Genomic DNA, 72,089 nt, shown 5'->3' with positions numbered 1-72,089 from the left:
TCCCATTGACTCACCTAATAATAATGAAGAGTCAAATGTAAATTGGAATGATTCGTGGACTGATTCACAAGTTCCCGAAGAGGAACCGGAAGAAGAGTCGGAACCGGAAGAAGAATCAGAACCGGAAGAAGAATCAGAACCGGAAGAGGAGGAACCGGATGAAGAAATAGAACCGGTGGGAGAAATAATAAAACGGTTAAGTAAAAGAAAATCCTCAACCAACCGACCAAGGTTAATTATGGTCAATGGTGTTTCCGCCAAGGAAGCAAAATATTTGGAGGATTACCAATTCTCCGATGAATCGGATTCCGACGAGAATTCCGATGATGTTATAGAAATTACCCCAACTGAATTTAAAAAGGTAAAAGAAAATAATAAGGGAAAGGGAATAAAAATAGAGAAATCTAATTCCAACCCCGATGAACTTTATATGTATCGTCAACCCCCGAAGTCCTTAAGTTGTAACAATGACCCGGGAACCTCTAAACCACCAGGTTTTTCTAAACCAATGTGGAAAATTACGGCTCGTATTAGGGGAACATCATATATCCCTAGAAACCTGGCAAAACGAACCAAAACCGAAGAAGAAGAAACGAGCGAGTCGGAATAAGATAGTTGTATTCGTGTGGTGTAATATGTGTAATATATGTAATATAGTGTGCTTATGCTTTATGATATATGTAAAAATTGCTTGTATTAATAAGTATTTTTTTATGAATCTAACTCTTGTCTATTTTACAGTTTAAAAAACACAAAACGGATAGACAACCCAATATTTTAAGAGACCTACCCGGAGACATGATTGATGAAATCTTGTCTAGAGTCGGCCAGAATTCCTCGGCACAACTATTTAAGGCGAGATCAGTTTGTAAGACATTCGAAGAACGTTCCAAGAATGTCTTGGTTTATAAGAGACTTTCGTTTGAAAGATGGGGGATATCACATTGGGAAACCCATAAGTTACGATGTGTTTACTTTGACGCATATATTGCGGGGAACCCAAATGCTATTTTACGCAACGGGTTAAGAAATTATTTTGACTCAATATATCCGAATATTGGACTTCGTGAGTTAGAAAAAGCGGCTAACATGCAACATAAAGAAGCATGTTATGCTTACGGATTAGTAATGTTCGCTTCTCACCAAAGTGAGAACAAGAACATCGGGCTACAACTATTAAACAAAACGTTTCCACAAGTGACGGAGTCGGTAATTGGGGTAAGAAATGAGGTTTTTAGATTATTACGGGACTGTTGGACATTACGTAACCCTCGTCCCTTTGATGACGTTACAACACGCTGTCTTATCAACGGCCATAACGGTTATGTTCCACAAGACCAAGGATGGGAAGTAATCCTAGTAAAACCAGAATGCATGACTTGTTTCTGGACGTATGAATTACGTGTCTTTATTGCCTTTGCTGAACGACTTGTGTACTAGCTAGAATTATCTTCACAACTATCTTGTATCAAAGTTATTGTGTGCTATATTTCATGCTTTATGTAAAATAAGCGGTATTGTAAGTTTGTAAAATATTGTATAAAAGTTTGAACGCGAAATATTATTATAATCAGTTTTTCATATAGAATTGTAGTAGTAGAATTGTATATTAGCTACTAAGTATGAACTTAACGGGTAGGTACTACCCGAATTTAAACTTATAAAACGCTAATATGAAGAAAAAGCTTTTATAAATGAGTTCATATTATGCTACGAAATACTATTAACTACTTTTAATATTCTGTATGATTAACTTGTTCCATTTGACTATTTTGAAGGAAATGGCACCGACTACTCGACACACCGTGAATATGAATGAAGAGGAATTCCGTACTTTTCTAGCTTCAAACATAGCCGCAGTACAGGCTGCGCTACATACCAACAATAACCTTGGATCTAGCAGTACAAGAAATAGTGTAGGATGCACCTACAAAGAATTCACTGCCTGCAAACCTTTGGAATTTGATGGAACCGAAGGACCGATCGGATTGAAACGGTGGACCGAGAAGGTCGAATCGGTGTTTGCCATAAGTAAGTGTACTGAAGAGGACAAAGTGAAGTACGCTACGCATACCTTCACAGGTTCTGCGTTAACATGGTGGAATACCTATCTAGAGCAAGTGGGACAAGATGATGCTTACGCACTACCGTGGTCAGCATTCAAGCACTTAATGAACGAGAAGTACCGTCCCAGAACTGAGGTCAATAAGCTCAAGACAGAACTTAGAGGGTTACGAACCCAAGGATTTGATATTACCACGTACGAAAGACGATTCACAGAATTATGCCTATTGTGTCCGGGAGCGTTCGAAGATGAGGAAGAGAAGATCGACGCGTTTGTGAAAGGATTACCGGAAAGAATCCAAGAAGATATAAGTTCACACGAGCCCGCCTCCATACAACAGGCATGTAGAATGGCTCACAAACTAGTGAACCAGATTGAAGAAAGAATTAAAGAACAGACTGCTGAAGAGGCCAATGTGAAGCAAGTCAAAAGAAAGTGGGAGGAAAACGGTGATAAGAATCACCAATACAACAACAACAACAACAACAACAACAACATCAACTACAACAATCATCCCAACAATAATAATAACCGCAACAACAACAACAATCAGAAGCAGCTATGCCAAAGGTGTGAAAAGTATCACTCGGGGTTCTGCACCAAATTTTGCAACAAGTGTAAAAGAAATGGTCATAGCGCGGCGAAGTGTGAGGTCTACGGACCAGGGGTTAATAGAACGAAAGGAACAAATGGTGTCGGAACGAGTAATGGCGGAGCAAGTAGTGTCGGAGCAAGTTATGCCAATGTAGTTTGTTATAAATGTGGAAAATCGGGCCACATTATTAGAAATTGCCCGAACCAGGAGAACACGAATGGACAAGGCCGCGGAAGAGTTTTCAATATTAATGCGGTAGAGGCACAGGAAGACCCGGAGCTTGTTACGGGTACGTTTCTTATTGAAAATAAATCTGCTTACGTTTTATTTGATTCGGGTGCGGATAGAAGCTATATGAGTAGAGATTTTTGTGCTAAATTAAGTTGTCCATTGACGCCTTTGGATAGTAAATTTTTACTCGAATTAGCAAATGGTAAATTAATTTCAGCAGATAATATATGTCGGAATCGAGAAATTAAACTGGTTAGCGAAACATTTAAGATTGATTTGATACCAGTAGAGTTAGGGAGTTTTGATGTGATAATCGGTATGGACTGGTTGAAAGAAGTGAAAGCAGAGATCGTTTGTTACAAAAATGCAATTCGCATTATACGAGAAAAAGGAAAACCCTTAATGGTGTACGGAGAAAAGGGCAACACGAAGCTACATCTTATTAGTAATTTGAAGGCACAAAAACTAATAAGAAAAGGTTGCTATGCTATTCTAGCACACGTCGAGAAAGTACAAACTGGAGAAAAGAGCATCAATGATGTTCCCGTCGCAAAAGAATTTCCCGATGTATTTCCGAAAGAATTACCGGGATTACCCCCACATCGATCAGTTGAATTTCAAATAGATCTTGTACCAGGAGCTGCACCAATAGCTCGTGCTCCTTACAGACTCGCACCCAGCGAGATGAAAGAACTACAAAGCCAATTACAAGAACTTTTAGAGCGTGGTTTCATTCGACCAAGCACATCACCGTGGGGAGCTCCTGTTTTGTTTGTCAAGAAGAAAGATGGTACATTCAGGTTGTGTATCGACTACCGAGAGTTGAACAAACTTACCATCAAGAACCGCTACCCACTACCGAGAATCGACAACTTATTTGATCAACTACAAGGCTCGTCTGTTTATTCAAAGATTGACTTACGTTCCGGGTATCATCAAATGCGGGTGAAAGAAGATGATATTCCAAAGACTGCTTTCAGAACACGTTACGGTCATTACGAGTTTATGGTCATGCCGTTTGGTTTAACTAATGCACCAGCTGTGTTCATGGACCTTATGAACCGAGTGTGTGGACCATACCTTGACAAGTTTGTCATTGTTTTCATTGATGACATACTTATTTACTCAAAGAATGACCAAGAACACGGTGAATATTTGAGAAAGGTGTTAGAAGTATTGAGGAAGGAAGAATTGTACGCTAAGTTTTCAAAGTGTGCATTTTGGTTGGAAGAAGTTCAATTCCTCGGTCACATAGTGAACAAAGAAGGTATTAAGGTGGATCCGGCAAAGATAGAAACTGTTGAAAAGTGGGAAACCCCGAAAACTCCGAAACACATACGCCAGTTTTTAGGACTAGCTGGTTACTACAGAAGGTTCATCCAAGATTTTTCCAGAATAGCAAAACCCTTGACTGCATTAACGCATAAAGGGAAGAAATTTGAATGGAATGATGAACAAGAGAAAGCGTTTCAGTTATTGAAGAAAAAGCTAACTACGGCACCTATATTGTCATTGCCTGAAGGGAATGATGATTTTGTGATTTATTGTGACGCATCAAAGCAAGGTCTCGGTTGTGTATTAATGCAACGAACGAAGGTGATTGCTTATGCGTCTAGACATTTGAAGATTCACGAACAAAATTATATGACGCATGATTTGGAATTAGGAGCGGTTGTTTTTGCATTAAAGACTTGGAGGCACTACTTATATGGGGTCAAAAGTATTATATATACCGACCACAAAAGTCTTCAACACATATTTAATCAGAAAAAACTGAATATGAGGCAGCGTAGGTGGATTGAATTGTTGAATGATTACGACTTTGAGATTCGTTACCACCCGGGGAAGGCAAATGTGGTAGCCGATGCCTTGAGCAGGAAGGACAGAGAACCCATTCGAGTAAAATCTATGAATATAATGATTCATAATAACCTTACTACTCAAATAAAGGAGGTGCAACAAGAAGTTTTAAAAGAGGGAAATTTAAAGGATGAAATACCCAAAGGATCGGAGAAGCATCTTAATATTCAGGAAGACGGAATTCGGTATAGGGCTGAAAGGATTTGGGTACCAAAATTTGGAGATATGAGAGAAATGGTACTTAGAGAAGCTCATAAAACCAGATACTCAATACATCCTGGAACGGGGAAGATGTACAAGGATCTCAAGAAACATTTTTGGTGGCCGGGCATGAAAGCCGATGTTGCTAAATACGTAGGAGAATGTTTGACGTGTTCTAAGGTCAAAGCTGAGCATCAGAAATCATCAGGTCTACTTCAACAACCCGAAATCCCGGAATGGAAATGGGAAAACATTACCATGGATTTCATCACTAAATTGCCAAGGACTGCAAGTGGTTTTGATACTATTTGGGTAATAGTTGATCGTCTCACCAAATCAGCACACTTCCTGCCAATAAGAGAAGATGACAAGATGGAGAAGTTAGCACGACTGTATTTGAAGGAAGTCGTCTCCAGACATGGAATACCAATCTCTATTATCTCTGATAGGGATGGCAGATTTATTTCAAGATTCTGGCAGACATTACAGCAAGCATTAGGAACTCGTCTAGACATGAGTACTGCCTATCATCCACAAACTGATGGGCAGAGCGAAAGGACGATACAAATGCTTGAAGACATGCTACGAGCATGTGTTATTGATTTCGGAAACAGTTGGGATCGACATCTACCGTTAGCAGAATTTTCCTACAACAACAGCTACCATTCAAGCATTGAGATGGCGTCGTTTGAAGCACTTTATGGTAGAAAGTGCAGGTCTCCGATTTGTTGGAGTGAAGTGGGGGATAGACAGATTACGGGTCCGGAGATTATACAAGAAACTACCGAGAAGATCATCCAAATTCAACAACGGTTGAAAACCGCCCAAAGTCAACAAAAGAGCTACGCTGACATTAAAAGAAAAGATATAGAATTTGAAATTGGAGAGATGGTCATGCTTAAAGTTGCACCTTGGAAAGGCGTTGTTCGATTTGGTAAACGAGGGAAATTAAATCCAAGGTATATTGGACCATTCAAGATTATTGATCGTGTCGGACCAGTAGCTTACCGACTTGAGTTACCTCAACAACTCGCGGCTGTATATAACACTTTCCACGTCTCGAATTTGAAGAAATGTTTTGCTAAAGAAGATCTCACTATTCCGTTAGATGAAATCCAAATCAACGAAAAACTTCAATTCATCGAAGAACCCGTCGAAATAATGGATCGTGAGGTTAAAAGACTTAAGCAAAACAAGATACGAATTGTTAAGGTTCGATGGAATGCTCGTAGAGGACCCGAGTTCAACTGGGAGCGTGAAGATCAGATGAAGAAGAAATACCCGCATCTATTTCCAGAAGATTCGTCAACACCTTCAACAGCTTAAAATTTCGGGACGAAATTTATTTAACGGGTAGGTACTGTAGTGACCCGAACTTTTCCATGTTTATATATATTAATTGAGATTGATATTTACATGATTAAATGTTTCCAACATATTAAGCAATCAAACTTGTTAAGACTTGATTAATTGAAATATGTTTCATATAGACAATTGACCACCCAAATTGACCGGTGATTCACGAACGTTAAAACTTGTAAAAACTATATGATGACATATATATGGATATATATATAGTTAACATGATACTATGATAAGTAAACATATCATTAAGTATATTAACAATGAACTACATATGTAAAAACAAGACTACTAACTTAATGATTTTTAAACGAGACATATATGTAACGAATATCGTTGTAAAGACATTTAATGTATATATAACATATTAAGAGATATTCATACATGATAATATCATGATAATATAATAATTTAAAATCTCATTTGATATTATAAACATTGGTTTAATAACATTTAACAAGATCGTTAACCTAAAGGTTTCAAAACAACACTTACATGTAACGACTAACGATGACTTAACGACTCAGTTAAAATGTATATACATGTAGTGTTTTAATATGTATTTATACACTTTTGAAAGACTTCAATACACTTATTAAAATACTTCTACTTAACAAAAATGCTTACAATTACATCCTCGTTCAGTTTCATCAACAATTCTACTCGTATGCACCCGTATTCATACTCGTACAATACACAGCTTTTAGATGTATGTACTATTGGTATATACACTCCAATGATCAGCTCTTAGCAGCCCATGTGAGTCACCTAACACATGTGGGAACCATCATTTGGCAACTAGCATGAAATATCTCATAAAATTACAAAAATATGAGTAATCATTCATGACTTATTTACATGAAAACAAAATTACATATCCTTTATATCTAATCCATACACCAACGACCAAAAACACCTACAAACACTTTCATTCTTCAATTTTATTCATCTAATTGATCTCTCTCAAGTTCTATCTTCAAGTTCTAAGTGTTCTTCATAAATTCCAAAAGTTCTAGTTTCATAAAATCAATAATACTTTCAAGTTTGCTAGCTCACTTCCAATCTTGTAAGGTGATCATCCAACCTCAAGAAATTTTTGTTTCTTACAGTAGGTTATCATTCTAATACAAGGTAATAATCATATTCAAACTTTGTTTCAATTTCTATAACTATAACAATCTTATTTCAAGTGATGATCTTACTTGAACTTGTTTTCGTGTCATGATTTTGCTTCAAGAACTTCGAGCCATCCAAGGATCCATTGAAGCTAGATCCATTTTTCTATTTTCCAGTAGGTTTATCCAAGGAACTTAAGGTAGTAATGATGTTCATAACATCATTCGATTCATACATATAAAGCTATCTTATTCGAAGGTTTAAACTTGTAATCACTAGAACATAGTTTAGTTAATTCTAAACTTGTTCGCAAACAAAAGTTAATCCTTCTAACTTGACTTTTAAAATCAACTAAACACATGTTCTATATCTATATGATATGCTAACTTAATGATTTAAAACCTGAAAACATGAAAAATACCGTAAAACCGGATTTACGCCGTCGTAGTAACACCGCGGGCTGTTTTGGGTTAGTTAATTAAAAACTATGATAAACTTTGATTTAAAAGTTGTTATTCTGAGAAAATGATTTTTATTATGAACATGAAACTATATCCAAAAATTATGGTTAAACTCAAAGTGGAAGTATATTTTCTAAAATGGTCATCTAGACGTCGTTCTTTCGACTGAAATGACTACCTTTACAAAAACGACTTGTATCTTATTTTTCCGACTATAAACATATACTTTTCTGTTTAGATTCATAAAATAGAGTTCAATATGAAACCATAGCAATTTGATTCACTCAAAACGGATTTAAAATGAAGAAGTTATGGGTAAAACAAGATTGGATAATTTTTCTCATTTTAGCTACGTGAAAATTGGTAACAAATCTATTCCAACCATAACTTAATCAACTTGTATTATATATTATGTAATCTTGAGATACCATAGACACGTATACAATGTTTCGACCTATCATGTCGACACATCTATATATATTTCGGAACAACCATAGACACTCTATATGTGAATGTTGGAGTTAGCTATACAGGGTTGAGGTTGATTCCAAAATATATATAGTTTGAGTTGTGATCAATACTGAGATACGTATACACTGGGTCGTGGATTGATTCAAGATAATATTTATCGATTTATTTCTGTACATCTAACTGTGGACAACTAGTTGTAGGTTACTAACGAGGACAGCTGACTTAATAAACTTAAAACATCAAAATATATTAAAAGTGTTGTAAATATATTTTAAACATACTTTGATATATATGTATATATTGTTATAGGTTCGTGAATCAACCAGTGGCCAAGTCTTACTTCCCGACGAAGTAAAAATCTGTGAAAGTGAGTTATAGTCCCACTTTTAAAATCTAATATTTTTGGGATAAGAATACATGCAGGTTTTATAAATGATTTACAAAATAGACACAAGTACGTGAAACTACATTCTATGGTTGAATTATTGAAATCGAATATGCCCCTTTTTATTAAGTCTGGTAATCTAAGAATTAGGGAACAGACACCCTAAAGATAGATCTATTGGGCCTAACAAACCCCATCCAAAGTACCGGATGCTTTAGTACTTCGAAATTTATATCATATCCGAAGGGTGTCCCGGAATGATGGGGATATTCTTATATATGCATCTTGTTAATGTCGGTTACCAGGTGTTCACCATATGAATGATTTTTATCTCTATGTATGGGATGTGTATTGAAATATGAAATCTTGTGGTCTATTGTTACGATTTGATATATATAGGTTAAACCTATAACTCACCAACATTTTTGTTGACGTTTAAAGCATGTTTATTCTCAGGTGAATACTAAGAGCTTCCGCTATTGCATACTAAAATAAGGACAAGATTTGGAGTCCATGTTTGTATGATATTATGTAAAAACTGCATTCAAGAAACTGATTTCGATGTAACATATTTGTATTGTAAACCATTATGTAATGGTCGTGTGTAAACAGGATATTTTAGATTATCATTATTTGATAATCTACGTAAAGATTTTTAAACCTTTATTTATGAAATAAAGGTTATGGTTTGTTTTAAAAATGAATGCAGTCTTTGAAAAACGTCTCATATAGAGGTCAAAACCTCGCAACGAAATCAATTAATATGGAACGTTTTTAATCAATAAGAACGGGACATTTCAGTTGACACCCTAATTGACGCGAATCCTAAAGATAGATCTATCGGGCCCAACAAGCCCCATCCAAAGTACCGGATGCTTTAGTACTTTGAAATTTATATCATATCCGAAGGGTGTCCCGGAATGATGGGGATATTCTTATATATGCATCTTGTTAATGTCGGTTACCAGGTGTTCACCATATGAATGATTTTTATCTCTATGTATGGGATGTGTATTGAAATATGAAATCTTGTGGTCTATTATTATGATTTGATATATATAGGTTAAACCTATAACTCACCAACATTTTTGTTGACGTTTTAAGCATGTTTATTCTCAGGTGATTATTAAGAGCTTCCGCTGTCGCATACTTAAATAAGGACGAGATTTGGAGTCCATGCTTGTATGATATTGTGTAAAAACTGCATTCAAGAAACTTATTTTGTTGTAACATATTTGTATTGTAAACCATTATGTAATGGTCGTGTGTAAACATGATATTTTAGATTATCATTATTTGATAATCTACGTAAAGCTTTTTAATCCTTTATTGATGAAATAAAGGTTATGGTTTGTTTTAAAATGAATGCAGTCTTTGAAAAACGTCTCATATAGAGGTCAAAACCTCGCAACGAAATCAATTAATATGGAACGTTTTTAATCAATAAGAACGGGACATTTCACAGGAAGACCCGGAGCTTGTTACGGGTACGTTTCTTATTGACAATAAATCTGCTTACGTTTTATTTGATTCGGGTGCGGATAGAAGCTATATGAGTAGAGATTTTTGTGCTAAATTAAGTTGTCCATTGACGCCGTTGGATAGTAAATTTTTACTCGAATTAGCAAATGGTAAATTAATTTCAGCAGATAATATATGTCGGAATCGAGAAATTAAACTGGTTAGCGAAACATTTAAGATTGACTTGATACTAGTAGAGTTAGGGAGTTTTGATGTGATAATCGGTATGGACTGGTTGAAAGAAGTGAAAGCAGAGATCGTTTGTTACAAAAATGCAATTCACATTATACGAGAAAAAGGAAAACCCTTAATGGTGTACGGAGAAAAGGGCAACACGAAGCTACATCTTATTAGTAATTTGAAGGCACAAAAACTAATAAGAAAAGGTTGCTATGCTGTTCTAACACACGTCAAGAAAGTACAAACTGAAGAAAAGAGCATCAATGATGTTCCCGTCGCAAAAGAATTTCCCGATGTATTTCTGAAAGAATTACCGGGATTACCCCCACATCGATCCGTTGAATTTCAAATAGATCTTGTACCAGGAGCTGCACCAATAGCTCGTGCTCCTTACAGACTCACACCCAGCGAGATGAAAGAACTGCAAAGCCAATTACAAGAACTCTTAGAGCGTGGTTTCATTCGACCAAGCACATCACCGTGGGGAGCTCCTGTTTTGTTTGTCAAGAAGAAAGATGGTACATTCAGGTTGTGTATCGACTACCGAGAGTTGAACAAACTTACCATCAAGAACCGCTACCCACTACCGAGAATCGATGACTTATTTGATCAACTACAAGGCTCGTCTGTTTATTCAAAGATTGACTTACGTTCCGGGTATCATCAAATGCGGGTGAAAGAAGATGATATTCCAAAGACTGCTTTCAGAACACGTTACGGTCATTACGAGTTTATGGTCATGCCGTTTGGTTTAACTAATGCACCAGCTGTGTTCATGGACCTTATGAACCGAGTGTGTGGACCATACCTTGACAAGTTTGTCATTGTTTTCATTGATGACATACTTATTTACTCAAAGAATGACCAAGAACACGGTGAACATTTGAGAAAGGTGTTAGAAGTATTGAGGAAGGAAGAATTGTACGCTAAATTTTCAAAGTGGGCATTTTGGTTGGAAGAAGTTCCATTCCTCGGTCACATAGTGAATAAAAAAAGTATTAAGGTGGATCCGGCAAAGATAGAAACTGTTGAAAAGTGGGATACCCCGAAAACTCCAAAACACATACGCCAGTTTTTAGGACTAGCTGGTTACTACAGAAGGTTCATCCAAGACTTTTCCAGAATAGCAAAACCCTTGACTGCATTAACGCATAAAGGGAAGAAATTTGAATGGAAGGATGAACAAGAGAAAGCGTTTCAGTTATTGAAGAAAAAGCTAACTACGGCACCTATATTGTCATTGCCTGAAGGGAATGATGATTTTGTGATTTATTGTGACGCATCAAAGCAAGGTCTCGGTTGTGTATTAATGCAACGAACGAAGGTGATTGCTTATGCGTCTAGACAATTAAAGATTCACGAGCAAAATTATACGACGCATGATTTGGAATTAGGCGCGGTTGTTTTTGCATTAAAGACTTGGAGGCACTACTTATATGGGGTCAAAAGTATTATATATACCGACCACAAAAGTCTTCAACACATATTTAATCAGAAACAACTGAATATGAGGCAGCATAGGTGGATTGAATTGTTGAATGATTACGACTTTGAGATTCGTTACCACCCGGGGAAGGCAAATGTGGTAGCCGACACCTTGAGCAGGAAGGATAGAGAACCCATTCGAGTAAAATCTATGAATATAATGATTCACAATAACCTTACTACTCAAATAAAGGAGGCGCAACAAGGAGTTTTAAAAGAGGGAAATTTAAAGGATGAAATACCCAAAGGATCGGAGAAGCATCTTAATATTCGAGAAGACGGAACCCGGTATAGGGCTGAAAGGATTTGGGTACCAAAATTTGGAGATATGAGAGAAATGGTACTTAGAGAAGCTCATAAAACCATATACTCAATACATCCTGGAACGGGGAAGATGTACAAGGATCTCAAGAAACATTTTTGGTGGCCGGGTATGAAAGCCGATGTTGCTAAATACGTAGGAGAATGTTTGACGTGTTCTAAGGTCAAAGCTGAGCATCAGAAACCATTAGGTCTACTTCAACAATCCGAAATCCCGGAATAGAAATGGGAAAACATTACCATGGATTTCATCACTAAATTGCCAAGGACTGCAAGTGGTTTTGATACTATTTGGGTAATAGTTGATCGTCTCACCAAATCAGCACACTTCCTGCCAATAAGAGAAGATGACAAGATGGAGAAGTTAGCACGACTGTATTTGAAGGAAGTCGTCTCCAGACATGGAATACCAATCTCTATTATCTCTGTTAGGGATGGCAGATTTATTTCAAGATTTTGGCAGACATTACAGCAAGCATTAGGAACTCGTCTAGACATGAGTACTGCCTATCATCCACAAACTGATGGGCAGAGTGAAAGGACGATACAAATGCTTGAAGACATTCTACGAGCATGTGCTATTGATTTCGGAAACAGTTGGGATCGACATCTACCGTTAGCAGAATTTTCCTACAACAAAAGCTACCATTCAAGCATTAAGATGGCGCCATTTGAAGCACTTTATGGTAGAAAGTGCAGGTCTCCGATTTGTTGGAGTGAAGTGGGGGATAGACAGATTACGGGTTCGGAGATAATACAAGAAACTACTGAGAAGATCATCCAAATTCAACAACGGTTGAAAACCGCCCAAAGTCGACAAAAGAGCTACGCTGACATTAAAAGAAAAGATATAGAATTTGAAATTGGAGAGATGGTCATGCTTAAAGTTGCACCTTGGAAAGGCGTTGTTCGATTTGGTAAACGAGGGAAATTAAATCCAAGGTATATTGGACCATTCAAGATTATTGATCGTGTCGGACCAGTAGCTTACCGACTTGAGTTACCTCAACAACTCGCGGCTGTACATAACACTTTCCACGTCTCGAATTTGAAGAAATGTTTTGCTAAAGAAGATCTCACTATTTCGTTAGATGAAATCCAAATCAACGAAAAACTTCAATTTATCGAAGAACCCGTCGAAATAATGGATCGTGAGGTTAAAAGACTTAAGCAAAACAAGATACCAATTGTTAAGGTTCGATGGAATGCTCGTAGAGGACCCAAGTTCACCTGGGAACGAGAAGATCAGATGAAGAAGAAATACCCGCATTTATTTCCAGAAGATACGTCAACACCTCCAACTGCTTAAAATTTCGGGACGAAATTTATTTAACGGGTAGGTACTGTAGTGACCCGAACTTTTCCATGTTTATATATATATTAAATGAAATTGTTATTTACATGATTAAGTGTTTCCAACATGTTAAGCAATCAAACTTGTTAAGACTTGATTAATTGAAATAGGTTTCATATAGACAATTGACCACCCAAGTTGACCGGTGATTCACGAACGTTAAAACTTGTAAAAACTATACGATGACATATATATGGTTATATATATAGTTAACATGATTTTATTATAAGTATGTATCTCATTAGGTATTTTAACAATGAGTTATATACATAAAAATGAGACTATTAATTTAAGAAACTCGAAAACGATATATATAACGATTATCGTTATAACAACGTCTTACTAGGTACATATGAATCATATTAAGATATTGATACACTTGGTTAATTATGTTAAATGATAAGTAAATATATTATTAAGTGTATTAACAATGAAATACATATGTAAAAATAAGACTACTAACTTAATGATTTCGAAACGAGACATATATGTAACGATTATCGTTGTAACGATATTTAACTGTATATACATCATACTAAGATATATTATATATCATAATATCATGATAATATAACAATTTAACATCTCATTTATTATAATAAACAATGGGTTAACAACATTCAACAAGATCGTTAACCTAAAGGTTTCAAAACAACATTTACATGTAACGACTAACGATGACTTAACGACTCAGTTAAAATGTATATACATGTAGTGTTTTAATATGTATTCATACACTTTTGAAAGACTTCAAGACACTTATCAAAATACTTCTACTTAATAAAAATGCTTACAATTACATCCTCGTTCAGTTTCATCAACAATTCTACTCGTATGCACCCGTATTTGTACTCGTACAATACACAGCTTTTAGATGTATGTACTATTGGTATATACACTCCAATGATTAGCTCTTAGCAGCCCATGTGAGTCACCTAACACATGTGGGAACCATCATTTGGCAACTAGCATGAAATATCTCATAAAATTACAAAAATATGAGTAATCATTCATGACTTATTTACATGAAAACAAAATTTCATATCCTTTATATCTAATCCATACACCAACGACCAAAAACACCTACAAACACTTTCATTCTTCAATTTTCTTCATCTAATTGATCTCTCTCAAGTTCTATCTTCAAGTTCTAAGTGTTCTTCATAAATTCCAAAAGTTCTAGTTTCATAAAATCAAGAATACTTCCAAGATTGCAAGTTTACTTCCAAGTTTTCTAAATCCATTCCAAGTAATCATCCAAGATCAAGAAACCTTTGTTACTTACAGTAGGTTATCTTTATAATACAAGGTAATAATCATATTAAAACTTTAATTCAATTTCTATAACTATAACAATCTTATTTCGAGTGGAAATCTTACTTGAAATTGTTTTCGTGTCATGATTCTGCTTCAAGAACTTTCAAGCCATCCAAGGATCCTTTGAAGCTAGATCTATTTTTCTCATTTCCAGTAGGTTTATCCAAGGAACTTGAGGTAGTAATGATGATCATAACATCATTCGATTCATACATATAAAGCTATCTTATTCGAAGGTTTAAACTTGTAATCACTAGAACATAGTTTAGTTAATTCTAAACTTGTTCGCAAATAAAAGTTAATCCTTCTAACTTGAATTTTAAAATCAACTAAACACATGTTCTATATCTATATGATATGCTAACTTAATGATTTAAAACCTGGAAACGCGAAAAACACCGTAAAACCGGATTTACGCCGTCGTAGTAACACCGCGGGCTGTTTTGGGTTAGTTAATTAAAAACTATGATAAACTTTGATTTAAAAGTTGTTATTCTGAGAAAATGATTTTTATTATGAACATGAAACTATATCCAAAAATTATGGTTAAACTCAAAGTGGAAGTATGTTTTCTAAAATGGTCATCTAGACGTCGTTCTTTCGACTGAAATGACTACCTTTACAAAAACGACTTGTAACTTATTTTTCCGACTATAAACCTATACTTTTTCTGTTTAGATTCATAAAATAGAGTTCAATATGAAACCATAGCAATTTGATTCACTTAAAACGGATTTAAAATGAAGAAGTTATGTGTAAAACAAGATTGGATAATTTTTCTCATTTTAGCTACGTGAAAATTGGTAACAAATCTATTCCAACCATAACTTAATTAACTTGTATTGTATATTATGTAATCTTGAGATACCATAGACACGTATACAATGTTTCGACCTATCATGTCGACACATCTATATATATTTCGGAAAAACCATAGACACTCTATATGTGAATGTTGGAGTTAGCTATACAGGGTTGAGGTTCATTCCAAAATATATATATAGTTTGAGTTGTGATCAATACTGAGATACGTATACACTGGGTCGTGGATTGATTCAAGATAATATTTATCGATTTATTTCTGTACATCTAACTGTGGACAACTAGTTGTAGGTTACCAACGAGGACAGCTGACTTAATAAACTTAAAATATCAAAATATATTAAAAGTGTTGTGAATATATTTTGAACATACTTTGATATATATGTATATATTGTTATAGGTTCGTGAATCAACCAGTGGCCAAGTCTTACTTCCCGACGAAGTAAAAATCTGTGAAAGTGAGTTATAGTCCAACTTTTAAAATCTAATATTTTTGGGATGAGAATACATGCAGGTTTTATAAATGATTTACAAAATAGACACAAGTACGTGAAACTACATTCTATGGTTGAATTATTGAAATCGAATATGCCCCTTTTTATTAAGTCTGTTAATCTAAGAATTAGGGAACATACACCCTAATTGACGCGAATCCTAAAGATAGATCTATTGGGCCTAACAAACCCCATCCAAAGTACCGGATGCTTTAGTACTTCGAAATTTATATCATATCCGAAGGGTGTCCCGGAATGATGGGGATATTCTTATATATGCATCTTGTTAATGTCGGTTATCAGGTGTTCACCATATGAATGATTTTTATCTCTATGTATGGGATGTGTATTGAAATATGAAATCTTGTGGTCTATTGTTACGATTTGATATATATAGGTTAAACCTGTAACTCACCAACATTTTTGTTGACGTTTAAAGCATGTTTATTCTCAGGTGAATACTAAGAGCTTTCGCTGTTGCATACTAAAATAAGGACAAGATTTGGAGTCCATGTTTGTATGATATTGTGTAAAAACTGCATTCAAGAAACTGATTTCGATGTAACATATTTGTATTGTAAACCATTATGTAATGGTCGTGTGTAAACAGGATATTTTAGATTATCAATATTTGATAATCTACGTAAAGCTTTTTAAACCTTTATTTATGAAATAAAGGTTATGGTTTGTTTTAAAAATGAATGCAGTCTTTGAAAAACGTCTCATATAGAGGTCAAAACCTCGCAACGAAATCAATTAATATGGAACGTTTTTAATCAATAAGAACGGGACATTTCAATTGGAGTGTATATACCAATAGTACATACATCTAAAAGCTGTGTATTGTACGAGTACGAATACAGGTGCATACGAGTAGAATTGTTGATGAAACTGAACGAGGATGTAATTGTAAGCATTTTTGTTAAGTAGAAGTATTTTGATAAGTGTCTTGAAGTCTTCCAAAAGTGTATGAATACATATTAAAACACTACATGTATATACATTTTAACTGAGTCGTTAAGTCATCGTTAATCGTTACATGTAAATGTTGTTTTGAAACCTTTAGGTTAACGATCTTGTTAAATGTTGTTAACCCATTGTTTATTATATCTAAAGAGATGTTTAATTATTACATTATCATGATATTATGATATATTAATATATCTTAGTATGATATATATACAGTTAAATGTTGTTACAACGATAATCTTTACATATATGCCTCGTTTCGAAATTCTTAAGTTAGTAGTCTTGTTTTACATATATAGTTCATTGTTAACACACTTAATGATATACTTAATTATCATTTTATCATGTTAAACATAGTGTATCAATATCTTAATATGATTCATATGTATTTAGTAAGACGTTGTTATAACGATAATCGTTATATATATCGTTTCGAGTTTCTTAATTCAATAAACTCATTTTTATGTATATCACTCATTGTTAATATACTTAGTGAGATACTTACTTATCATAATCTCATGTTAACCATATATATATATATATATCATCATGTAGTTTTTACAAATTTTTAACGTTCGTGAATCGCCGGTCAACTTGGGTGGTCAATTATCTATATGAAGCACATTTCAAATAATCAAGTCTTAACAAATTTGATTGCTTAACATGTTGAAAAACATTTAATCATGTAAATATACCAATTTCATTTAATATATATAAACATGGAAAAGTTCGGGTCACTACAGTACCTTTTGATGTTCGATTAAAAGTTCGTAATTAGAAGTGATATTTTGATATAATTGATGCTATGTAGTGGAAAAAATTATAGACTTTTATTCAATTGTTATGTTTTGATGATATAATAAGTGATTTTAATATGAGGATTCGAATTTTTATTGACTGAATTATTATTATGTTTTGATTTTGTAGATTGACTTTGTGTTCATGAAAACATAAGCCGCTCTAATTTTTTAAAAGAATTGGTTTTAGTAATTGGTTGTTTATAAAGTTTTTATTTTTTCTTCTTATATATGCTTGATTGATTGATGGTTTACATCCTTCGTGATCATCTGACTTATGCCTTCACCACATGGAACAAGAAAGCCCATCGTATCATACACCGCCATTGTTCGTTGTTGCAACAATATGAACAGAACAAGAAAACTAAAAGAGGTAAACCCGGAAAATATATCATCGAGTTTTCAATTGGAAACTTCAGGTAATATGGGTTTTCTTAAGTATACTTATGTGTTTCAAGTTTGTGTCGTTATCATACTAAATAAATGTGAAACGTGATGTGAAGTGACTGTTAAAAACTAAATTGTAGATCAAATAGGTTTCAAGTTATATCTAAAACTAATTTGTACATTAATTGTTGGTTCATATCTTGTTTCACTTGAAATTGACTCCAATTGTACATCAATTGTACATGTTAAACAGAATAAGAGGAATTGAGATATTATTGGGTTTTAATGTTATCTTAATCGTGAAATGTGTTGGTATTATATACATGAATATTTGGTATACCTTCAACATTATGAATTGCTAATGGATTGAGATGGGGCAGAACTGATTAGTTATATTATATGTTAATCATAAAGTATTGCGTTAAATTATAGGTTGTATTTTTCAAACATTTCACGTTAATCTTAATTTAATCTTTATATTGCCGATGATAGGTTTATCTATGTTTAACTTGTCAAGACTTGGACGATAGTTGCAAAGCACACAAAGCATATGTACAGACAATGGTGGAATGTATAAAGAGGTATTTCATATTTGCTTATTACTTTCATATTTATACGTTTGGATTTGATAATAGGTTATATGTAACGTGACCTGTTACAAAGTTCATACGTTGTATACCTTAGTTGTAAAACTTTGATTTTGCATAAATGGGTAGCTTCTGTAACAAGCCGACTCTATCGGGATGGGCTTAGGTAATCTAAAATACCTTATTGTTGCATCTTTAAAAATGGATAAGTTCTGGTTATATTTTTCTAATAACGGGTCATGTGTGTATGCAAAAGTAAAAAAAGAAACATGTGATTGAAGAATTAAAATCTGACAATTAGATTTTTAAAATTATTGTAGTCATTTTTATATATACGTGATTGAACAACAGAGCTGCAAACAAAATTTGATAAATGAGAACTAAATTGTACTTAATGTGTGCCTTAAAAGAGTTGAGCATGGTATAACTATGAATATATATGTAAACCATATTAACATTTTGAGTCGGATACAAGATAACCAATGCAAGTTGATGGATAAAAACAAAGGAGTAACAATGATGGTTAGTATGTAACTTTCAAAGGTACCTCTTATCAATTTAATGACCGATGAAGTAAATAATTAGATGTCATAGTCATAATTTTAAATGTTAAATGCTAATGTCTAATGAGATAATATATCATCTTAATAATGTGTGTGTAGCTGGATGACAAGTGTGTAGTTGATTGGGGGCAATAGCAGCAAGAAAAAAGTAATAATCATGTGGTAATTTGGGTAAGTGGTAGTAAAACATGTGTCCGGTAACGAGTGATGACAGTTTGTGCGACTGATACAAAACACTCGGGCTAAAAGATATTATATATTGTGAGTTTATAAAATAATATATCAAAAGTCCATCTTGCCTTAATGTGATTACCTGACCTAATTTAGTACCACATGGTTCACGTTGACCTAATACTTGCATAAAGAAGTATTTGTATGCTAGATCACATTGAATTAATACTAATTGGCATTTTGATAGATTTTGTTCGATTTTTAGGAGATTGACTACTTGGTTTTTGATTGTGCATGGGTCAATGGTGCAGATGTACAAATGATGTTATTGAGTCATAATTAGAGAATGTTAACCTCCTTGTGCTTGTGAAGGTATGATATTCACTTTCTAGAAATCCAAATGGCACAAAGTTCGGTCATCCCTTTCCACAAAAGTGTGAATATTAGCAGCGCATCATGTACGTTTGCTTAGGGGTTGATGAAGACGCTGACCATTTATTTACATCCCGTCACTTCGTGATGCCTTCGTGAAGGAGTTTTAACAGTTGGTGGGGAACAAGTGTCGGTATTCCAAATGGAGTTGCCTAGCATCCAGATTCGTTTTGCTTTGGTCTATCTAAAAACAGTCGAGAAATAAGTTAGCACATAGAACATCACTCAGCTGATCGACGACTTGAAATTCTAAACGAAGATATGCTATTAGCTACTAAAGCTCTAGCGCATTTGTGAATCACCATTCGGAGGGAAAAATGGGTGATATCTTTAGAGGAGTGGAAGTTCAATCCAAGAGGGTTAAAGAAGTCATGAAGCTGTCAAAATTGCTATTTAGGTGCTACATGTTTTATTACTTTAATCTAAGCTATGTAATGTTTAATTGGTGTTTTATTTAGTTTGGACTTCGGAGTTTGCTGCGCCTGCTCCTTGCAGGCTTTGCATTTTGATTGTGAGCCTTCTCTGGGCCTTTGGTGCTTTATAATATAAATATCGTTTAAAAAAAAAGTAATACTTTTTTAATTTGATGGTACAAAATCATATATCACAATCTTGCGCAGGTGAGTTTCTAAGTTGTACCGATGCTCATTGTTCAAAAGAAAAAAGTTGTACTAATGCACTAGAGAAAAAGTATTGTTGCCATATTTTGATGTATTTAATTCACAAACAAATTGGTTTATGTTGTCCAAATCTAATCATTCACGCATTGTCTTGAATGAAAACAAATACGGAGTAGTAAAGTTGATCTTATAAAATTTTGAGTATATTACAACAACAGCAACAACAATACCCAATCCAACGAAAGTGGGGTATGGGAGAGGTGAGTGTAGACAATCATTCCTCGTACCCTAGATTAGAAGGAAGTCACTACTCCACCCGCGGGTATAGAACCCGCGCCTAGATAAGGTCGTCCCTCCCTCTACTCTAGCGCAAAAGAGATTGCTTCCTAAAGGACCTCCGGCCCGAAGAGCTCATAAGAACGAAATAGAGAGGGCAAATGATACGTACCTGTACGAGTAATGAGCGCCTAGCAAGAAGCAACCATACACAGTAACCATAAAGGGGACACATATAGCAGTAATGCACAACAGTAGGGCAAAGAGCATGAATAAAATAGTGCACATAACCATTTAATTTCAGGTAGACATACAGACAAACAAAATATATACATATACATATACATATACATATACATATACATATACATATACATATGTATGTATATGTATATATATGTATATATATATATATATATATATATATATATATATATATATATATATATATATATATCCACCCACACAGACACACACACCGATATATATATACCACACGAAAGCATGAAAAAAAAAAAAAAAACTCATGCTTAAACATAAATACATATAGATACATTCGTAGATATATATACCTGGGTACAGATACAAGACAGACAAACATACATACACCAATACATGCACTTAGATACATAGATACATATATAGATACAAACATATACATCAGTACATATATATAGCCTAAAAACATATACATAGATACAAAGGCATATAAACCATGTAGAGGGGTATAAATAGTGTGGTTATTGAATATCTAGTTATAGTTATATATGTAGTTGTATAATAAAAGTAACTAACACAATGAAAAAAAAAAAAAACTACTCAATAATTCTAATTCTACTCCTCCACAGGCTCCTATCAGAAGTCATGTCCTCCGTCAGTAGGAGCTCTTTCATGTCGAGCTTCAATCTATCCTCCATCCTACGTCTAGGTCTACCCCTTCTCCTTACGCCGCCAACGGCGAGGGTCTCGACTCTCCTAACTAGGGCTAAAAGTGGGCGCCTCCTAACATGCCCAAACCATCTAAGTCGTCCTTCCCTAAGTTTGTTGATGATGTTCTCAACTTCCAATTTCTCCCTAAAAACTCCATTTGGTATCATATCTAGCATGGTCTTACCACACGTCCATCTAAGCATCCTCATTTCCGCCACCTCCACCTCCTCTCTTGGGCCTTCGTCATTGGCCAACACTCTGATCCGTACAACATGGCTGGTCTAATTGCCACCTTAAAGAATTTACCTTTCAGTTTAAGTGGGACCTTCTTGTCGCACAACACCCCTTTCGCAGCCCTCCACTTCAACCATCCTACTCGTATACGATGCGTCACATCCTCATCTATCCTTCCCGAAATGTGAAGCATCGAGCCTAAATATCTAAAGGACTCTTGCGGGGGTAGAATCTGATCCCCAATTCTGATATCCACTATATCGTTGTGTTCCTCTTCGCCCCCTTGAAATCGCATCTAAGGTACTCCGATTTAAGTCTGCTAATCCGTAGGCCATTTGATTCTAAGGCGATCCTCCATTGCTCTAGCCTCCTGTTAAGCTCATCCTGAGAATCCGAAACTAATACAATATCGTCGGCGAAAATCAGGCACCATGGGATGTTGTCTTGTATCCTATGAGTCAACTCGTCTAGGATCAAAGCGAAAAGATAAGGGCTAAGGGCAGATCCCTGATGTAAACCAACCTCTACCGGGAAAAACTCTGTGTTTCCTACCGTCGTACGTACACGAGTCTTCGTCCCCTCGTACATATCTCTAATAGATCTTATATATCTACTTGGGACTCCCCTAGCATTAAGAGTCTTTCAAATCAGCTAACGCAGGACACAGTCATAAGCTTTTTTCAAGTCTAAGAACGCCATGTGTAGGTTCTTTTGCTTTTCCCTATACTTCTCCATAAGGCTTCTAACTATCTGAATCACTTCCATCGACGAGCATCCTGGCATGAAACCGAATTGGTTCTCTGAAACCTTTGTCTCGCGTCTGAGCCTCGTCTCGATCACTCTTTCCCAAAGCTTCATAGTATGACTGAGTAACTTTATGCCTCTATAGTTACTACATAATTGCGCATCTCCCTTGTTCTTGTAAATGGGAATAACCTCACTGAGTCTCCATTCCATAGGCATATTTGTGCTTCTAAACGTCGTGTTGAAAAGGTTTGTCAACCATCTAACCCCATCACCTCCTAGGCACTTCCACGCCTCAATCGGAATTTGGTCTGGTCCTACTGCTTTGTTTCTCCCCATCTTTCGTAGGGCCAATCTAACTTCCTCCTGACTAAACCTCGTGCAGAAACAGTTCTTTTGAAACTCCTGAACCTCGTGAGGTTCACCGTTCCGCTCTGGTCTTCCCCTACCGAAAAGGGATGCAAAATATTCTTCCCATCTTTTCCTAATAAGGTCTTCTCTCACTATACTTTGACCTGCTACATCCTTGATATATTGGATGTTACCTAAGTCCCTCCTTCCTCGCTCCCTAGCTTTGGCTATCCTATATATGTCATTAGCTCCCTCTTTAGAGTCTAGTTTCCTATATAAGTCTTCATATGCTTTGTCTTTTGCAATTGCTACGGCCTTCTTAGCTTCTCTTTTAGCTTCTTTATATCTTTCTTCTACCCTAGTTCTCTCTTCAGGTGTCCCTTCTCCAAGAGTAATGAGCTCCCTAAACCTCGTCTGCTTTAACGTGACTTTTGATTGGACATCGTCACTAAGCCACCACGACTCTCTTCTACTCTTATGGGCTCTCGATGTCCCTATAGCCACTCCTAAGGTCTCTTTTGCCACATCTCTGATAATGGACGCCATGCGATTCCATATCTGGTCTGCGTCCGTAGGGCCAACGTAATCCTCTTCTACACTCAATCTATTAACAACAATCGCTCTGAAAGTCTCCGCATTCGCTCCATAGAGGTTCTTCCAAAGGATTCTAGGTTGTACAGCCCTAGCCCTCCTGCCAACTCTTCCCCTAGTGACTAGGTCCATGACCAGCAATCTGTGCTGGGAGGAGCACGTCAAAGCTGAAAGGACCTTACAGTCCCTACATGTCCTAAGTTCCCCTTTACGAAGAAGCAAAAAGTCAATCTGGGTGCTGCGACCCCCGCTATGGAATGTGGCTAACTGAGCATCCCTCTTCTTGAAGAAAGAGTTTGCTACCACCAACTCGTGGGCAATGGCAAACTCAACAATTGAGCGCCCCTCTTCATTTCTAGAACCAAACCCAAAGCCACCATGGGCTCCCTCATAACCTTCTGCCTCCACTCCTATATGTCCATTCAGATCACCACCTATAATTAGTCGATGGTCTGCTGGGCACCCCCTCACCACCTCATCTAACAATTCCCAAAAACTCTTCTTTTCTGCATCACCTAAACCCGCATGAGGTGCGTATGCACTAATGACCGTGAAAGTCTCCTCCTTAATAATTAAACTAACCGACATAATCCTATCGCTAAACCTGCCCACGTCAACAATGTTATCTTTATGTAGTTTTCCTAAAAAGATACCTACCCCGTTCCGTGCTATCCTAGAACCCGAGTACCACAACTTATAGTCCTGAATCTCTATCGCCTCTTCACCCTTCCATCTAGTCTCTTGAACACACACTATGTCTACCTTACTCTTAAGAAAGGTATCAACGAGCTCAATCCTCTTACCAATCAGGGTTCCTATATTCCAACTACCCACTCTAATCCTACCAACGGTGGCTACCCTACAACCTCCTCTAACCCCTCTAGGCCTACCCGCCCCTAAAACAGGAGAACATGACCTCAAGTGACCATAACTATGCGTAGGATCTATATTACTATGTGCACTAAAAAGATGACCAAGTACAAGCTAAACAATATGAATAAGATAAAATCGTATAAATTGTAAATTATAATATTTAGAACTAAAAAAGGATATATAAATGTAAGTTATACTATAATATAAATTACAACTAGGCGGTATATAAATATAAGAATAATATATAATCCAATATAGCCAAATAGGAGAGAAAGAAAGGAAAAAAATATATATATGTATATATAAGAAGAATTTATACCCAATGGAAAATACTTAATAAATTTATAAAAAATCTATTAGATGGAAACTTAAAATACTATAGCTACAAAAATATTACTCGTAATACGGGGAAAGCACAGGTTGTAAAGGCGTAAAAAAAGACAAACAGCATAAAAGTTTAAGTTATGAAAACCAAATAGAAATTGTACAGTAAGGTTGGCTACAGAAAAGTTAGGTTATGGAGAAGAGAAATTTAAGGGTCAGAGAAAACAAACACAGCCTTTGTAGTGACCCGTCCTAATCCATCTGGACGAAGTCTTCAACAGTTGGTCCCATTTCGAGGTTCTGACCTCTATATGCCATGAACGACTCCATGTAATATGAGCAAATGCACAGCGGAAGATTTCTTTCATACCTGAGAATAAACATGCTTTAAAGTGTTAACCAAAAGGTTGGTGAGTTCATAAATTTATCATAAAACAATAAAATTCATCATTTTGATAGACCACAAGATTTAAATCCTGTATGGTACAAATGGGCCCGAATCCTATACCCACCTGTAATGTACATGCGATATCTTTTAAATACAGTACACATTTCTCGTGTACGAAATCCATTTTTCATAAATCATATTAACCGTACACATATTCCGTGTACAAAAATAACATACACATAACCTGTGTATAAAAATCATTCTCTCGATACATAACATTCACTTTACTTTCATTGCTTGGCTTGGTAACCGACCTTAACATATAATGCGCATAATAATATCCCCAAAACAGAACATTTCGTCTGTATAATAATCATATAAACTTCGAAGTACTAAACACCACGCCCACTAGCCCTTCCGTCTAGTGAACATTCTGGGTGGGGGTGTTAAACCCGGTAGCTACCTTTAGAATTCACGTCAATTAGGCGTGCACTAATTCTCAAAATTAGTGATGTTCCCTAATTCTTAGGTTACCAAGCAATAATAATCAGGGGAAAAATATTCATATCAATGGTGGCAATTATCACGTCCACATAATTCAATGGTGGCAATTATTACGTCTACATAATTCATTCGAGGAATGTTTTGCTTGTGTCTATCTCGTCAAACATTTATAAAAGCATTTCATGTATTCGCAGTTTAAAATACATTTCAAAAGCATTTAATAAAGCAGTTGTAAAAATAGCGCATGTATTCTCAGTCTCAAAAATGTAAAGAGTAAAAGGGAGCTAATGAGCTCACAATACGATATTTTGTAGTAAAAATATGCATACGACGAAACTGAACAATGCAAGGTTGGCCTCGGATTCACGAACCTATATCAAGTATTCATATTAACACATATAATAATATTCAAATAAATATATATTTTTATATTAGTAATATACTTGTGATATTAAATGTAATATTTATAGTTACTTAAATATTTCTATTTTATATATTTCATTAGGTTATAATATTTTATATACTTTATTAATATATTTAGAATAAATACTTAGTATCAATATTTTTAAATACTCATAATTTTTAATATGATAATATTTTTAATAAATTCGAGTTATATTAAAACGTAAATGAACAAAAAGTATTTTATTAGTAAAAGTAGTATACTTATTATGTATTGATAATGCTAAAAACGAACATATATTTCATAGCATTATTCCTCAAGAAAGACAAGCTTTTAGTTGCAATTGTTCTATTTACAAGTGATAATCGTTTAAATAATAAAAGGTGAAGACAAAAGACAGATTCGACGAATTGAAGACGCAAACGACCAAAAAGCTCAAAAGTACAAAAGACAATCAAAAAGGTTCCAATTATTGATAAGAAACGTCTCGAAATTACAAGAGTACAAGATTCAAAACGCAAAGTACAAAATATAAAATTGTACGCAAGGACGTTCAAAAATCCGGAACCGGGACCAGAGTCAACTCTTAACGCTCGACGCAACGGACTAAAAATTACAAGTTAACTATGTATATAAATATAATATAATATATAATTAATTATATTAATTATATATATATTATATATATATTATAAACCCGTCGGCAGAGAAAGACTCCAAGGGTGTGAGCTGTAAATTCATTCTCCGCGACTCGCGGAGTTTGAAGAGGATTTTGCCGCGAGTCGCGGAGCCCCAAATTTCGACTTTTCCTATAAAAGCAACCGAATTCTGATCGCAATTCATAATCTATTTTCTCTCTTCTCTCATATATACGTAAAATATATATATATATAATTTATATTTTAATTTTAATTTTAATTATAATTCTAATAATAAGGGTATGTTAGCGAATATTGTAAGGGTGTAAGTCGAAATTATGTCCGTGTAACGCTACGCTATTTTTAAATCATTGTAAGTTATGTTCAACCTTTTTATATTAATGTCTCGTAGCTAAGTTATTATTATGCTTATTTAAAACGAAGTAATCATGATGTTGGGCTAATTACTAAAATTGGGTAATTGGGCTTTGTACCATAATTGGGGTTTGGACAAAAGAACGACACTTGTGGAAATTAGACTATGGGCTATTAATGGGCTTTATATTTGTTTAACTAAATGAAAGTTTGTTAATGTTAATATAAAGATTTACAATTGGGCGTCCCTATAAATTACCATATACACTCGATCGGACACGATGGGCGGGGTATTTATATGTACGAATAATCGTTCATTTAACCGGACACGGGAATGGATTAATAGCCACTAGAATAATTAAAACAGGGGTGAAATTACATTCAAGGGTAATTGGTGTAATTGTTAACAAAGTAGTAAAACCTTGGTTTACACGCAGTCGATAACCTGGTGTATTCATTAAACAAAGTATTAAAACCTTGTTACAATTCGAATCCCCAATTAGTTGGAATATTTAACTTCGGGTATAATAATAATTTGACGAGGACACTCGCACTTTATATTTATGACTGATGGACTGTTATGGACAAAAACCAGACGGACATATTAAATAATCCAGGACAAAGGACAATTAACCCATGGGCATAAAACTAAAATTAACACGTCAAACATCATGATTACGGAAGTTTAAATAAGCATAATTCTTTTATTTCATATTTAATTTCCTTTATTTTATATTTAATTGCACTTCTAATTATCGCACTTTTATTTATTGTTATTTAATTGCACTTTTAATTATCGCAAGTTTATTTTATCGCACTTTTATTGCAATTTCATTATCGTTATTTATTTTACGCTTTGAATTAAGTCTTTTATTTATTTAATATTTTATATTAGGTTTTAACTGCAACTAAAGTCTTAAAATCGACAAACCGGTCATTAAACGGTAAAACCCCCCCTTTATAATAATAATATTACTTATATATATATTTGTATTTTTATAAAAGTAAACTAATATAGCGTTGAGCTTTGTTTAAAGATTTCCCTGTGGAACGAACCGGACTTACTAAAAACTACACTACTGTACGATTAGGTACACTGCCTATAAGTGTTGTAGCAAGGTTTAAGTATATCCATTCTATAAATAAATAAATATCTTGTGTAAAATTGTATCGTATTTAATAGTGTTTTCTGCTAAAATTAATAACTATTTTATATACACCTCGCAAAACATCATGTATACTTCTATATATCTAATGTTTGTATCTAACTTATAATATCTATTTTTTTTAGTTCAAGATCCTAAAAATATAGTTATATTTTATATACAAGATATATTTAAAACTTAAATTATTTTTAGTAATATTTATAATAATAATAATAATAATGTTATTATTAGTAAAAAAATAATGATAATAATAATAATAATATAGTTGTAATAATAATAATAATAATAATAATAGTAAAAATAATAATGATCATGATAATAATATTAATGTTAATACTAATAATACCTATATTAATAATAATAAAAATAATAATAGTAAGAATAATAAGTATACTACCTTAAAGAACTAGCTTCCAAAAAAATAACGTCGCAGCCCGGGCTTGAACTCGCGACCTCTCGCTAACTAGTCAACACCCTTAACCCTCTATCTGTTTATTCCTTTCTATATTAACTCGCAGTTCAAATCTTTTTAACCATCATCTTAAAATAATTATAGTGAACTCTTATTTTATTTCATGATTAACTCGGCCCAACTGAAATGTCCCGTTCTTATTGATTAAAAACGTTCCATATTAATTGATTTCGTTGCGAGGTTTTGACCTCTATATGAGACGTTTTTCAAAGACTGCATTCATTTTTAAAACAAACCATAACCTTTATTTCATAAACAAAGGTTTAAAAAAAAACTTTACGTAGATTATCAAATAATGATAATCTAAAATATCCTGTTTACACACGACCATTACATAATGGTTTACAATACAAATATGTTACATCGAAATCAGTTTCTTGAATGCAGTTTTTACACAATATCATACAAACATGGACTCCAAATCTTGTCCTTATTTTAGTATGCAACAGCGGAAGCTCTTAGTATTCACCTGAGAATAAACATGCTTTAAACGTCAACAAAAATGTTGGTGAGTTATAGGTTTAACCTATATATATCAAATCGTAACAATAGACCACAAGATTTCATATTTCAATACACATCCCATACATAGAGATAAAAATCATTCATATGGTGAACACCTGGTAACCGACATTAACAAGATGCATATATAAGAATATCCTCATCATTCTGGGACACCCTTCGGATATGATATAAATTTCGAAGTACTAAAGCATCCGGTACTTTGGATGGAGTTTGTTAAGCCCAATAGATCTATCTTTAGGATTCGCGTCAATTAGGGTGTCTGTTCCCTAATTCTTAGATTACCAGACTTAATAAAAAGGGGCATATTCGATTTCGATAATTCAACCATATAATGTAGTTTCACGTACTTATGTCTATTTTGTAAATCATTTATAAAACCTGCATGTATTCTCATCCCAAAAATATTAGATTTTAAAAGTGGGACTATAACTCACTTTCACAGATTTTTACTTCGTCGGGAAGTAAGACTTGGCCACTGGTTGATTCACGAACCTATAACAATATATACATATATATCAAAGTATGTTCAAAATATATTTACAACACTTTTAATATATTTTGATGTTTTAAGTTTATTAAGTCAGCTGTCCTCGTTAGTAACCTACAACTAGTTGTCCACAGTTAGATGTACAGAAATAAATTGATAAATATTATCTTGAATCAATCCACGACCCAGTGTATATGTATCTCAGTATTGATCACAACTCAAACTATATATATTTTGGAATCAACCTCAACCCTGTATAGCTAACTCCAACATTCACATATAGAGTGTCTATGGTTGTTCCGAAATATATATAGATGTGTCGACATGATAGGTCAAAACATTGTATACGTGTCTATGGTATCTCAAGATTACATAATATACAATACAAGTTGATTAAGTTATGGTTGGAATAGATTTGTTACCAATTTTCACGTAGCTAAAATGAGAAAAATTATCCAATCTTGTTTTACCCATAACTTCTTCATTTTAAATCCGTTTTGAGTGAATCAAATTGCTATGGTTTCATATTGAACCCTATTTTATGAATCTAAACAGAAAAAGTATAGGTTTATAGTTGGAAAAATAAGTTTCAAGTTGTTTTTGTAAAGGTAGTCATTTCAGTCGAAAGAACGACGTCTAGATGACCATTTTAGAAAACATACTTTCACTTTGAGTTTAACCATAATTTTTGGATATAGTTTCATGTTCATAATAAAAATCATTTTCTCAGAATAACAACTTTTAAATCAAAGTTTATCATAGTTTTTAATTAACTAACCCAAAACAGCCCGCGGTGTTACTACGACGGCGTAAATCCGATTTTACGGTGTTTTTCGTGTTTCCAGGTTTTAAATCATTAAGTTAGCATATCATATAGATATAGAACATGTGTGTAGTTAATTTTAAAAGTCAAGTTAGAAGGATTAACTTTTGTTTGCGAACAAGTTTAGAATTAACTAAACTATGTTCTAGTGATTACAAGTTTAAACCTTCGAATAAGATAGCTTTATATGTATGAATCGAATGATGTTATGAACATCATTACTACCTTAAGTTCCTTGGATAAACCTACTGGAAAAGAGAAAAATGGATCTAGCTTCAATAGATCCTTGGATGGCTCGAAGTTCTTGAAGCAGAATCATGACACGAAAACAAGTTCAAGTAAGATCATCACTTGAAATAAGATTGTTATAGTTATATAAATTGAACCAAAGTTTGAATATGATTATTACCTTGTATTAGAATGATAACCTACTGTAAGAAACAAAGATTTCTTGAGGTTGGATGATCACCTTACAAGATTGGAAGTGAGCTAGCAAACTTGAAAGTATTCTTGATTTTATGAAACTATAACTTTTGGAATTTATGAAGAACACTTAGAACTTGAAGATAGAACTTGAGAGAGATCAATTAGATGAAGAAAATTGAAGAATGAAAGTGTTTGTAGGTGTTTTTGGTCGTTGGTATATGGATTAGATATAAAGGATATGTTATTTTGTTTTCATGTAAATAAGTCATGAATGATTACTCATATTTTTGTAATTTTATGAGATATTTCATGCTAGTTGCCAAATGATGGTTCCCACATGTGTTAGGTGACTCACATGGGCTGCTAAGAGCTGATCATTGGAGTGTATATACCAATAGTACATACATCTAAAAGCTGTGTATTGTACGAGTACGAATACGGGTGCATACGAGTAGAATTGTTGATGAAACTGAACGAGGATGTAATTGTACGCATTTTTGTTAAGTAGAAGTATTTTGATAAGTGTATTGAAGTCTTTCAAAAGTGTATAAATACATATTAAAACACTACATGTATATACATTTTAACTGAGTCGTTAAGTCATCGTTAGTCGTTACATGTAAGTGTTGTTTTGAAACCTTTAGGTTAACGATCTTGTTAAATGTTGTTAACCCAATGTTTATAATATCAAATGAGATTTTAAATTATTATATTATCATGATATTATCATGTATGAATATCTCTTAATATGATATATATACATTAAATGTCTTTACAATAATAATCGTTACATATATGTCTCGTTTAAAAATCATTAAGTTAGTAGTCTTGTTTTTACATATGTAGTTCATTGTTAATATACTTAATGATATGTTTACTTATCATAGTATCATGTTAACTATATATATATCCATATATATGTCATCATATAGTTTTTACAAGTTTTAACGTTCGTGAATCACCGGTCAACTTGGGTGGTCAATTGTCTATATGAAACATATTTCAATTAATCAAGTCTTAACAAGTTTGATTACTTAACATGTTGGAAACATTTAATCATGTAAATATCAATCTCAATTAATATATATAAACATGGAAAAGTTCGGGTCACTACAGTACCTACCCGTTAAATAAATTTCGTCCCGAAATTTTAAGCTGTTGAAGGTGTTGACGAATCTTCTGGAAATAGATGCGGGTATTTCTTCTTCATCTGATCTTCACGCTCCCAGGTGAACTCGGGTCCTCTACGAGCATTCCATCGAACCTTAACAATTGGTATCTTGTTTTGCTTAAGTCTTTTAACCTCACGATCCATTATTTCGACGAGTTCTTCGATGAATTGGAGTTTTTCGTTGATTTGGATTTCATCTAACGGAATAGTGAGATCTTCTTTAGCAAAACATTTCTTCAAATATACCTTGGATAACTCAAGTCGGTAAGCTACTGGTCCGACACGATCAATAATCTTGAATGGTCCAATATACCTTGGATTTAATTTCCCTCATTTACCAAATCGAACAACGCCTTTCCAAGGTGCAACTTTAAGCATGACCATCTCTCCAATTTCAAATTCTATATCTTTTCTTTTAATGTCAGCGTAGCTCTTTTGTCGACTTTGGGCGGTTTTCAACCGTTGTTGAATTTGGATGATCTTCTCGGTAGTTTCTTGTATAATCTCCGGACCCGTAATCTGTCTATCCCCCACTTCACTCCAAAAAATCGGAGACCTGCACTTTCTACCATAAAGTGCTTCAAACGGCGCCATCTCAATGCTTGAATGGTAGCTGTTGTTATAGGAAAATTCTGCTAATGGTAGATGTCGATCCCAACTGTTTCCGAAATCAATAACACATGCTCGTAGCATGTCTTCAAGCGTTTGTATCGTCCTTTCGCTCTGCCCATAAGTTTGTGGATGATAGGCAGTACTCATGTCTAGACGAGTTCCTAATGCTTGCTGTAATGTCTGCCAGAATCTTGAAATAAATCTGCCATCCCTATCAGAGATAATAGAGATTGGTATTCCATGTCTGGAGACGACTTCCTTCAAATACAGTCGTGCTAACTTCTCCATCTTGTCATCTTCTCTTATTGGCAGGAAGTGTGCTGATTTGGTAAGACGATCAACTATTACCCAAATAGTATCAAAACCACTTGCAGTCCTTGGCAATTTAGTGATGAAATCCATGGTAATGTTTTCCCATTTCCATTCTGGGATTTCGGGTTGTTGAAGTAGACCTGATGGTTTCTGATGCTCAGCTTTGACCTTAGAACACGTCAAACATTCTCCTACGTATTTAGCAACATCGGCTTTCATACCCGGCCACCAAAAATGTTTCTTGAGATCCTTGTACATCTTCCCCGTTCCAGGATGTATTGAGTATCTGGTTTTATGAGCTTCTCTAAGTACCATTTCTCTCATATCTTCAAATTTTGGTACCCAAATCCTTTCAGCCCTATACCGGGTTCCGTCTTCCCGAATATTAAGATGCTGCTCCGATCCTTTGGGTATTTCATCCTTTAAATTTCCTTATTTTAAAACTCCTTGTTGCGCCTCCTTTATTTGAGTAGTAAGGTTATTATGAATCATTATATTCATAGATTTTACTCGAATGGGTTCTCTGTCCTTCCTGCTCAAGGCATCGGCTACCACATTTGCCTTCCCCGGGTGGAAACGAATCTCAAAGTCGTAATCATTCAATAATTCAATCCACCTACGCTGCCTCATATTCAGTTGTTTCTGATTAAATATGTGTTGAAGACTTTTGTGGTCGGTATATATAATACTTTTGACCCCATATAAGTAGTGCCTCCAAGTCTTTAATGCAAAAACAACCGCGCCTAATTCCAAATCATGCGTCGTATAATTTTGTTCGTGAATCTTCAATTGTCTAGACGCATAAGCAATCACCTTCGTTCGTTGCATTAATACACAACCGAGACCTTGCTTTGATGCGTCACAATAAATCACAAAATCATCATTCCCTTCAGGCAATGACAATATAGGTGCCGTAGTTAGCTTTTTCTTCAATAACTGAAACGCTTTCTCTTGTTCATCATTCCATTCAAATTTCTTCCCTTTATGCGTTAATGCAGTCAAGGGTTTTGCTATTCTGGAAAAGTCTTGGATGAACCTTCTGTAGTAACCAGCTAGTCCTAAAAACTGGCGTATGTGTTTCGGAGTTTTCGGGGTTTCCCACTTTTCAACAGTTTCTATCTTTGCCGGATCCACCTTAATACCTTCTTTGTTCACTATGTGACCGAGGAATTGAACTTCTTCCAACCAAAATGCACACTTTGAAAACTTAGCGTACAATTCTTCCTTCCTCAATACTTCTAACACCTTTCTCAAATGTTCACCGTGTTCTTGGTCATTCTTTGAGTAAATAAGTATGTCATCAATGAAAACAATGACAAACTTGTCAAGGTATGGTCCACACACTCGGTTCATAAGGTCCATGAACACAGCTGGTGCATTAGTTAAACCAAACGGCATGACCATAAACTCGTAATGACCGTAACGTGTTCTGAAAGCAGTCTTTGGAATATCATCTTCTTTCACCCGCATTTGATGATACCCGGAACGTAAGTCAATCTTTGAATAAACAGACGAGCCTTGTAGTTGATCAAATAAGTCGTCGATTCTCGGTAGTGGGTAGCGGTTCTTGATGGTAAGTTTGTTCAACTCTCGGTAGTCGATACACAACCTGAATGTACCATCTTTCTTCTTGACAAACAAAACAGGAGCTCCCTACGGTGATGTGGTTGGTCGAATGAAACCACGCTCTAAAAGTTCTTGTAATTGGCTTTGCAGTTCTTTCATCTCACTGGGTGCGAGTCTGTAAGGAGCACGAGCTATTGGTGCAGCTCCTGGTACAAGATCTATTTGAAATTCTACGGATCGATGTGGGGGTAATCCCGGTAATTCTTTCGGAAATACATCGGGAAATTCTTTTGCAACGGGAACATCATTGATGCTCTTTTCTTCAGTTTGTACTTTCTCGACGTGTGCTAGAACAGCATAGCAACCTTTTCTTATTAGTTTTTGTGCCTTTAAATTACTAATAAGATGTAGCTTCGTGTTGCCCTTTTCTCTTTACACCATTAAGGGTTTTCCTTTTTCTCGTATAATGCGAATTGCATTTTTGTAACAAAAGATTTCCGCTTTCACTTCTTTCAACTAGTCCATACCGATTATCACATCAAAACTCCCTAACTCTACTGGTATCAAATCAATCTTAAATGTTTCGCTAACCAGTTTAATTTCTCGATTCCGACATATATTATCTGCTGAAATTAATTTACCATTTGCTAATTCTAGTAAAAATTTACTATCCAAAGGCGTCAATGGACAACTTAATTTAGCACAAAAATCTCTACTCATATAGCTTCTATCCGCACCCGAATCAAATAAAACGTAAGCAGATTTATTTTCAATAAGAAACGTACCCGTAACAAGCTCCGGGTCTTCCTGTGCCTCTGCCGCATTAATATTGAAAACTCTTCCGCGGCCTTGTCCATTCGTGTTCTCCTGGTTCGGGCAATTTATAATAATGTGGCCCGGTTTTCCACATTTATAACAAACTACATTGGCATAACTTGCTCCGACACTACTTGCTCCGCCATTACTCGTTCTGACACCATTTGTTCCTTTCGTTCTATTAACCCCTGGTCTGTAGACCTCACACTTCGCCGCGCTATGACCATTTCTTTTACACTTGTTGCAAAATTTGGTGCAGAACCCCGAGTGATACTTTTCACACCTTTGGCATAGCTGCTTCTGATTGTTGTTGTTGTTGCGGTTATTATTGTTGTTGGGATGATTGTTGTAGTTGCTTCTGTTGTTGTTGTTGTTGTTGTTGTTGTTGTTAGGCCGTTTGTTGTAGTTGCGATTGATGTTGCGATTGTTGGGATAATTGTTCCGATTATTGTTGTAATTGCTGTTGTTGTTGTATTGGTGATTCTTATCACTGTTTTCCTCCCACTTTCTTTTGACTTGCTTCACATTGGCCTCTTCAGCACTCTGTTCTTTAATTCTTTCTTCAATCTGGTTCACTAGTTTATGAGCCATTCTACATGCCTGTTGTATGGAGGTGGGCTCGTGTGAACTTATATCTTCTTGGATTCTTTCCGGTAATCCTTTCACAAATGCGTCGATCTTCTCTTCCTCATCTTCGAATGCTCCCGGACACAATAGGCACAATTCTGTGAATCGTCTTTCGTACGTGGTAATATCAAATCCTTGGGTTCGTAACCCTCTAAGTTCTGTCTTGAGCTTATTGACCTCGGTTCTGGGACGGTACTTCTCGTTCATCAAGTGCTTGAATGCTGACCACGGTAGTGCGTACGCATCGTCCTGTCCCACTTGCTCTAGATAGGTATTCCACCATGTTAACGCATAACCTGTGAAGGTATGCGTAGCGTACTTCACTTTGTCCTCTTCATTACACTTACTTATGGCAAACACCGATTCGACCTTCTCGGTCCACCGTTTCAATCCGATCGGTCCTTCGGTTCCATCAAATTCTAAAGGTTTGCAGGTAGTGAATTCTTTGTAGGTACATCCTACACGATTTCCTGTACTGCTAGATCCAAGGTTATTGTTGGTATGTAGCGCAGCCTGTACTGCGGCTATGTTTGAAGCTAGAAAAGTACGGAATTCCTCTTCATTCATATTCACGGTGTGTCGAGTAGTCGGTGCCATTTCCTTCAAAATAGTCAAATAGAACAAGTTAATCATACAGAATATTAAGAGTAGTTAATAGTATTTCGTAGCATAATATGAACTCATTTATAAAAGTTTTTTCTTCATATTAGCGTTTTATAAGTTTAAATTCGGGTAGTACCTACCCGTTAAGTTCATACTTAGTAGCTAATATACAATTCAACTACTACAATTCTATATGAAAAACTGATTGTAATAATATTTCGCGTTCAAACTTTTATACAATATTTTACAAACTTACAATACCGCTTATTTTACATAAAGCATGAAATATAGCACACAATAACTTTGATACAAGATGGTTGTGAAGATAATTCTAGCTAGTACACAAGTCGTTCAGCAAAGGCAATAAAGACACGTAATTCATACGTCCAGAAACAAGTCATGCATTCTGGTTTTACTAGGACTACTTCCCATCCTTGGTCTTGTGGAACATAACCGTTATGGCCGTTGATAAGACAGCGTGTTGTAACGTCGTCAAAGGGACGAGGGTTACGTAATGTCCAACAGTCCCGTAACAATCTAAAAACCTCATTTCTTACCCCAATTACCGACTCCGTCACTTGTGGGAACGTTTTGTTTAATAGTTGTAGCCCGATGTTCTTGTTCTCACTTTGGTAAGAAGCGAACATTACTAATCCGTAAGCATAACATGCTTCTTTATGTTGCATGTTAGCCGCTTTTTCTAAATCACGAAGTCTAATATTCGGATATATTGAGTCAAAATAATTTCTTAACCCATTGCGTAAAATAGCATTTGGGTTCCCCGCAATATATGCGTCAAAGTAAACACATCGTAACTTATGGATTTCCCAATGTGATATCCCCCATCTTTCGAACGAAAGCCTTTTATAAACCAAGGCATTCTTGGAACGTTCTTCGAATGTCTTACAAACTGATCTCGCCTTAAATAGTTGTGCCGAAGAATTCTGACCGACTCTAGACAAGATTTCATCAATCATGTCTCCGGGTAGGTCTCTTAAAATATTGGGTTGTCTATCCATTTTGTGTTTTTATACTGTAAAATAGACAAGAGTTAGATTCATAATAAAAAAAATACTTATTAATTCAAGCAATTTTTACATATATCATAAAGCATAAGCACACTATATTACATATATTACACCACACGAATACAACTATCTTATTCCGACTCGCTTGTTTCTTCTTCTTCGGTTTTGGTTCATTTTGCCAAGTTTCTAGGGATATATGATGTTCCCCTAATACGAGCCATCGTAATCCACATTGGTTTAGAAAAACCTGGTGGTTTAGAGGTTCCCGGGTCATTGTTACAACTTAAGGACTTCGGGGGTTGACGATACATATAAAGTTCATCGGGGTTGGAATTAGATTTCTCTATTTTTATGCCCTTTCCCTTATTATTTTCTTTTGCCTTTTTAAATTCAGTTGGGGTAATTTCTATAACATCATCGGAATTCTCGTCGAAATCCGATTCATCGGAGAATTGGTAATCCTCCCAATATTTTGCTTCCTTGGCGGAAACACCATTGACCATAATTAACCTTGGTCGGTTGGTTGAGGATTTTCTTTTACTTAACCGTTTTATTATTTCCCCCACCGGTTCTATTTCTTCATCCGGTTCCGATTCTTCTTCCGGTTCCGATTCTTCTTCCGGTTCCGACTCTTCTTCCGGTTCCTCTTCGGGAACTTGTGAATCAGTCCACGAATCATTCCAATTTACATTTGACTCTTCATTATTATTAGGTGAGTCAATGGGACTTGTTCTAGAGGTAGACATCTATCACATAATATCAAACGCGTTAAGAGATTAATATATCACATAATATTCACATGTTAAAAATATATAGTTTCCAACAAAATTTGTTAAGCAATCATTTTTCAAGTAAACACGGTCGAAGTCCAGACTCACTAATGCATCCTAACAAACTCGATAAGACACACTAATGCAAAATTCTAGTTCTCTAAGACCAACGCTCGGATACCAACTGAAATGTCCCGTTCTTATTGATTAAAAACGTTCCATATTAATTGATTTCGTTGTGAGGTTTTGACCTCTATATGAGACGTTTTTCAAAGACTGCATTCATTTTTAAAACAAACCATAACCTTTATTTCATAAATAAAGGTTTAAAAAAAAACTTTACGTAGATTATCAAATAATGATAATCTAAAATATCCTGTTTACACACGACCATTACATAATGGTTTACAATACAAATATGTTACATCGAAATCAGTTTCTTGAATGCAGTTTTTACACAATATCATACAAACATGGACTCCAAATCTTGTCCTTATTTTAGTATGCAACAGTGGAAGCTCTTAGTATTCACCTGAGAATAAACATGCTTTAAACGTCAACAAAAATGTTAGTGAGTTATAGGTTTAACCTATATATATCAAATCATAACAATAGACCACAAGATTTCATATTTCAATACACATCCCATACATAGAGATAAAAATCATTCATATGGTGAACACCTGGTAACCGACATTAACAAGATGCATATATAAGAATATCCCCATCATTCCGGGACACCCTTCGGATATGATATAAATTTCGAAGTACTAAAGCATCCGGTACTTTGGATGGGGTTTGTTAAGCCCAATAGATCTATCTTTAGGATTCGCGTCAATTAGGGTGTCTGTTCCCTAATTCTTAGATTACCAGACTTAATAAAAAGGGGCATATTCGATTTCGATAATTCAACCATAGAATGTAGTTTCACGTACTTGTGTCTATTTTGTAAATCATTTATAAAACCTGCATGTATTCTCATCCCAAAAATATTAGATTTTAAAAGTGGGACTATAACTCACTTTCACAGATTTTTACTTCGTCGGGAAGTAAGACTTGGCCACTGGTTGATTCACGAACCTATAACAATATATACATATATATCAAAGTATGTTCAAAATATATTTACAACACTTTTAATATATTTTGATGTTTTAAGTTTATTAAGTCAGCTGTCCTCGTTAGTAACCTACAACTAGTTGTCCACAGTTAGATGTACAGAAATAAATCGATAAATATTATCTTGAATCAATCCACGACCCAGTGTATACATATCTCAGTATTGATCACAACTCAAACTATATATATTTTGGAATCAACCTCAACCCTGTATAGCTAACTCCAACATTCACATATAGAGTGTCTATGGTTGTTCCGAAATATATATAGATGTGTCGACATGATAGGTCGAAACATTGTATACGTGTCTATGGTATCTCAAGATTACATAATATACAATACAAGTTGATTAAGTTATGGTTGGAATAGATTTGTTACCAATTTTCACGTAGCTAAAATGAGAAAAATTATCCAATCTTGTTTTACCCATAACTTCTTCATTTTAAATCCGTTTTGAGTGAATCAAATTGCTATGGTTTCATATTGAACCCTATTTTATGAATCTAAACAGAAAAAGTATAGGTTTATAGTCGGAAAAATAAGTTACAAGTTGTTTTTGTAAAGGTAGTCATTTTAGTCGAAAGAACGACGTCTAGATGACCATTTTAGAAAACATACTTCCACTTTGAGTTTAACCATAATTTTTGGATATAGTTTCATGTTCATAATAAAAATCATTTTCTCAGAATAACAACTTTTAAATCAAAGTTTATCATAGTTTTTAATTAACTAACCCAAAACAGCCCGCGGTGTTACTACGACGGCGTAAATCCGGTTTTACGGTGTTTTTCGTGTTTCCAGGTTTGAAATCATTAAGTTAGCATATCATATAGATATAGAACATGTGTGTAGTTAATTTTAAAAGTAAAGTTAGAAGGATTAACTTTTGTTTGCGAACAAGTTTAGAATTAACTAAACTATGTTCTAGTGATTACAAGTTTAAACCTTCGAATAAGATAGCTTTATATGTATGAATCGAATGATGTTATGAACATCATTACTACCTTAAGTTCCTTGGATAAACCTACTGGAAAAGAGAAAAATGGATCTAGCTTCAATGGATCCTTGGATGGCTCGAAGTTCTTGAAGCAGAATCATGACACGAAAACAAGTTCAAGTAAGATCATCACTTGAAATAAGATTGTTATAGTTATAGAAATTGAACCAAAGTTTGAATATGATTATTACCTTGTATTAGAATGATAACCTACTGTAAGAAATAAAGATTTCTTGAGGTTGGATGATCACCTTACAAGATTGGAAGTGAGCTAGCAAACTTGAAAGTATTCTTGATTTTATGAAACTAGAACTTTTGGAATTTATGAAGAACACTTAGAACTTGAAGATAGAACTTGAGAGAGATCAATTAGATGAAGAAAATTGAAGAATGAAAGTGTTTGTAGGTGTTTTTGGTCGTTGTTATATGGATTAGATATAAAGGATATGTTATTTTGTTTTCATGTAAATAAGTCATGAATGATTACTCATATTTTTGTAATTTTATGAGATATTTCATGCTAGTTGCCAAATGATGGTTCCCACATGTGTTAGGTGACTCACATGGGCTGCTAAGAGCTGATCATTGGAGTGTATATACCAATAGTACATACATCTAAAAGCTGTGTATTGTACGAGTACGAATACGGGTGCATACGAGTAGAATTGTTGATGAAACTGAACGAGGATGTAATTGTACGCATTTTTGTTAAGTAGAAGTATTTTGATAAGTGTATTGAAGTCTTTCAAAAGTGTATAAATACATATTAAAACACTACATGTATATACATTTTAACTGAGTCGTTAAGTCATCGTTAGTCGTTACATGTAAGTGTTGTTTTGAAACCTTTAGGTTAACGATCTTGTTAAATGTTGTTAACCCAATGTTTATAATATCAAATGAGATTTTAAATTATTATATTATCATGATATTATCATGTATGAATATCTCTTAATATGATATATATACATTAAATGTCTTTACAATGATAATCGTTACATATATGTCTCGTTTAAAAATCATTAAGTTAGTAGTCTTGTTTTTACATATGTAGTTCATTGTTAATATACTTAATGATATGTTTACTTATCATAGTATCATGTTAACTATATATATATCCATATATATGTCATCATATAGTTTTTACAAGTTTTAACGTTCGTGAATCACCGGTCAACTTGGGTGGTCAATTGTCTATATGAAACATATTTCAATTAATCAAGTCTTAACAAGTTTGATTGCTTAACATGTTGGAAACATTTAATCATGTAAATATCAATCTCAATTAATATATATAAACATGGAAAAGTTCGGGTCACTACACCAACAATGCAATACTCGACCCAACTGAAAAATAAAGTCTCTGCCCACAAACAAAACATTCGGCTTTTACTTCCTCTCTTTTTTTTTAACCGATAACAGCAGGAAAAAAAATAACGCAATCCTCATCCACTTGTCATCTTCTTTCATGTAATCACTTTAATAAATCAAGTGACTAATTGCTATGAATATGTCGGCCAAGAACATGAGGTCCACAAAATTATTTAAATCGGCTTCCTTTTTCTTTTAGAACCAAGTGGGTTATTGATTGGTATTTGTTGGAAAAAGAAGGAAATAAAGAAACAAGTATAGCAGCTGCAACAGACAACGCATGTAGCAACAGTAAAGAAAAAAATGTCGATGTGGAAAGGGTTTTAGTTCGTGGACAAATAATTATTAACCATAGCAAGAAACCGGAAGCACTATGATGATGTTCGAAAAACCAGAAAAATAGAAGCCATTAATCAACACTAATATGTATCCTGGGGCGATGATTTGTTGAAGGTGGTATTTGAAAATAAGGACAAAGAAGATAATGTGGTTGTGTTTTGGTGTCATACAAAAACAACAAGCAACCGGGTACGATGGTGATGATGACTTGTAGGAGAATGTGTGGTTGGCTTTCCAACAAGGTGGGTTTCGGTTTCGTGATCATTTTATCATTTATGTTTCAAAACTGTCACCAACAAAAAAAATCATAACAGTCTGATCAAAAGTAGATTTGCGGGGTTTGGGTTTCTTTTAAAGTGGGGCGTAAACATAAAAGTAGTTCAATAACACTACATGTCATGGCGCATGTTCAACATAAAGTTTTGTGGTTTCTTGCCTTCTTTTCCTGTCAATCCCGATCACAGCAAAACAAATATATAAAGAATTTGGCCGTACTCATAAAGTAGTAGTGGCCAACACATAAGGAAAAGCAAAATCTCTGATTTGTTGGATGGAATCAAGCCAACTTTACAGCTCATTATTACCTCAAAAGTATTCGTGATCTTATTTGATTTTCCCACAAGAAACTCGACAAAAATGACCAAAATTTTCGGTGGCTAATAATCAATATCTCCCCACGTTTTTAAAGTGGCTCCTTTTATCTGCCATTTAGTTCCAATTTGTGCCACATGGATGCTGTAATGATATATAATATCATGCTGACAAGCTTTTAAATAAAGAACATATACCACCCATTTCAATTGATTAAAATGCCCGACAAAAGAAAGAAATTATCAATAGTAGCGACGTTTTTATTCAATGGTGTTCATAGCATGGTTATGATGGTGAAGGCTGCAATAACAGGAAGTAATAGCAGCTAATGATCAACAGAATTAGGAAACGGATAGTTAAAAGCAGTGGTTTCACGATGGGTTGTGAAGGTATGTAAATGTATATATCTAATGTGTATATGTTTGTATTTATATATATAATGATTTCATGGTGTGAAGGTGGTTTGTAGTTGTTCATGGTATTCGATTATAGTTTGTAGGTGGTATGTTTGTGTTTATGTGTGTCGATAGAAAACAACAATATCATCAAGATTCTTCAAGGGAGGAGATATAGATGACGGTTTAATGAAGAAGAAGCAAGGAACCGAAGGTAATTTAAGATGATGACTTGGGTATTGATCGTGGTATTTTATAATGCTCGTGTTAACGATATGAAGAATCAACTCCAAAAGGAACAAACAAAAATGTATAAAGTAGAAAATGAAGTGTAACAGTTTCGTACAATATATACAGCACAAGATTCGATTATAGTTTGTTTCGTAGCAGATTTGTGATCGACATGAAATATTCGCTCAGGAAGAAATTGAAAATAATTAAAAGCAGATTGTGATTGTCAACAGGTTCGTACGATTTACTATTGGTCTCTGACAACTTGATTTGATCATCTTGTTTGTATTGAGAAGTTAATTTGAACGGGTAACAAGTTGAAGATAGGAAGGACGAGTAAAAATAAAATATCAAGAAGATTGATGTTGATGCCTAACTGAATTCGATTCTTCATCTATTTAATATCAAGCAAAATCTTTGTATCTTACTGAATCATTATATCTGGTTTTGATTCTATCAAATTTCTTTTGTTGTGTATTTGTGATTGCATTTGATCTGGTACAAAATTGGAGACAACAATCATAATCAAATATAGTTAGATTGAGATGTGTAACAGATTTGGATTTTGAATTCGTATATACAATAATACTGATTTCTATAGTGTACCTGTATAATCAGTATATATATCTGTCTATACATATCTTTGTATCTATATTTCATTACTATATATAATTTGTATTAACCAATAATTAGGTATATTAATAATAATATCCAAGTAATACTAATAAGAATAATGATTAAAATTAATAGAAATAATAATAACAATAATAATAATTTTGGAATAAAAATGATAATTTTTAGTATTAATAATCATATAAAAAATTACATGTGTTAACTTTCATTTATTTTATATTGAAAATAATAAAATAGCTAATACTGATTTTTATATTAATAATGAAAGTAATAATAATATTAGTATAACATTTATATTTTTAACTTGTAACTACATTTAATATATTAATATTACAATCTATTAATTATGTAATTATGTCATTCATTATATGATAACATTATTTAAATATTTGATACTTATACATTTTATATATATATATATATATATATATATATATATATATATATATATATATATATATATATATATATATATATATATATATATATATATATATATATATATATATATATACTTATTTATTTACAAGTACAAGTTTGTGAATCGTCGGAATGGTCGAATGTTAAATGCTTGTATGAAAACAGTTCAAAAATTTTGAGACTCAACATTACAGACTTTTGCTTATCGTGTATGAAACATATAAAGATTAAGTTTAAATTTGGTCAGAAATTTCCCGGTCGTCACAGTACCTACCCGTTAAAGAAATTTCGTCCCGAAATTTGATCGAGGTTGTCATAGCTAACAATAAAAATGTTTTCATGACGAATATGAGTTGATAAATAGAGTTTTATCATTTTGATTGATGTAGATAAAATAATTCAATTATGTGAAGCGTACGAGTGGAGCTGTCACAAAAGATTGAGATGGAGATTTTAACTTTTGACGTAGTTACGGTGGGTTTTCGGAATTCAAGGAATTTAAAGATAATTTTTGAAATCTAAATAAGATTCTGTTCTTCGGTGAATAAGGAAATTAGGATCCTCTTTAAATAAATACGTTAATTTGCCTCGATTGCTACGTCTGATATTTCACTATAAATTCATCTCTTCCATTCCATTATTTTCACAACTCCTCCACTTCCTTCTATTTTGAAGCATCATGCTTCTGTTTTCTTCCTGACTTAAAGTAAACCGATCAAGACGTCTCAGTTTTGTAGGTTTAAAGTTCGGATGAACATGATCAAGATGCTAAGCAGGAATGAAATGTAATAGCACGATTGGATTTGTAGATTATCGGAAACCACGGAAGATAGAACTATCAAGAATATATTTTCTTGATATGTTCGAAGGTTAAGTAGAATGAAAGAGTTATGTAACATGGCACATGATGACGGTATGATATGTGAACTATTATCACGTTCCATTAGAAATTCAGCATGACTTACTGTAATATAACCACGTTGGCCAAGCGCATTATATTATACTAACTCATGCTTCAATTTTCAACACTTCTCCAAAAATCATTCATAATTCAAACTCAATTTTTTTTTTTAGAATTTTAGAAACTAATATAATTTCTTTTATGATGTAACACAGATAGCACGAAGAGATAAATAATTTCGGACAAGAATATTTATGAAAATATCCTCAGAAATATCGAAGATATTTATGATGATATTTTCAGGATTTCTATGATCGAAGGTTGATGAAGTAAGAATTTCCACAAGATTTAATATGGGTACGGAGCAAGATATTCTCTAAAGATTTCATCGGATCCGAAATTACCTGGATTCTTTGAATATAGGGTTTGGTCCTTGTATTAGTCCTTGGTCTCCTTCATGGATAGCTCAATTCATTTTTCAATACCAAATTTTCTATCGAGCGTTCCTAATACTCCATTCTTTATCATCAAACTCTTGGCCATTTAGATCATCTACACTTTTGTTGTTTCCTCTGCATTTAATGCTACCATATCTGAATCATCGGTTATCAATCCGAGGTGGTTTCAAGAGAATTGTGTTTTTATATGATTAAACGCTGATGGTAATCGTCAAGATATGAATGATTGTTTAGGATGAAATCAAGTGGCAAACTTATATATCAAAGTTATAATAAGGTTAATTCGAATGAAAGTCGAAGTTGATTTACTGGAGCTGTGACAAAATTGGCTAATTTTGGAAAGGTATTGTAAAGTTATTTTCGGTAATAACACGCCAATGAATCTGGCACAGTTTTGAATTCAAAGTATGGCTTTGAAAAATGTAGGAATCTAAAAGTGATGTCTTCTATTAAATCTTGACTTGGATTTTGATCGGTCAAAATCGGAATATTAAATTAAATTTGAATAAAAATGGTTATTCTTTGGTGAACGGATACGTATATCTGTGGTTGTAAGTAGGGTAGTAAATGATTGTTGAATCGGATTTGAAGCATGTACAGTGTAACTTATTAATGTGAAATTTAAATATTTCTAGGGTATTACCTACCCGTTAAAATATTCTCATCATTAACAGTTTGTACAAAGGAATTTTTAATTACAATTTTTTTAAAAATATACTTACATATATATTTCCTTCAGATATAATCGTGGATTTAATGAGTTAATATAATATTAAACTCATCTGATTTACGGTTAGAACTAGAGTACATAATCTCTAAAATATTAGAAATTACATAATCGTCAAGTAGAACGATGATTATGCTCAAGGTATAGAATGTGATGTTGAGGCATGAATTGTTGATGGTACTGGTGTGGATGTTGGTGGTATTGTTGGTGCCGGAGATGTTGCTGAAGCTGTTAAGTTTTGCACCATATTCTCCAAATTGATTAATCAAGCGCGAAGTTCGTTGACCTCTTCTATTATTCTGGGATGATTGCCGGTCGGAACGAGCGGATGAATAAGGTTTAGAATTGTGATAGAATATAATCGTGTCGAGCTACTCTGGAAATGAGGCTGAAAATGGTGTTTCGGGTAGGTTCGCCGGTAAGTGCTTCAGGTTTTTCGCCAAGAGGGCAATTTGGTTGGTGGATAGGATCGCCTTCTTCGCGCCTCCATTGATTAAGTCGACTACGAACCCATCAGATGAATTGGGGATGGCTGATTAGTTGATTCATTTTAGTGATGCTGCTTCCAGAGCTTAGGTGAACATCCATGTTGGAATAGCTGTCTGGTTTTGAAGAACTTGAACTAGTGACGAGTTCCATTTCGTACGATTGAATAAAGGATTTTTGATATGAAATGAGTTCCGGCTATCGAATGGTATTCTAATTACATAGAATATCTATATATAGAACAAAGGATTTCGTAGATTACGAGGGGATTTACAGAATATGTCAGGCAAAGTTTTACAGTAACAGATACGCTAAGATATGAATTAGCAGATACGCTAAGATATGAGTTTTGTCTATACACTAATCATGCAGTCAATGCAGTAAAATGTGTCTAGACTAAGAATAATGAGCAGGTAATTTCCTAAGGATGATAAGCAGGTAATTTTCAACACGAAACGATAAGCAAAACTTTTGACATGCAAACACGGTCGAAGTCCAGACTTACTAACGCATCTAAACAACTATCAGTTAGACACACTAATGCAAGACCTGGTTCGCTAAGACCACCGCTCTGATACCACCTGTAGTGACCCGTCCTAATCCATCTGGACGAAGTCTTCAACAGTTGGTCCCATTTCGAGGTTCTGACCTCTATATACCATGAACGACTCCATGTAATATGAGCAAATGCACAGCGGAAGATTTCTTTCATACCTGAGAATAAAAATGCTTTAAAGTGTTAACCAAAAGGTTGGTGAGTTCATAAATTTATCATAAAACAATAAAATTCATTATTTTGATAGACCACAAGATTTAAATCCTGCATGGTACAAATGGGCCCGAATCCTATACTCACCTGTAATGTACATGCGATATCTTTTAAATATATTACACATTTCTCGTGTACGAAATCCATTTTTCATAAATCATATTAACCGTACACATATTCCGTGTACAAAAATAACATACACATAACCTGTGTATAAAAATCATTCTCTCGATACATAACATTCACTTTACTTTCATTGCTTGGCTTGGTAACCGACCTTAACATATAATGCGCATAATAATATCCCCAAAACAGAACATTTCGTCTGTATAATAATCATATAAACTTCGAAGTACTAAACACCACGCCCACTAGCCCTTCCGTCTAGTGAACATTATGGGTGGGGGTGTTAGACCCGGTAGCTACCTTTAGAATTCGCGTCAATTAGGCGTGCACTAATTCTCAAAATTAGTGATGTTCCCTAATTCTTAGGTTACCAAGCAATAATAATTAGGGGAAAAATATTCATATCAATGGTGGCAATTATCACGTCCACATAATTCAATGGTGGCAATTATCACATCCACATTATTCATTCGAGGAATGTTTTGCTTGTGTCTATCTCGTCAAACATTTATAAAAGCATTTCATGTATTCGCAGTTCAAAATACATTTCAAAAGTATTTAATAAAGCAGTTGTAAAAATAGCGCATGTATTCTCAGTCCCAAAAATGTAAAGAGTAAAAAGGAGCAAATGAGCTCACAATACGATATTTTGTAGTAAAAATATGCATACGACGAAACTGAACAATGCAAGGTTGGCCTTGGATTCATGAACCTATATCAAGTATTCATATTAACACATATAATAATATTTAAATAAATATATATTTTTATATTAGTAATATACTTGTGATATTAAATGTAATATTTATAGTTACTTAAATATTTCTATTTTATATATTTCATTAGGTTATAATATTTTATATACTTTATTAATATATTTAGAATAAATACTTAGTATCAATATTTTTAAATACTCATAATTTTTAATATGATAATATTTTTAATAAATTCGAGTTATATTAAAACGTAAATGAACAAAAAGTATTTTATTAGTAAAAGTAGTATACTTATTATGTATACTTCTATATATCTAATGTTTGTATCTAACTTATAATATCTATTTTTTTTAGTTCAAGATCCTAAAAATATAGTTATATTTTATATACAAGATATATTTAAAACTTAAATTATTTTTTAGTAATATTTATAATAATAATAATAATGTTATTATTAGTAAAAAAATAATGATAATAATAATAATAATATAGTTGTAATAATAATAATAATAATAATAATAATTATAATAATAATAATAATAATAATAATAATAATAATAATAATAATAATAATAATAATAATAATAATAATAATAATAATAATAATAATAATAATAATAATAATAGTAAAAATAATAATGATCATGATAATAATATTAATGTTAATAATAATAATACCTATATTAATAATAATAAAAATAATAATAGTAAGAATAATAAGTATACTACCTTAAAGAACTAGCTTCCAAAAAAAATAACGTCGCAGCCCGGGCTTGAACTCGCGAACTCTCGCTAACTAGTCAACACCCTTAACCCTCTATCTGTTTATTCCTTTCTGTATTAACTCGCAGTTCAAATCTTTTTAACCATCATCTTAAAATAATTATAGTGAACTCTTATTTTATTTCATGATTAACTCGGTCCAACAATGCAATACTCGACCCAACTGAAAAATAAAGTCTCTGCCCACAAACAAAACATTCGGCTTTTACTTCCTCTCTTTTTTTTAACCGATAGCAGCAGGAAAAAAAAATAACGCAATCCTCATCCACTTGTCATCTTCTTTCATGTAAACACTTTAATAAATCAAGTGACTAATTGCTATGAATATGTCGGCCAAGAACATGAGGTCCACATAATTATTTAAATCGGCTTCCTTTTTCTTTTAGAACCAAGTGGGTTATTGATTGGTATTTGTTGGCAAAAGAAGGAAATAAAGAAACAAGTATAGCAGCTGCAACAGACAACGCATGTAGCAACAGTAAAGAAAAAATGTCGATGTGAAAGGGTTTTAGTTCGTGGACAAATAATTATTAACCATAGCAAGAAACTGGAAGCACTATGATGATGTTCGAAAAACCATAAAAATAGAAGCCATTAATCAACACTAATATGTATCCTGGGGTGATGATTTGTTGAAGGTGGTATTCGAAAATAAGGACAAAGAAGATAATGTGGTTGTGTTTTGGTGTCATACAAAAACAACAAGCAACCAGGTACGATGGTGATGATGACTTGTAGGAGAATGTGTGGTTGGCTTTCCAACAAGGTGGGTTTCGGTTTCGTGCTCATTTTATCATTTATGTTTCAAAACCGTCACCAACAAAAAAAAATCATAACAGTCTGATCAAAAGTAGATTTGCGGGGTTTGGGTTTCTTTTACAGTGGGGCGTAAACATAAAAGTAGTTCAATAACACTACATGTCACGGCCCATGTTCAACATAAAGTTTTGTGGTTTCTTGCCTTCTTTTCCTGTCAATCCCGATCACAGCAAAACAAATATATAAATAATTTGGCCGTACTCATAAAGTAGTAGTGGCCAACACATAAGGAAAAGCAAAATCTCTTATTTGTTGGATGGAAACAAGCCAACTTTACAGCTCATTATTACCTCAAAAGTATTCGTGATCTTCTTTGATTTTCCCACAAGAAACTCGACAAAAATGACCAAAATTTTCGGTGGCTAATAATCAATATCTCCCCATGTTTTTAAAGTGGCTCCTTTTGTCTGCCATTTAGTTTCAATTTGTGCCACATGGATGCTGTAATGATATATAATATCATGTTGACAAGCTTTTAAATAAAGAACATATACCACCCATTTCAATTGATTAAAATGCCCGACAAAAGAAAGAAATTATCAATAGTAGCGACGTTTTTATTCAATGGTGTTCATAGCATGGTTATGATGGTGAAGGCTGCAATAACAGGAAGTAATAGCAGCTAATGATCAACAGAATCAGGAAACGGATAGTTAAAAGCAGTGGTTTCACGATGGGTTGTGAAGGTATGTAAATGTATATATCTAATGTGTATATGTTTGTATTTATATATATAATGATTTCATGGTGTGAAGGTGGTTTGTAGTTGTTCATGGTATTCGATTGTAGTTCGTAGGTGGTATGTTTGTGTTTGTGTGTGTCGATAGAAAACAACAATAGCATCAAGATTCTTCAAGGGAGGAGATATAGATGACGGTTTAATGAAGAAGAAGCAAGGAACCGAAGGTAATTTAAGATGATGACTTGGGTATTGATCGTGGTATTTTATAATGCTCGTGTTAACGATATGAAAAATCAACTCCAAAAGGAACAAACAAAAATGTATAAAGTAGAAAATGAAGTGTAACAGATTCGTACAATATATACAGCACAAGATTCGATTATAGTTTGTTTCGTCGCAGATTTGTGATCGACATGAAATATTCGCTCAGGAAGAAATTGAAAATAATTAAAAGCAGATTGTGATTGTCAACAGGTTCGTACGATTTACTATTGGTCTCTGACAACTTGATTTGATCATCTTGTTTGTATTGAGAAGTTAATTTGAACGGGTAACAAGTTGAAGACAGGAAGGACGAGTAAAAATAAAATATCAAGAAGATTGATGTTGATGCCTAACTGAATTTGATTCTTCATCTATTTAATATCTAGCAAAATCTTTGTATCTTACTGAATCATTATATCTGGTTTTGATTCTATCAAATTTCTTTTGTTGTGTATCTGTGATTGCATTTGATCTGGTACAAAATTGGAGACAACAATCATAATCAAATATAGTTAGATTGAGATGTGTAACAGATTTGGATTTTGAATTCGTATATACAATAATACTGATTTCTATAGTGTACCTGTATAATCAGTATATATATCTGTCTATACATATCTTTGTATCTATATTTAATTACTATATATAATTTGTATTACCCAATAATTAGGTATATTAATAATAATATCCAAGTAATACTAATAAGAATAATGATTAAAAGTAATAGAAATAATAATAATAATAATAATAATAATAATAATTTTGGAATAAAATTGATAATTTTTAGTATTAATAATCATATAACAAATTACATGTGTTAACTTTCATATATTTTATATTGAAAATAATAAAATAGCTAATACTGATTTTTATATTAATAATGAAAGTAATAATAATATTAGTATAACATTTATATTTTTAACTTGTAACTACATTTAATATATTAATATTACAATCTATTAATTATGTAATTATGTCATTCATTATATGATAACATTATTTAAATATTTGATACTTATACATTTTATATATATTACATTATATATATATATATATATATATATATATATATATATATATATATATATATATATATATATATATATATATATATACACTTATTTATTTACAAGTACAAGTTTGTGAATCGTCGGGAATGGTCGAATGTTAAATGCTTGTATGAAAACAGTTCAAAAATTTTGAGACTCAACATTACAGACTTTTGCTTATCGTGTCGGAAACATATAAAGATTAAGTTTAAATTTGGTCGGAAATTTCCCGGTCGTCACAGCCTTATAAGGATGAAGGAGTTCCGGCAGCAGCGGCTCCCGACGGCAAAGAGGTAGCAGCAAACAGCGACTTAGCTAGGTTTCTGGATCGCGAGGACTTTTGTTACCGGCTCCGTTATATTACCTGCGAGGAAAAAAAAAGTGACCGGGAACTATTCCGGCGACCTGTGGGCGGCGCGTGGTGGCGCGTTGTGAGAGGTTTGCCGGCAAAAGTTATACTCTCAGGTTCGGTAAATTGCTGCGATTTTGATGGTGCCGGTGACGGCTTCTAATTTGATCCAAGCTAAGAGCAATTTAAGTTCAAATGTAATAGGTGGTTGTTTGCTTTTTGGGGTGGAGCAAGACAGAGAGAAAGAGAGACGTTAGAAGAGAGAGAACAAAAAAAAATGTTAGAAGAGAGACGTTAGTTATGTTGTATTATTGTATTCCAATCTTATATCCATACGTATCATGTAATCATGTATATCAGATATATCCTCTCTTTTTATGGCAACTAATTATGGTTTTTTCCGATTAAACTTTTCCGGCAACAAAAACTTTTTCTTACAATTAACAAACTTAAATCTAATCAATCAATCTTTACAATCCTTGATCATGAAAACTCCCTTCAACTTTCACCCCAAAAACCACCTATCCTCCAAAAGAGCACAACAAAAACAAACCTGAAGAGGGAGTATGGGTAAAGGTTCAACGCAAACAAAAATCATTTACTGAAAGACTCCGCCAAATGGTAAGGAACTATGGTAAGTACCCATACCAAATACCTGCAACTACAACCTCACCCTACAATCAACATGCTACTTTCCCGAACAATATCTCCCTCCAACACCAAACAAAGAACAACCACACCACATCCATTATGTTCTTCAACCACCCGGAGGATTGGTCTGATATTGACTTAAGAGCTTTTTTCAAAAGATACGGATCTATAATTGATCTCTACATGCCAAAAAACAAGGTCCTAAGAAACGGTAAAAGCTTTGGATTTGTTTGATTCGAAGGAATACAAGACTCAAGCTATCTCATTGGCAGGCTCAATACAATATTTATCAAAGGAAACTGGCTATGAGCGTATCATGCCTATGACAGAAAGAACCCCTTACCTAATCAACAAAAAAACAACTCAAGAAAGTTTGTTCCTGAACTGCAAAAACAAAACCCCAAACCTCACTCCCCACACCCTTCAAACAACCAGCAGCAATTCAAAGAAAAAAATTCTACTCATCACAACCAACCTCATAATAACGCTTTTCGTGATGATAGGAATTTCACGGATGCTGTTATGAACAAACCTCTAAATGAGTCAGCTGTAAACAAACCTAGATCACTTAGCATCGATGAAGATGAATCAAATATTATGAAATTAAGCAACGCCATAGTTGGAGAAATCATTGATATTGACCTAATTGAACAATTCCCATCACTTTGCTCGGCTGAAGGGCTGTCGGATTTTAACATAAAATACCTGGGGGGCACGGAACTTTGCCTTACTTTTGACAACCCTGCAACGGTCTCGAACATTCTTACTTCAAAGGATCATGTCATAAGGAATTGGTTACAGAATGTCAGAAAGTTGGAAAATAATTGCATACAAACTTCAAGACTTACATGGCTCTATATTAAAGGTGTTCCACTCTCCTGTTGGACAGAAAAAAATTTTAAAAAAATTGCAGGATGGTATGGCAAGGTTTATGAATGTCAAAATTGTGAACTACAGGGAAACCAAAATCTTGTAGTTGCAAAAGTTCTGGTAAAATTATGGGGAGAAATGTTGAATACAATAATAGAAGTAAGAGTTAAGCAAAAACTGAAGAAGTTAAAGGTATAGTTGAAATTGAGATGGAAGAGGCAGAGTCTGGTGAAGGATTCTCCGAAAATAATAGTGATTCTGACGTCCAATCGGAAGACAATCGTTCTAAACAATAATCAGATGATGAAGAAAACCCACCTGGCCATAACCACGGCGATACCGCTCACCAAACCCCACCGGAAATCCCACCGAAAAAACATTCCGATATATGTGAATCCTCGGACACGTCAGCAACCAACAGCCGCATTAATTACAATCTTGGAAATACACAAACCCCTAACGGTAACCCCTCCCAAGTCAATGAATCTGAACAGGTTCCAAAGACTAGCGAATTAAATCCCATTGCAACTACCAAAGAAAAAACATGTGAGGAGATTAACAGTAATAATTCCACTTCGGGACTACCAAATTCGGGTGATAACCTATCTAGCCCTAATCCACAAACATACCAGTGTGATACTTCAAAGCCCATTCCTGAAACAAACTCTTTATTTCGTTCCAGCCCATTAACCCCTTCAAGCAGCCCAACAAGCCAAAACACCCCACTTTCCCATACCACCCCACTACCCATATATCAACCCATAGAAACTTTATTGGGCCTTGCAAACCCTTGTTTTACTCACATATTATCAAATCATGTAAACGAGCCCAAACTAGAGTGCAACACTTCTAAACCTGGAAAAGAACCCCTCCCTTCGCAAGCAAAATCAAACAAACCTTTTGTTTTCCTCTCGAGTCACCCAAATTCGAAGAGCAATAAACCAGAAGTAAACAGGAAATTCTCTAAAATTCGTGTTCCGGCCTCTTCAAACAATTGTCCTAACCCTGCCTCCTATCACACCAAGCAAAATCGCAAATCGCTTCAAAGAAAAGGAAACTCTCTCATGAACACCCTTCCTCTTCTGTCTCAGGATCCACCACATGGTCAAAGCTTAGGAGATGGAACTCTTCTTCAAAGATCTTAAACTTCAAAGCCAAAGCCAGATTGCAAACAAATAATCGTAAACCCAAATCTACAGCTTCGAATTGTAGCAGGACAAAAAGCTCAAAATCACTGTCTGAGATCTCGTTAAACTGTGAAGAGGTAGGTACTATTTTGGGACTTGCCAAAAAGACATCTACTTAATCAGGTTTGCACCCTTTCGAGTTATTTAATAATCGTTTTCAATGAAGATACTATCTCTCAATATTAGAGGATTAGGGATTGGTGATAAAACAAAAACTGATTGGTTTAAAAATATGTGCCTTCGTGAAAAACCTAATATTATTGCCTTACAGGAAACTAAATGTAAAAATATCCCTGAAAATTGGACTGAGCAAATATGGGGAAATAATGGTTTTAATTTTGCAGTAAAATACTCCAAAGGAAATTCGAGAGGGATATTAACGGTTTGGGATTCTAATATTTTTAATGCTAACGAGTTTGTTGAAAAAGAATCCTTTATTGTGATAAAAGGAATGTGGAAAAGTGCAGGAAAAGAACTTATCGTAATCAATATCTATGGCCCGCACACGGATGAAGCAAAAAGACGATGTGGTCAGACTTAAATTATGACGACCCGGAAATTTCTGACCAAATTTAAACTTAATCTTCATATGATTTCCGACGCGATAAGCAAAGTCTGTAATGTTGAGTCTCAAAGATTCTTGGAATAGTTTACATAAATTCATTTAACCTTTGACCAGTCTCGACGATTCACGAACACTAGTTGTAAATAAATAAGAACACATAAACATAATATATGTATATACATGATATTTTAAACTAATAAGGTATACTTTAAACAATAGGAATTTAAAATTTAAAATAATAAATACAATAAATAAATTACCATTATACGTATATATTATTATGAATTTATATATATGAATTCTAATAATAATTATTAATATATTGTGATATATAATATTCAATAAATATTATTATATAACATAGTGTAAAGTTAATATATTATTTGTAATTACAAGTTAAAATATAAATGTTATATCAATAATATTATTATTACTCTCATTATTATTATTATTAATATGAATATGAATATTAATATTATTATTGTATTATTAATATCTTTATAATATGTAGATATAAAATTTAAGATGTATGAATTGTTATATTATTATCATTATAATATTAATAAAATTGATATTATTATAATTAGTACTATTATTAGAATCACTAATAATATTTATTAGTATTACTATTATTAATATCATTATTATATAATGTTGATTATTATTATGATTGATAAAAGTATTATTATTAACTTGATCATTAAAACTATCATTTTATTTAAAGTTATTAATATCATTATTCTTAATAATATTAATATGCATATTTCTATTATTATTATTATTATTATTATTAGTCTCATTATTAGTGTTAATATTAAAGATTAATGGTTGTATTATTAAAATTAATATAAAGTATATATACAAATATGAAAGATTGATATATAAGTGTGATTTTATGACATAACTTATTATTATTAAATTTATTAACAGAATTATTATTAATCACATATATTTATTATTAATTATTAATTATAATATAAATAAATTGATATATCAAGTTGGTATTCCATATAATCTGTTTAAAATCAACATCATGTGATATTTTATTGTCCTTCTGTCTAAAATTTGTCTCTTAAACGATTCCAGTCCATATACACAAAGCCAAAATCTGTTTAACATCAAAATCAAATTTTTGTTTTATATATTTTTTATTTATTTTAATTTCTGTACAAATTGAGGATATTGTCGACTACCTCACACTACAAACAACCCGGATTAAAATGAAAATGGTAAGGAAATCATTCAATTACACACACAAAACCTTTACAGCTTGCAATTCAAAAATAAAAACAGAAATTTCAATAACAGAAGGTGTGAACCTCTGTTAAGAACACTTTTTGCTCAAAACATAATTTTGTATCGAAATTCAAAATCCTTAAATGCAGATTTGTTAGAAATCTTTCACTAAAGGAATATGGAAAGTTTCAATCTTCAATTTTTCATATTGATTTCAAATTTGAGAGTCAAAGTTTATTGTCAAAAAGTCAAACATTTGTTCTTCAATTAAATTAGTGTTTTCTGTTACGAATTAAGTGTAATTGAGGATTGAAATAGTTTATAAATATGATTTACAAACTATTTTATGATATAATCATAATCCAATTCGTACTCAAATTTAAAATCAATTTTTTTTTAAAACAATACCGTATGCTGCAGAGGCTGTTTTAATTTCTTTTTTTTATCGGTTCCAAATAATTCAAAGTCATATAGATTGTTTATATATTATTTGTTAGTCCTAAAAATGTTTCAGTGATTGATTCTCATAATGGGTTTAACTTCTGATCGATTTAAGTTTGTCAAAGAGGAAGAAGATGAATGGGTTATACGGGTTATATAAATAACGAATGGAGTTAAAACAGAAAGACAGTCACAGAGTAATGGTGTAGGGTGTTAGTGGGTTTCGAGAGGTCTGGGGTTCGAGTCCCTGGGAGGACTATATTCTTTTTAGGCCGATTTTTATTAAGGTAGTCTCATATTATTATTATTATTATTATTATTATTATTATTATTATTATTATTATTATTATTATTATTATTATTATTATTATTATTATTATTAATTATTATTATTATTATTAATTGCTATCATTATGTTAGTTGTTATTATTATTAATTATAGGATCATTGTTATTATTAATGTAAAGTATGATATTATTATTATCACTAGTATTATCAATTAAAATTTATTATTATCATGACTAACATTATTATTATTATTATTAGTATTATTATCGTAGTTATCATCATTAATATAATTATGAACGTGTCAACAACACTCATATAACGAACCTAATAATAAAAGTGATATGATACATTATGGAAAATAGTTATAATTATAGGAATACAAGTGCAGTTATCAATACGTTTATGAACACGAAGCTTTTGATAAATTTAATTATTATTATTAACATTGTTATTTTTATCATTATATTATTATAGTAAATTATTTTTTTTCATTAAAACTACCATTTATACTAAAATAAACATTGTTACTATCATTATTACTACTATTATCACCATCATTATTATCATAAGTATCATTATCAGTATTATGATAAATATATATTTTTTTCATAAAAAAGATACATTACAATAATATTAATAATACATATCACTATGTTTTTGTTAAAATGATAGTAACTAAGCTATATATAAAATGTAACAGTTATTATATAAATATATGTTGTCATCATATATAAATCATAATATAAATTTTTTATTATTAGCATTTGTATATAGATATTCATATATAACAAATTAAGTATTTTAATACAATATTAACCAAATATATATTAATATTTTTATACAAAATGAATACATTTAATTAATTAACGAAGTATATATAAGTTGCTAATATAAAAATTACATCACTAATAATAATATATATATTTATTCGATTACGATTATATATATTAATGAATACACAAATGATATAGGTTCGTGAATCCGAGGCCAACCCTGCATTATTCAATGTCGTAATATGTATTTTTACTACAAAATACATTAGGTGAGTTTCATTTGCCCTTTTTACTCTTTACATTTTTGGGCTGAGAATACATGCAAATGCTTTATTAACTGTTTTACAATATTTATATGCGTGAGTTTCATTTGCCCTTTTTACTCTTTACATTTTTGGGCTGAGAATACATGCAAATGCTTTATTAACTGTTTTACAATATTTATATGCGTGAGTTTCATTAATCCCTTTTTAAATGCTTTTGCAATATATATTTTTGGGACTGAGAATACATGCGCTGTTTTTATAACTGTTTTACGAAATAGACACAAGTAATTGAAACTACATTCTATGGTTGAATTATCGAAATCGAACATGCCCCTTTTTATTAAGTCTGGTAATCTAAGAATTAGGGAACAGACACCCTAATTGACGCGAACTCTAAAGATAGATCTATTGGGCCCAACAAGCCCCATCCAAAGTACCGGATGCTTTAGTACTTCGAAATTTATATCATGTCCGAAGGAGGATCCCGGAATGATGGGGATATTCTTATATGTATATTGTGAATGTCGGTTACCAGGTGTTCAATCCATATGAATGATATTTTTGTCTCTATGCATGGGACGTATGTTTATGAGAAATGGAAATATGAAATCTTGTGGTCTATTAAAATGATGAAATGAATATTTATGTTAAACTAATGAACTCACCAACCTTTTGGTTGACACTTGAAAGCATGTTTATTCTCAGGTACGAAAGAAATCTTCCGCTGTGCATTTGCTCATTTTCGAAATATTACTTGGAGTCATTCATGCCATATTTCAAAAGACGTTGCATTCGAGTCGTCGAGTTCATCAAGATTATTATTAAGTCAATTATAGTTTGATATATTATGAAATGGTATGCATGTCGTCAACTTTCGTTGTAAAGAAAGATTGTCTTTTAAAATCGAATGCAATGTTTGTAAAATGTATCATATAGAGGTCAAGTACCTCGCGATGTAACCAACTGTTGTGAATCATTTATAATCGATATGGACTTCGTCCGGATGGATTAGGACGGGTCTTGATAGTTGGTATCAGAGATGGTATAACGCCATCCATGTGTGGCGGGTTAGTCGTAAAGGAGGTTCTCACAGTGTTACCCGTGACGAAGCATTGGCTCTTACTCCTTGCGATCCCTTACGAGGGTAAGCAATTGCTGAGAGGCAGGCCCTAAAATCAGTATCTGAGGTACACTCAGTGGTCACCAGGCTGTTAGCTGGGAACGCACTGGGTGGGACGGTGGTTGTCCCCACTGTATTGATAGTTGGTATCAGAGCGGTGGTCTTAGCGAAGTAGGTCTGCATTAGCGTGTCTAACTGATAAGTCGATAGGATGCATTAGTGAGTCTGGACTTCGACCGTGTCTGCATGTCAAAATTTTTGCTTATCATTTCGTGTCGAAACTCATCTGCTTATCATCCTTAAGAAATCATCTGCTTATCATTCTTAGTCTAGACACATCTTATTACATTAATTGCACGATTAGTGTATAGACAAAATTCATATCTTAGCATATATGCTAATTCATATCTTAGCGTATCTGTTATTGTAAACTTTTGCCTGACATTTTTCGTAGATTCCTCCGTAATTTATGGGATTTTAGTATTATATATGCATATGTAAATTATGTATTGCAGGGTACTAATCTACATCCTATAATCTTTTTCTTATCGAAAATTCTTCATCTGATCGTACGAGATGAATCCCTCAACCAGTTCGAGTCCATCAGATTTCGATAGCTATTCCGATAGTTATTCCGACAGCTATTCCGACATGGATATTCACCTAATCTCTGAAAGCGGTGTCACCAGAATGAATCAATCAAACAGCCATCCCCAATTCATTTGATGGGTTCGTAGTCTACTTAATCATTGGAAACAAAAAGAAGGTGATCCTTTCCATCAATCAAATTCACCTAGTGGCGAAGAACCTGAAGCACTTACCGGTGAACCAGTCTGAAATATCATTTTCACCCTCATTTTCCGAATATCTCGTCATGATTACATAATATCTTAGATTCTAAACATTAGTCATTCGCTCGTTCTTACCGACAATCATCCCAGAGTAATCGAAGAAGTCAACGATCTTCACACCCGAGTAATGATTTTTGAAGAATATGGTGCAAAATTTACCAGCTTCAGCAACATCACCGGTACCAACAGTACCATCAGTAACAGCAACATCCGCATACCATGCCTCAACATCTCATTCTGTACTTCGAGTATAATTATCGTTCTACGTGACGTTCTACATCAATTACCTTCGTTCTTCATGGCGATTATGTAATCTCTAATGTTTTAGAGATTACGTATTCTAGTCTAACGGTAAATCAAATGAGATTAATATTATATTAACTCATTAAATCCATGATTACATCTGAAGGAAATATATATGGAAGTATACTTTCATAAAGATTGTAATTAAAAATTCTTTTGTACAAACTGTTAATGGTGAAAATATTTTAACGGGTAGGTAATACTCGAGGAATATTCAGATTTCACATTAATAAGTTACACTGTACATTCTTCAAAGCTGATTCAACAGTCGTTTACCATCCTACTTACATCCACCGATATACAAATCCGTTCATCACAGAATAACCATATTCACCCAATTTCATATTTGGATTTTGATTTATCAGAATCCAACAAGTGGCATAATGAAGAAAACATTTGACAAAATAAAAATTGTTAGAAACAAACAAATTAACTATGAGAAATTTTGTTAAGAATCCACGCTAACTGTTCGTAGCTAATTGTTCCTAGCTAACTAACTAATTCCGTATTACATTTTATTTATTGCAATTTATTTATCGCAATTTATTTATCGCAATTTAAATTTTCGCAATTTTATTTATCGTCATTTATTTTCTGTTATTTATTTTACGCACTTTAAATATCGGGACACGTATACAAGGTTTTGACATATCATATCGACGCATCTATATATATTATTTGGAATCACCATAGACACTCTATATGAAATAATGATCGAGTTCTCTATACAGGGTTGAGGTTGATTCTACAATAATATATATAGTTTGAGTTGTGATCGAGTCTGAGACGAATACGGGTCACGATATATATTAATTAATTTGAATATTATATATTAAATTATATATGAATTGTTGAATTGCTAACTGTGGACTATCAATCGAGGACTACCAACATTGGACAATTAAAATGAATTAAAATATTGATTATAACATATGGAACTAAACAAATCTTCAAGTTTGCCACTTAATTTCACCCTAAAATCTCATTTGTATCTTGACGATTACAATCTGAGTCCGAACCTTTCGTAATTCTTAAAAACACCTCAATCGAGAGGATGAACCAACCGCATTTCATCTACGGAAGAAAAGATTGATGCATATAACTTTTCACCTGAGAAACTCTCGGCAACTGAGTAAACGTTTAAAACGTAGCTATGCTAAATTCTTAGTGTTATTATTACCCAAAATAACTTTGCAATCCCTTTCCAAATTAGCAAATTTTGTCACAGCTCCAATAAGTCAACTTCGATTTTTCGTTCTAAACAACCTTATTATAACTTTGATATATATACGTGCTCTTTTATTGTTTCCGGAGAACCTTTTATATTCCATCATATTACCAGCAGACGTACCAACAACCTCGTTGCTCCTTGGCTTAAATCTCTTCGACAAATCACTATATTTATCTATTGAAGTCTCATCAAGTACTCATCCGCATCTTGTAACAATAATTGCCCTACCATTTACCGAGAATTAGCAATCAGTATTTTGAAATCTCGCAGCGTTACTACATCAACAGTTATATACATATAAAAATTTATCTCTTAGAATTATGACCTTCCATTCTGAAATTCTGAAAAAGCTGAAATACAGCAGCACAAACTGTACACGACCTTAACTGTCGAAAATTTGATGATAAAGAATGGAGTTTTGGAAACACTCAATACAAAATTTAGTACCGAAAAACGGATTATGCGAAACTATGAAGGAAGCCGTGGACAAATCACAAAGAATAAGTTTGACTTCAAAGAATCCAAATGATTCTGTTTCTGATGAAATCTTTAGTGAATACCTTGCTTCCGAATCTAAACCCTTACGAATAAATCTTCTTCATCATCCATCGATATTAGAAATTCCAAGATATCATCGTATCTTTCATTATAAACATCCTCCATATTTCTGAAGATATTTTCATAATTATTTTTATCTGAAATCAATAATCTCTTCGTGCTATCAGTGTTACATCATATAGAAGCTGTTAGTTTCTATATTCTGTAAACTTTCAAGCTTAAAATATGAATGTTTTTGAAGTAGTGTTGGGAACTGATGCATGAGTTAATATAATATAATGACACTTGATCAACGTGATTATATTACAGTAAGTCATGCTGAGTTTCTAAATGGAACATGATGATTCACAGATTATAACGTCATCATGTGTCATGTTACATAACTCTTTCATTCTTATTAACTTCTAAACATATCAAGAAAATATATTCTTGATAGTTCTATTCTCAGTGATTCTGGTAATTTGACAAATTCTTTCTTGTTTAGAACATTAAATTTATTCGAAACTCCATATCTACGAATTCTGGACCATTACCAGAGATGTCCAATCGTAAAAAGAAGAAACGAAGGGACAAAGCTCCAAAAGAAATAGAAAATTGGAGTATAAATCGCAACAAAATAGGAGAGAGCATTAACTGTGGATGACAATGATTATAGAAAATGGAAGCAGAGATTTCAAAATATAAGAGAAAATATAAAGCCCAATAACAACACAGAGATTACAAACCGTGGATATTAATACGAATAGCAATATAAAAACACGGTATAATTAAGAATAGTATCACCCCCAAGGTAATACTAGAAGTAAACAGATTCTTCTGGTGGAAGATTGAAAAGAAGGATGATAGAAATGATAATTAGGAAAATATCAAGGATTAGAACTGGATTAAGCATTTTCAGAATCTTTTGGATGTTTGAAACAAGAAGGAAAGTATAGGAATGGTGAGAATAATGGAACGAAAGAATTTAATTTATAATGGAAATTTCAGACAAGAGTAATCGAAGCAGATCACCGTATTTAATTAGAGAGATCTTAATTTCCTTATTCGCCGAAGAATCAGATCTTATAGATTTCCAAGATTTTCTTTTAAATCCCTTGAATTCCGGAATTCAACCAAGACAACATCAAAAGTTAAGACGCACCTTAAATTCTAAAATCAACCGTGACTACGTCACCGGTTAAGACGAACTTCATTTACTCATTCCATTATTTTGTGATAGCTTCACTCGTACTCTTTGAATAATCGAATTATCTTATCCATATTATTCAACAGTAATAAAACTCTAGTTATCAGCTCATATTCGTCAAGAAAACATTCTCATTGTTAGCCATGACCACCTCACTCAAATTTCGGGACGAAATTTCTTTAACGGGTAGGTATTGTGACGACCCGGAAATTTCCGACCAAATTTAAACTTAATCTTCATATGATTTCTGACGCGATAAGCAAAGTCTGTAATGTTGAGTCTCAAAGATTCTTGGAATAGTTTACATAAATTCATTTAACCTTTGACCAGTCTCGACGATTCACGAACACTAGTTGTAAATAAATAAGAACACATAAACATAACTATATGTATATACATGATATTTTGAACTAATAAGGTATACTTTAAGCAATAGGAATTTAAAATTTAAAATAATAAATACAATAAATAAATTACCATTATACGTATATATTATTATGAATTTATATATATGAATTCTAATAATAATTATTAATATATTGTGATATATAATATTCAATAAATATTATTATATAACATAGTGTAAAGTTAATATATTATTTGTAATTACAAGTTAAAATATAAATGTTATATCAATAATATTATTATTACTCTCATTATTATTATTATTAATATGAATATTAATATTATTATTGTATTATTAATATCTTTATAATATGTAGATATAAAATTTAAGATGTATGAATTGTTATATTATTATCATTATAATATTAATAAAATTGATATTATTATAATTAGTACTATTATTAGAATCACTAATAATATTTATTAGTATTACTATTATTAATATCATTATTATATAATGTTGATTATTATTATGATTGATAAAAGTATTACTATTAACTTGATCATTAAAACTATCATTTTATTTAAAGTTATTAATATCATTATTCTTAATAATATTAATATGCATATTTCTATTATTATTATTATTATTATTAGTCTCATTATTAGTGTTAATATTAAATATTAATGGTTGTATTATTAAAATTAATATAAAGTATATATACAAATATGAAAGATTGATATATAAGTGTGATTTTATGACATAACTTATTATTATTAAATTTATTAATAGAATTATTATTAATCACATATATTTATTATTAATTATTAATTATAATATAAATAAATTGATATATCAAGTTGGTATTCCATATAATCTGTTTAAAATCAACATCATGTGATATTTTATTGTCCTTCTGTCTAAAATTTGTCTCTTAAACGATTCCAGTCCATATACACAAAGCCAAAATCTGTTTAACATCAAAATCAAATTTTTGTTTTATATATTTTTTATTTATTTTAATTTCTGTACAAATTAAGGATATTGTCGACTACCTCACACTACAAACAACCCGGATTAAAATGAAAATGGTAAGGAAATCATTCAATTACACACACAAAACCTTTACAGCTTGCAATTCAAAAATAAAAACAGAAATTTCAATAACAGAAGGTGTGAACCTCTGTTAAGAACACTTTTTGCTCAAAACATAATTTTGTATCGAAATTCAAAATCCTTAAATGCAGATTTGTTAGAAATCTTTCACTAAAGGAATATGGAAAGTTTCAATCTTCAATTTTTCATATTGATTTCAAATTTGAGAGTCAAAGTTTATTGTCAAAAAGTTAAACATTTGTTCTTCAATTAAATTAGTGTTTTCTGTTACGAATTAAGTGTAATTGAGGATTGAAATAGTTTATAAATATGATTTACAAACTATTTTATGATATAATCATAATCCAATTCGTACTCAAATTTAAAATCAAAAATTTTTTTAAAACAATACCGTAAGCTGCAGAGGCTGTTTTAATTTCTTTTTTTTATTGGTTCCAAATAATTCAAAGTCATATAGATCGTTTATATATTATTTGTTAGTCCTAAAAATGTTTCAGTGATTGATTCTCATAATGGGTTTAACTTCTGATCGATTTAAGTTTGTCAAAGAGGAAGAAGATGAATGGGTTATACGGGTTATATAAATAACGAATGGAGTTAAAATAGAAAGACAGTCACAGAGTAATGGTGTAGGGTGTTAGCGGGTTTCGAGAGGTCTGGGGTTCGAGTCCCTAGGAGGACTATATTCTTTTTAGGCCGATTTTTATTAAGGTAGTCTCATATTTTTATTATTATTATTATTATTATTATTATTATTATTATTATTATTATTATTATTATTATTATTATTATTATTATTATTATTATTATTATTATTATTAATTGCTATCATTATGTTAGTTGTTATTATTATTAATTATAGGATCATTGTTATTATTAATGTAAAGTATGATATTATTATTATCACTAGTATTATCAATTAAAATTTATTATTATCATGACTAACATTATTATTATTATTAGTAGTATTATTATCGTAGTTATCATCATTAATATAATTATGAACGTGTCAACAACACTCATATAATGAACCTAATAATAAAAGTGATATGATACATTATGGAAAATAGTTATAATTATAGGAATACAAGTGCAGTTATGAATACGTTTATGAACACGAATCTTTTGATAAATTTAATTATTATTATTAACATTGTTATTTTTATCATTATATTATTATAGTAAATTATTTTTTTTTACTAAAACAACCATTTATACTAAAATCAACATTGTTACTATCATTATTACTACTATTATCACCATCATTATTATCATAAGTATCATTATCAGTATTATGATAAATATATATTTTTTTCATAAAAAAATACATTACAATAATATTAATAATACATATCACTATGTTTTTGTTAAAATGATAGTAACTAAGCTATATATAAAATGTAACAGTTATTATATAAATATATGTTGTCATCATATATAAATCATAATATAAATTTTTTATTATTAACATTTGTATATAGATATTCATATATAATAAATTAAGTATTTTAATACAATATTAACCAAATATATATTAATATAAGTATATTAATATTTTTATACAAAATGAATACATTTAATTAATTAATGAAGTATATATAAGTTGCTAATATAAAAATTACATCACTAATAATAATATATATATTTAGTCGATTACGATTATATATATATATATATATATATATATATATATATATATATATATATATATATATATATATATATATATTAATGAATACATAAATGATATAGGTTCGTGAATCCGAGGCCAACCATGCATTATTCAATGTCATAATATGTATTTTTACTACAAAATACATTAGGTGAGTTTCATTTGCCCTTTTACTCTTTACGTTTTTGGGCTGAGAATACATGCAAATGCTTTATTAACTGTTTTACAATATTTATATGCGTGAGTTTCATAAGCCCTTTTTACTCTTTACATTTTTGGGCTGAGAATACATGCAAATGCTTTATTAACTGTTTTACAATATTTATATGCGTGAGTTTCATTAATCCCCTTTTAAATGCTTTTGCAATATATATTTTTGGGACTGGGAATACATGCGCTGTTTTTATAAATGTTTTACGAAATAGACACAAGTAATTGAAACTACATTCTATGGTTGAATTATCGAAATCGAACATGCCCCTTTTTATTAAGTCTGGTAATCTAAGAATTAGGGAACAGACACCCTAATTGACGCGAACTCTAAAGATAGATCTATTGGGCCCAACAAGCCCCATCCAAAGTACCGGATACTTTAGTACTTCGAAATTTATATCATGTCTGAAGGAGGATCCCGGAATGATGGGAATATTCTTATATGTATATTGTGAATGTCGGTTACCAGGTGTTCAATCCATATGAATGATATTTTTGTCTCTATGCATGGGACGTATGTTTATGAGAAATGGAAATATGAAATCTTGTGGTTTATTAAAATGATGAAATGAATATTTATGTTAAACTAATGAACTCACCAACCTTTTGGTTGACACTTGAAAGCATGTTTATTCTCAGGTACGAAAGAAATCTTCCGCTGTGAATTTGCTCATTTTCGAAACATTACTTGGAGTCATTCATGACATATTTCAAAAGACGTTGCATTCGAGTCGTCGAGTTCATCAAGATTATTATTAAGTCAATTATAGTTTGATATATTATGAAATGGTATGCATGTCGTCAACTTTCGTTGTAAAGAAAGATTGTCTTTTAAAATCAAATGCAATGTTTGTAAAATGTATCATATAGAGGTCAAGTACCTAGCGATGTAACCAACTGTTGTGAATCATTTATAATCGATATGGACTTCGTCCGGATGGATTAGGACGGGTCTTGACATAAATGAGGTCATGAATCGTAACGATGCAATGTGGATTCTACTTGGTGATTTCAACGAAGTAAGATTTTGCACCGAAAGGAAAAACACCGATTTCATCCAAAGTAGAGCCAACATGTTTAACGACTTCATAAAATCGAACGAATTAATCGACGTACCTCTTGGAGGTAGACTCTACACACGAATTAGCGATAATGGTTTAAAGTTTAGTAAGATAGACAGATTTCTTATATCAGAAAATTGCTTATCGCAATGGCCGAACCTCAACGCCATGATTCTCAACAAAAAGCACTCGGATCACTGCCCGATGGTCTTAAAAGAAGACAACATTGACTTTGGGCCAAAACCGATAAAAGTTTTTGATGAATGGCTAAGACAAAAAGAAGCACTTGAAATTGTCAAAAAAGCATGGAAAATCGGTGTTATTAGTAATAAACCAGATTGCATTTTGCGTGACAAGATGAAAAATGTAAAACGGGAATTACGCAAGTGCTTCTCCATATCCCATTGTAAGTTAAACGTCGAAATTGAAGAACTCGAAAAAGCAATTAATGAGTGGGAAATCAAAGCATAAACATCGGTCCCGGATGAAGACTCACGTCTTAAATGGGTAAAAGATCGTGAAACCCTTATGCAAAAAGAAAAGTCTCGAAGTGAAATGTAAAACAAAAATCAAGATTCAAGTGGGCTCTAGAGGGGGACGAGAATAGCAGTTTCTTTCACTCCATGATACGTAGACGACAACACAAAAACAACATCCACGGTATCAACATTGCAGGCATCTGGACAACATCCCCACATTCTATCAAAATTGAAGCTCGAGAACACTTTAAAAACCTCTTTGACAAACCAAACTATATAAGATATAAACTCACTAAATGGAACGGGAATCGATTGGAAAATGATGATGCCGAAAGGCTAGAGGCTAGATTCTCGGAACAAGAAATCCTTAACGCTGTAAAAAGTTGTGGGAAAAACAAAGCTCCGGGCCCGGACGGTTTCAACATTTTATTCTACATCATGTTCTGGGACATCATAAAAACGGATTTAATTGATGCTTTGAATTGATTCTGGGAAATCGGGAACATCTCCAATGGTTACAACGCCTCCTTCATCACCCTCGTACCCAAGGTAAACGACCCTCTAAACTTTTCTCATTTTCGACCTATTAGCCTAATTGGAAGTTACTATAAAATTCTCACAAAACTACTAGCAAATCGAATTCGCAAAATTATCCCTAGACTAATAGGAAAAGAACAATGTGCGTTCATAAGTGATAGAAACATCCTTGATGGTGTTCTCATCGCTCGTGAAACTGTCGAGGACTTAAAAGCCAACAATAAAAAAAGTTTCATTTTTAAAGTAGACTTTGAAAAAGCCTTGATTGCATTGATTGGGATTTTCTTACCGATATTATGAAATTCATGGGTTTTGGACAAAAATGGGTAAAATGGATTTTTGTATGTCTAAACTCGACCTCCATATCCGTTCTAGTTAACGGATCCCCTACCGACCAATTTTTTCCTAAGAGAGGCGTTAGACAAGGTGACCCTCTATCCCCGTTCCTTTTCATTATTGCAAGCGAGGGACTAAATTACCTTCTTAATGTAGCCCTAAAGGAAAAATTTAACAAAAGGGGTAGAGGTAGGAAAAGATAAAGTGATCGTATTCCATCTACAATACGCGGATGACACGATTATTTTTGGTAAATGGAACAAGATGGAAGCAAAAAATGTTTTAAAAATCCTCAAATGTTTCGAGGAACTCTCGGGCCTCAAAATAAATCTTAACAAGAGTTGTGTGTATGGTATTAGTGTTTCAAAAAGCGAATTAAGTATGTTAGCGTCTTGGTTCGGTTGTACGGAGGGTTCTTTTCCCTTTCTATACCTCGGATTACCGATTGGAACAAACCCCAAACTTCACCAAAATTGGCAACCAATAATTGATAAATTTAGCAAACGTCTTGCACAATGGAAAGCCAACACTATTTCATTCGGTGGTAGACTTACTTTGATCAAATCGGTCTTAAGTAGCTTACCTCTATATTTTTTCTCCATCTTCAAAGCTCCGGTAAGTGTTATTAAGGATCTTGAAAGCATAAGATGCAATTTCTTTTGGGGCGGGTCGTCGGAAAATAGGAAAATGGCTTGGGTAAAGTGGAGTCGAATTCTACTTCCATATGATTCGAGCGAGTTAAACATGGTTTCTCTCAAATATAAAAATATTGCCCTTCTCATAAAATGGTGGCGAAAATTTTTAAATAACAAAAATGATTTTTGGGTTCGGATTATAAAAAGCATTTATGGTGAAAATGGTGGTTTAAATTGTATCTTCTCATTACCGGATAACTCCTTAAAAAAGTTCTCCGGACGAACTTAGTTTAATATTATCCATGTTGAACACACCCTAAACAATTTAGGGTGTGACATTGCTAATGCGTTTTATAAAGTGATAGGTAAAGGTTGTGAGACTTCGTTCTGGAACGAGAAATGGTGCAATAACATCTCCTTGAAAGAATCATTCCCAAGACTCTTTCGCCTGGAAACGAAGAAAAATGCTACGGTTGCCGAGCGTGCCCCTTTCTTGAAATCAGCTGCTTCTGACCCTCCAAACCAGCCTGTTACGGATGCTTCCCAGCTTGAAGACAGAATCTCCCTCGTGAATGTTAATCGCGACTCAGCTACTGAATGTCCACAAGTATCCGTATGTAATTACCCTTCAATCCCTTATTGTTGGGCCTGGGCTTCTGAACCGAGGTGGAGAGCTGACACTGAACTCGTTAAACTTATCGAAGCCCTTAACACCTATGTTACTTCAGGTAAATTGAAAGACGAATGGCAGTGGCTTTATGCAAATAACAAATGCTACACCTCCAAATCTCTCATTGACTTATTATGTAATCTTGAAACCTCAAATGGTCCCTCTTTCGCCCCAACCGAATTGAACAAATTGTTACCTCAAAAGATTGGTATCTTCATCTGGCGAGCTTCACAAAATAAGCTCCCAGTAAGGACCGAACTCGATGCACGTGGTATTGACCTACACTCTACTAGATGCCCGGTGTGTGATGACGGCATTGAGACCCTTGATCACATTCTTCTAAACTGCTCATTTGCAAAAGACATATGGGAAAGAATCCGAAAATGGTGGCATCTAAACCAACTCAACTCTTCAAACATCTCGGATTTGGTAATACCACAAAACTCTCACCTCAAAACGCATACAGTTGCA

At 33.0% G+C, this 72,089-nt stretch overlaps 1 protein-coding gene across 1 annotated transcript; it reads right to left on the bottom strand.

Moving 5' to 3' along the window:
* Window positions 1-22,949: 22,949 nt before the first annotated feature.
* LOC139849769 (uncharacterized) lies at window positions 22,950-55,235 on the bottom strand. Its single transcript, XM_071839393.1, has 5 exons — window positions 55,178-55,235; window positions 55,003-55,076; window positions 23,712-24,877; window positions 23,312-23,534; window positions 22,950-23,072 (listed from the first exon to the last, which is right to left on the bottom strand). Exons 1-5 carry the CDS (start codon window positions 55,233-55,235, stop codon window positions 22,950-22,952), a joined length of 1,644 nt encoding a protein of 547 aa, XP_071695494.1.
* Window positions 55,236-72,089: the final 16,854 nt, after the last annotated feature.

The sequence above is a fragment of the Rutidosis leptorrhynchoides genome, chromosome 5 (genome assembly GCF_046630445.1).
Source record: "Rutidosis leptorrhynchoides isolate AG116_Rl617_1_P2 chromosome 5, CSIRO_AGI_Rlap_v1, whole genome shotgun sequence".
NCBI classification, from domain to species: domain Eukaryota; kingdom Viridiplantae; phylum Streptophyta; class Magnoliopsida; order Asterales; family Asteraceae; genus Rutidosis; species Rutidosis leptorrhynchoides.
The sequence above is the reverse complement of the archived record's forward strand: the minus strand, read 5'-3'. Positions and strand labels throughout refer to the sequence as shown.

Excerpts from the sequence above, each read along its gene's own strand:
- LOC139849769 (XM_071839393.1), bottom strand. The coding sequence starts at position 55,235 with ATGGGCTGGAACGAAATAAAGAGTTTGTTTCAGGAATGGGCTTTGAAG. Across the intron at positions 55,077-55,177 it reads GGCTTTGAAGTATCACACTG|TTGCAATGGGATTTAATTCG; the intron begins GTATGTTTGTGG and ends TTTCTTTGGTAG. Across the intron at positions 23,073-23,311 it reads CGAGGTTTAGTCAGGAGGAA|TCATACTATGAAGCTTTGGG; the intron begins GTTAGATTGGCC and ends AAAGTTACTCAG.